This window comes from Helianthus annuus, chromosome 10 (genome assembly GCF_002127325.2).
Source record: "Helianthus annuus cultivar XRQ/B chromosome 10, HanXRQr2.0-SUNRISE, whole genome shotgun sequence".
In the NCBI taxonomy this organism is placed as follows: Eukaryota; Viridiplantae; Streptophyta; class Magnoliopsida; order Asterales; family Asteraceae; genus Helianthus; species Helianthus annuus.
This window is the reverse complement of record NC_035442.2, coordinates 75,931,023-76,003,111: the sequence shown is the minus strand read 5'-3', so window position 1 is coordinate 76,003,111 and position 72,089 is coordinate 75,931,023. Positions and strand designations below refer to the sequence as shown.

General features: G+C 40.1%; 2 long non-coding RNA genes across 6 annotated transcripts; both read left to right on the top strand.

Annotated features, from left to right (window-relative positions):
* Positions 1–34,603: 34,603 nt before the first annotated feature.
* LOC110884854 lies at positions 34,604–37,961 on the top strand. 3 transcript variants are annotated; one of them, XR_002561612.2, is made up of 4 exons: positions 34,624–34,990; positions 36,467–36,551; positions 37,042–37,146; positions 37,720–37,961. It is a non-coding gene; the product is annotated as an uncharacterized LOC110884854 (long non-coding RNA). The 3 variants fall into 3 exon arrangements; XR_002561613.2 differs by having other exon boundaries at positions 34,629–34,990; positions 37,056–37,146; XR_004869397.1 differs by having other exon boundaries at positions 34,604–34,990; positions 37,042–37,961.
* A 2,605-nt stretch (positions 37,962–40,566) lies between these two features.
* LOC110884855 lies at positions 40,567–43,919 on the top strand. Of its 3 annotated transcripts, none has more exons than XR_002561615.2 (4): positions 40,567–40,950; positions 42,426–42,509; positions 43,000–43,104; positions 43,678–43,919. It is a non-coding gene; the product is annotated as an uncharacterized LOC110884855 (long non-coding RNA). The 3 variants fall into 3 exon arrangements; XR_002561616.2 differs by having other exon boundaries at positions 40,568–40,950; positions 43,014–43,104; XR_002561614.1 differs by lacking the exons at positions 40,567–40,950; positions 42,426–42,509 and having other exon boundaries at positions 42,516–43,104.
* Positions 43,920–72,089: the final 28,170 nt, after the last annotated feature.

Sequence of the window (72,089 nt, the reverse complement as noted above, 5' to 3'; positions counted from 1 at the left end):
GTCGAATTTTTTATAACAATGGCTTTAGAAATTACAACAATAATGCTTCTTGGAATCAAAATTCAAGGTTTCAAAATCAAAATTTCCAAAGGTCACATAGTCCAAATGTATATAGGAACCCTCAGGACCAAAGACCTAGTGGAAATCAAAATCAAATTCCATCAACAGGTCCAATGTGACAACTCGAACTTTAGACATGCTTTGATGTAACGTTACGTGCTCATGAGAACTGAATTATATGATTTTAAATGAATAATTGTTTACGTGTGTTGTGTATGTATGAATGTTATGTGTTGCACGAGCCCAAACTACACAAACCGGCCACACAAAGCCCTTTGGGCCACTCCTTGTGCACGCGGACCATTAGACAACCAAGTGGGTTCGGCCCACTCCCCACTCGCAACACACACAAAACCGAGTTAGGGGTTTTGTTTTACCACTTTTGCAAATCACAAACACACACACACAAACCCTAGAAGTTTTGCTCTCTCTCTCTCTCTCGTTTACTTGGAACCCGACGACGAACAACACTTCTCGGCTCACCCTCTCTTTGATTCCAACCGGTTAGTGTACATTGTTATTTGATTGTATGTGATGATATTGTGATCTATGCGTTTACATGATGATTTTATATGATTCTTGAAGATTACATGATGTAATTCGGATGATGCTAGTATGGTTGATTGTGATAGAACCGGTTTACATGTGTGCTTGTTATAAATCAAATGTTAATATGTGTTTCGGATTGTTAACATGTTCATACGGATCGGATGAAACTCGATGAAATCTGTTATTATGCTATAGGATTCGGATGTTAACTTGTGGATATGCTAAGTTTTGGGCTAGGTAATTAGTCACGGTTACATGTTCATAGAAATAGATTGTTGTTCATATGAATGCAGTTCACGTTGATTCGATGTTCTTGAATGGTTATGAATATGCATGAAATCTAAATCAACTGTTGATGAATTTCTGTGATTGATCTGATTTCGAAACTGCCGTAGATGTTTGCTAGAATCACGGGATAGTCAATGCAGGAATTATGGAAACCAGTTACACACGCGGTTGCGACTCGGCATCACTCGTTGCGAGTCGGAACCCCACTCGAGACCACAAACAGCACCAGCCGAAACAACGGTTGCGAGTCCCGTTGCGACTCGTAACCAGACCATGATGAACCGAGATCTCCATTGCGACTCGCAACCAGCCGTTGCGACTCGTAATCTCCGGTTGCGACTCGAGATCTCCGTTGCGACTCGAGACCACCCTTTACACGCACACTGTTGGGCCTTCACTGTCACGGGCCCAATCTATTGAGCCCAACGATTTGAATTGTGGACTGTTTATTAATGGACTTGTATGTGTTTGCTATTTGGGCCGATTGAGAATCTGGATTGTTTTGTTATTGGGCTGCTTATGTCATTGGGCCGGGTATGAATGGACTTAGAACCATTGGATCCTCACATGCTATGTCTTATCTGCTTACGTGCGTACATGTTTGCCATGTCTATACGTGATTACTATATACGTGCTATATACGAACCTGACTCGTATAATAACCATGATAGGACGTGAGTGATCATTTACTTGCTACTTGTACTTTCTGTGTATCTGCCGAGCAAACCAAGGTGAGTTCACACAGCCAAGGCATGGGATTCCCGGGTTGGGAATTGGGTTGGATATGTTGGATATGGAATGATTACTCGTACTTACGCATATACCAGACTATAGACCATCGTCCTCAGGTTAGTCAGGACACGTTACGTAAAGCCTACGTAACCCAGTATATTTGCCATATGTCTCCCGGGTCGGGAGGACACGTTACGTAAAGCCTACGTAACCCAATACCATCTACTGGCTTCCAGGTCGGAAGGCCACGCTGCGTAAAGCCTACGTAGCCCCCACGCGTACCACTGTCCTCGGGGAAGGGCACGTCACGTAAAGCCTACGTGACCCTGTACGTTTTCCTGTTCTCGGTAAAGAAGAACACATGGTCGGAAGTTAGTCTAGTAAGTACCGTTAATGAGAAGCCCTCATTAGCCAGGATGAACATGGGAAACCCCCACCTTTAGTACACACTAGTATGGGAAGCCCCCACTAGCTATACTTATGCATTACATTATGAACTTACTTTCTGTGAACTCGCTCAACTAGTTTGTTGATTACTTGCTGCATGCCTTGCAGGACCTTAGGTATACTGGAGCTTGCACAGGGAGGAGCAGGTCGTTGTGGGATACGGATCATGAACTATTTATGAACTTATTACTCGTATAACTAATTTGAGATTACTTACTATGCTTCCGCTACTTAAACGATGTTGGTTTTGAAACATCAATCATGTCATGATGATTTACATTGTTTACTTTTATATTAAATGCTATGTTTGATATGATTGATGGCTTGATCCTGGTCAGTCACGCTCCCAAGCGGTGGTATTCCGCGGGTGGATTTTGGGGGTGTGACAGATTGGTATCAGAGCCATTGGTTATAGAGAACTTGGTTTTAATATGGGAAAACGTTTTTATTAAAACCGGACTATAACCAGTACAGTGCTCTCAACGATCCACAACGACGCTTCGCTCCACGTGCAAGACTCGACACCCTAGGTAATAAGGTTATGTTTATTGCCTGTTTGCTAGAACTGCTTAGAACCTTGCTCGTATTACGCTTAGATACACATGCTTTGATTTCATGAGAACACCTATATGCCTACGCTTTTCTGTCATCGCCCTACTCGCGAACCATTCTTACGTATGCTACTTATTACTATGAAGATCATGTCTGGAAGAATCAACATGACACAAGCCCAGCTAGAGGCTCTCGTTCAAGCTCAAGTTGTTGCGGCAGTTGCAGCAGCTCAAGCAGGTAGTATATCCTGCAGTATAGGCACACACTAGGATCTTTAGATCCTACATTAACGCTCGTATTTAACCCTCGTCCTATTCGTACACAATAGGTCAACACGCGCAGCAGCCTGTCTGCACGTTCAAGAATTTCATGGACTGTCGTCCAAACTCTTTCAGCGGCACAGAAGGAGCGGTTGGACTCCTCCACTGGTTCGAGAAGCTAGAATCAGTATTCGAAATGTGCGAGTGCCCTGAGGCTCGCAAGGTCAAGTTTGCCACCGGTACATTGGAAGGGATAGCACTAACTTGGTGGAACGCCCAAGTTCAGATCTTAGGGTTGGCAGCTGCTAACGCCACCCCATGGAACGACTTTAAGGAACTCATCAAGCGTGAGTATTGCACGCGTGAAGATATTCACAAGCTGGAAGACGAGCTGTATAACTTGAAAATGGTAGGATCGGAAATCGAGGCGTATACTAAACGGTCTAATGAGCTGGCCGTTCTGTGTCCTACTATGGTGGACCCTCCATACAAGCGCATCGAGTTGTATCTCAAGGGATTGGCGCCAGAAATTCAGAGCCACGTGACGTCGGCTAACCTCGAAAACATCCAAGAAATCCAGCGTCTTGCTCACCGTATCACCGATCAGGCAGTGGATCAGAATAGACTGCCCAAGCGTGTTAACGCTACTGCTAACGTCACCACCTCAGTTACTCCTGCTACGTCTGGTGACAGTAAAAGAAAATGGGATGGGGATTCCAGTAAAAGTTCAGCATCTGTTCAGCCACAATCTCAGCAGCAGAAGATTGACCACTATCAGAGTCCCAGTCAGCAATCCTCTGGTGGTCACAGACAGAGGAGATATCAGGGTAGTCAACCCAGGTGCCACAACTGCAACAGGCATCACCACGGCCCATGTAACAAGGGTCGCTGTCAAAGGTGTCTTAAGATGGGGCACGAGGCCAAAGACTGCAGGAGCCCTCGTCCTGCGAATCAGAATCAGCAGCCTCAGCAACCAGCTCCACAAAACCAGCAGCAGCAGCAGCAGCCACAGCGTGGGAACCGAGAATGTTTCCAGTGTGGGGCTGAAGGTCACTTCAAACGCGATTGCCCTCAGTTGAACCAGAATCGCAACAACAATAACCAGGGCAATGGGAATAACAACGGCGGGAACAACAACAATAACGGCAATGAAGCTCGTGGTCGTGCATTCATGCTAGGTCGAGGCGACGCAGTGAACGATCCCAACGTTGTTATGGGTAAGTTTCTCCTCGACAATATTTACGTTACTGTTTTATTTGATTCGGGTGCGGATACAAGCTATATGTCTGTGAAAATGTGTCAACTGCTAAAACGTGCACCAACACTTTTACCCACCAAACATGTAGTCGAGTTAGCTAACGGTAAAAGTCTAGAAGCCACGCACGTAGTTCAGGGTTGTAATCTTATCCTAGCTGGTCAAGCCTTCTCCATTGATCTCATTCCCATAGTTTTGGGTAGCTTCGACGTCGTGATTGGGATGGATTGGTTATCACAACACCAGGCAGAAATCTTATGCAGCGAAAAGGTTATTCGCATTCCACGATCTGGTCAGGAACCTCTAGAAGTTCAAGGCGACAAGAGTGGTGCTGTGGTTGGCATCATCTCTTTCTTGAAGGCTCAGAAGTGCTTACGAAAAGGTCACGCAGCCATTCTGGCTCTCGTTACAGACGCATCAGCAAAGGAAAAGAAATTGGAGGATATTCCAATTGTACGCGATTACCCTCAGGTGTTTCCTGAAGACTTACCTGGCTTACCGCCTCATCGTCAGGTCGAATTTCAGATCGAGCTCGCTCCAGGAGCAGCACCCATAGCTCGCGCACCATATCGTCTGGCTCCATCAGAATTGGAGGAATTGTCAAAGCAACTGCAGGAACTCTTGGAAAAGGGTTTCATACGACCAAGCTCTTCGCCTTGGGGAGCTCCAGTGCTTTTCGTGAAGAAGAAAGACGGTACGTTCAGGATGTGCATCGACTACCGTGAACTCAACAAGGTGACGGTGAAGAACCGTTATCCTCTTCCACGCATAGACGACTTATTCGACCAATTGCAAGGGTCGTGTTACTACTCGAAGATAGACTTGAGGTCTGGGTACCATCAGTTGAGAGTCCGGGATGAGGACGTCTCCAAGACAGCCTTCAGAACTCGTTACGGTCACTACGAGTTTCTCGTCATGCCATTCGGGTTAACGAACGCGCCTGCGGTATTTATGGATCTTATGAACAGGGTGTGCAAACCCTATCTCGACAAGTTCGTCATTGTGTTCATCGACGACATCCTGATTTACTCCAAGAGTCAGGAGGAGCACGAGCAGCATCTTCGCCTTATTTTGGAACTCCTTCGGAAGGAACAGTTGTACGCCAAGCTTTCTAAATGCGACTTCTGGCTTCGTGAAGTCCACTTCTTAGGCCACGTGGTAAACAAGGATGGGATCCATGTCGATCCATCCAAGGTAGATTCGATCAGGAACTGGCCTGCACCGCGTACGCCAACGGAAATACGCCAATTCTTGGGTCTGGCAGGTTACTACAGACGGTTTATTAGAGACTTCTCGAAGATTGCTCAGCCGCTTACGCTACTGACACAGAAGGGTGTTACCTATCGCTGGGGGGAGCCCCAGGAGACTGCTTTTCAGCACCTAAAGGATAGACTTTGCAGTGCACCTATCCTCTCATTGCCAGAGGGCACAGATGACTTCGTGGTTTATTGTGATGCATCCATTCGGGGACTTGGATGTGTGTTAATGCAGCGCGACAAGGTTATCGCTTACGCCTCTCGTCAACTCAAGATTCATGAACGCAACTACACGACGCACGATTTAGAGCTGGGAGCTGTTGTTTTCGCGCTTAAGATATGGCGACACTACCTGTACGGTACCAGGTGCACGATTTACACCGATCACAGGAGTCTCGAGCATATTCTTAAGCAGAAGGATTTGAACATGCGTCAACGACGATGGGTCGAGTTACTAAACGATTACGAATGCGCTATCAAGTATCATCCAGGCAAAGCCAATGTTGTGGCTGATGCCCTTAGTCGAAAGGACACTTTACCACGGCGCGTGCGAGCGCTACAACTTACGATTCAGTCTAGTCTTCCTGTTCAGATACGAGCTGCTCAGACAGAAGCACTGAAGCCCGAAAACGTCAAAGCTGAAGCCTTACGCGGCTCACGACAGCAGATGGAACAGAAGGCAGACGGCGCCTACTATGTAACGGGCCGGATTTGGGTCCCTCTTTATGGCGGTTTACGCAAACTTGTGATGGATGAAGCACACAAGTCTCGCTATTCGGTACATCCAGGGTCGGATAAAATGTACCACGACATCAGCACTACCTATTGGTGGCCTAGTATGAAGGCCCACATTGCTACGTATGTTGGAAAATGCTTGACCTGTGCGAGAGTCAAGGTCGAATATCAGAAACCAGCTGGTCTACTTCAGCAGCCTAAGATACCTCAGTGGAAATGGGAAGAAATTTCCATGGATTTCGTTACAGGCTTACCCAGATCCCAGCGTGGAAACGATACAATATGGGTCATAGTTGATCGACTCACCAAGTCTGCACACTTCCTACCGATTAAGGAAACGGACAAGTTCTCCACTCTCGCAGACGTCTATCTTAAAGAAGTTGTCTCGAGGCACGGGGTGCCCACGTCTATCATTTCGGATCGCGATGCACGATTCACGTCAGAACTTTGGCAAGCAATGCACAAATCTTTTGGCTCAAGGTTAGACATGAGCACAGCATACCACCCTCAGACGGATGGGCAGTCTGAGCGTACGATCCAAACTCTAGAAGACATGCTTCGGGCATGCGTCATCGACTTCGGCAACGGCTGGGAAAAGCACCTCCCTTTGGTGGAGTTTTCTTACAATAACAGTTATCACACCAGCATACAAGCCGCTCCATTCGAGGCATTGTACGGGCGTAAATGCCGGTCACCTCTCTGTTGGGCAGAGGTGGGGGATAGTCAGATCACGGGTCCAGAGATTGTAGTGGACGCCACAGAAAAGATTGCACAGATACGACAACGCATGGCGGCAGCACGCGACCGTCAGAAAGCCTACGCGGACAAGCGTAGAAAGCCATTGGAATTTGAGGTCGGGGACCGGGTTTTATTGAAAGTTTCACCCTGGAAGGGTGTGGTTCGTTTTGGCAAACGGGGTAAATTGAATCCGCGGTACGTCGGACCATTTGAAATTATCGAAAAGATTGGCAAGGTAGCCTACAAGTTGAACCTACCAGCTGAACTCGGGGCAGTTCACAATGTCTTTCATGTATCGAACCTAAAGAAGTGCCTATCAGATGAAAACCTCATCATTCCTTTTAAGGAACTCACTATCGACGAGCGGTTGCAGTTCGTCGAGGAACCTGTTGAAATCACGGACCGGGATGTGAAGGTCCTCAAACACAAGAGAATCCCTCTTGTTCGAGTTCGTTGGAACTCCAAACGTGGCCCAGAGTACACCTGGGAACGCGAAGACAGGATGACAGAAAAGTACCCCCAGTTATTCGGGAACAAGGCAACCACTACTGAGGCTGAAGCTACTACTTCGGAATTTCGGGACGAAATTCCAGATCAACGGGGGGAGGATGTGACACCCCAGGAAAACCAGTGAACAGTACAGTTTACCTAGCTTCCTCAGTGAGTGCATACCAAATTTCGGGACGAAATTTCCAATTAGTTGGGGATAATGTGACAACTCGAACTTTAGACATGCTTTGATGTAACGTTACGTGCTCATGAGAACTGAATTATATGATTTTAAATGAATAATTGTTTACGTGTGTTGTGTATGTATGAATGTTATGTGTTGCACGAGCCCAAACTACACAAACCGGCCACACAAAGCCCTTTGGGCCACTCCTTGTGCACGCGGACCATTAGACAACCAAGTGGGTTCGGCCCACTCCCCACTCGCAACACACACAAAACCGAGTTAGGGGTTTTGTTTTACCACTTTTGCAAATCACAAACACACACACACAAACCCTAGAAGTTTTGCTCTCTCTCTCTCTCTCGTTTACTTGGAACCCGACGACGAACAACACTTCTCGGCTCACCCTCTCTTTGATTCCAACCGGTTAGTGTACATTGTTATTTGATTGTATGTGATGATATTGTGATCTATGCGTTTACATGATGATTTTATATGATTCTTGAAGATTACATGATGTAATTCGGATGATGCTAGTATGGTTGATTGTGATAGAACCGGTTTACATGTGTGCTTGTTATAAATCAAATGTTAATATGTGTTTCGGATTGTTAACATGTTCATACGGATCGGATGAAACTCGATGAAATCTGTTATTATGCTATAGGATTCGGATGTTAACTTGTGGATATGCTAAGTTTTGGGCTAGGTAATTAGTCACGGTTACATGTTCATAGAAATAGATTGTTGTTCATATGAATGCAGTTCACGTTGATTCGATGTTCTTGAATGGTTATGAATATGCATGAAATCTAAATCAACTGTTGATGAATTTCTGTGATTGATCTGATTTCGAAACTGCCGTAGATGTTTGCTAGAATCACGGGATAGTCAATGCAGGAATTATGGAAACCAGTTACACACGCGGTTGCGACTCGGCATCACTCGTTGCGAGTCGGAACCCCACTCGAGACCACAAACAGCACCAGCCGAAACAACGGTTGCGAGTCCCGTTGCGACTCGTAACCAGACCATGATGAACCGAGATCTCCATTGCGACTCGCAACCAGCCGTTGCGACTCGTAATCTCCGGTTGCGACTCGAGATCTCCGTTGCGACTCGAGACCACCCTTTACACGCACACTGTTGGGCCTTCACTGTCACGGGCCCAATCTATTGAGCCCAACGATTTGAATTGTGGACTGTTTATTAATGGACTTGTATGTGTTTGCTATTTGGGCCGATTGAGAATCTGGATTGTTTTGTTATTGGGCTGCTTATGTCATTGGGCCGGGTATGAATGGACTTAGAACCATTGGATCCTCACATGCTATGTCTTATCTGCTTACGTGCGTACATGTTTGCCATGTCTATACGTGATTACTATATACGTGCTATATACGAACCTGACTCGTATAATAACCATGATAGGACGTGAGTGATCATTTACTTGCTACTTGTACTTTCTGTGTATCTGCCGAGCAAACCAAGGTGAGTTCACACAGCCAAGGCATGGGATTCCCGGGTTGGGAATTGGGTTGGATATGTTGGATATGGAATGATTACTCGTACTTACGCATATACCAGACTATAGACCATCGTCCTCAGGTTAGTCAGGACACGTTACGTAAAGCCTACGTAACCCAGTATATTTGCCATATGTCTCCCGGGTCGGGAGGACACGTTACGTAAAGCCTACGTAACCCAATACCATCTACTGGCTTCCAGGTCGGAAGGCCACGCTGCGTAAAGCCTACGTAGCCCCCACGCGTACCACTGTCCTCGGGGAAGGGCACGTCACGTAAAGCCTACGTGACCCTGTACGTTTTCCTGTTCTCGGTAAAGAAGAACACATGGTCGGAAGTTAGTCTAGTAAGTACCGTTAATGAGAAGCCCTCATTAGCCAGGATGAACATGGGAAACCCCCACCTTTAGTACACACTAGTATGGGAAGCCCCCACTAGCTATACTTATGCATTACATTATGAACTTACTTTCTGTGAACTCGCTCAACTAGTTTGTTGATTACTTGCTGCATGCCTTGCAGGACCTTAGGTATACTGGAGCTTGCACAGGGAGGAGCAGGTCGTTGTGGGATACGGATCGTGAACTATTTATGAACTTATTACTCGTATAACTAATTTGAGATTACTTACTATGCTTCCGCTACTTAAACGATGTTGGTTTTGAAACATCAATCATGTCATGATGATTTACATTGTTTACTTTTATATTAAATGCTATGTTTGATATGATTGATGGCTTGATCCTGGTCAGTCACGCTCCCAAGCGGTGGTATTCCGCGGGTGGATTTTGGGGGTGTGACATCCAAGATCCAAGACTCATGTTAGGAGTAATGGATATTGGATGGATGTTCAAGTAGTTGGTGAATTTGGACGACCCAAGACCATTAAGGCTTGGGTCCCCCAATCTAACTAATTTCTTAAGTTGGTGTGTGCAGGAGCTGCTAAGGAGGATTATCAACTTATGTTGATAGTGGCTGCTCTAGGCACATGACGGGGGATGTGAGATTGTTGATTTATATATATTAAATGATTTAAATTGAAGTTCAAAGTGCTAAGTCGACACAGAAGATAACCTGGCAGATCTTTATGCTAAAGCATTTGACAGGGCTCGCTTTGAACATTTAGTCGAACTCAACGGGATGAGGAACCCTGAATAACTGGTTTTTCATAAGAATTTTGTAAATAGTTTACTGTTTTTCTTAAAAATAAAAAATACAAAAAAAAATTGAAAAATCCAAAACATAAAAAAAAATAGAAAATCAAAAATTGAGTTATCACTGTGTGAAAAAGGAGAAATGATAGTACATCAGCAAGTTAGACTGTCACACTGAAATTGAACCAAAATTGCTTAAGTGTGATAGCAGCTTCATCATATGATGTACCAGTAGGCAAAAACATGAAATAATCAACTTATCAATGTGATATAAACCTAAATGAACTGAATATGAGTGGGGAACACATCAGTAGTGTATGGTTTAATGACCTTAATTCTTGCGTTGATAGATTGCAAAAATCTGAAGTTTTGGGTCTTTATACTGTTATTTCATCTGGGGATATCTTGGCTATCTTTCTGTTCAGAACAAAAATTGTACATGACCCCAGGAAAGAAAGTCACTTGGAATTAGCTCATTTCTATTTGAATGTCTGTATGTTGTCCCGATACACACAATTTTGATCTGATTCTGAAATCTTCTCTGAAAAAAGTCGTGTACCTCCTCTGCTGCATCCAGATATATGCTGACCTGGAGGTGCTAGGCAACGACAGCTTCTGCTGCATCCAGATACATGCTGACCTAGCTGTACGTTGTCGCGCTATAGATCTAATACACCCGAAAGAGGCCCTCAAGTGCCCAAAAGAAACCCAAGAAACCTATATCAAATTGAGTAAAACTCATTTGATCTGTATATTATACCATCTCTACTAAAGATCTATTCTGTTCTCTTCTCAACCCATTCCCAGTTAAGATTTCAGAAATCTGGATTGGACTTCTGAAATATGTGGTAGGGAAGATACTTGCATGATAGAGTGTGTTGTTTATATTTCCAGGATTTGATTTGTATTTAATTGGGTGTTCATAGTTAAGCAATCAAAACATGATAAAACAGTTTAATATGCAGAATTAGACACAGTCAGGATATCTTAAAGGATGATATCAGTATACTCACCTACTACGATGAATCTTTGTGCATACCTTGATCGCGGGGGTATATCCTGAAGTGGGACACACTAATATATCAGAATTAAAATTACCTTAACGTATCATATGGTAATGGTACTTGAAATGTTCATGCATTTTGTTTAAGTGGACAAACATACTGGTAATCGTCTTGAACTGCTTTTCACTAAAACATTACATAAAGAATAATATAATTGTGTGAAACAGTTTTATTGTGTTGATATGATCTTCTTACCGGTGATTCTCACAAAAAGAGAGTGTTTATTGTTTTTGTTATTTACTTACTTTTAGAAAATATAAAAATACAAAAATAGTGTCTTTTTCTGTTTAAAATTCTTAACGTACGGAAAACTGTTATTCGTGGAGGAATTGTTACTGATAGGGGGAGACGGTGTTAGAAAGTGAGTTCAAAATTTTAAATCAGACGGGTTCTTCTGTGTTGGACAAAAGTTTTGCGTGTTGGTGATGAAATTGAAAACGCTTAATCTGTAATACAGTTTAACTATCTCTTGAAAAATAATAATTTATTTAACTTTGTTGAAAAATTCTTATGGTTACTCGAGATGTTTGTTTTATAGTATACAGATTGAAGCAGTTTGTTGCTGAGAAGTTGCTGTGAAGTGTGAAGATGAGAGTTTGATTGGATGCATGGTAGAACCTCCTTTCTACATTGCAGACAAGATTGAAGAGTGTGAAGATTTTTGTGCAAATGCTAAACTGGAGTTTACTCAAGTGCTAACGTTTTGAAGATTTGGTGATTGGATGCATCAGCTTAGGGGGAGTCTGTTGCTGACAGAAGCTGTTGAAGCTGAAGCTATCCAAAGACCAAAGACAGTGCAAGACTACTTGAAGATTGTAAGAAGACTGAAGATAAAGTTTTTATGAAGCTATTGTCAAGGGGGAGTTTGTTGGTGCATATTTATGACAACAGCTTAGATTTGGTCTTTGGATATCTTGTACTTAGTTTAACGATAAACAGTTAGCGGGTTTAGCTTTGTATTAGTGAGATAATTGAGTTTGGGCTAAACTAAACCCATATTGGGTGATGGGGGGCGAATTGGGCCTGTCCAATTCGCAGCCCAAGAGTGTTTAACCTAGCCCAGTTGTAATCTTGTGTTATATAAACAAGGTTAGGCTTTAGGGTTTAGGTTAATCAGCCAAAACAGTTGTGTGAGAGATAGAATTTCGTGAGAGCTAGTCTTGGACGAAATTAGGGTTGGTTAGGGTTTTAGATTGATTGTAATTCAGCTTGATTGATAATCAATAGAAAACCCAGATTGAAAGTGAATTGCTGTTTCTGTTTCTACACGTTTTTGCTTATTCTGATCAAGAGGATTCCGCACTCTTGATCGGATTGACAATTCTGTGAAGATCCATACATCAAGGGGACCTACACTAAAGCATTAAGAGATCATGAGTTCTATATGTTGAATAAAGTCGTTGAAAGTATGCTCGGAACGTCTGTAGAGCAAAAGTTTGAAGAGTTGCAAGTTGAGGAACTCATGGCACAACGTCAAGCAGAGATTGATGAACAAATGAAAAATAAAGGTAAAGGCGCTGAAGGAAGTTCTGCAGTGACAAAGAGATCGATTGTTCCTTCTATGGTTGTTGAAAATCCTGAGCCTATCTTTGCTATATCTGGTCTTTTTGAAGAAGATACACCTCTTGACGAGCTAATTGGTGATAGTGATGACGAAGATGATGAAGAGGAGGATGACGCGCAAGATGATGAAGATGAGAAAGTCTATTCAGCGAGCAGTCATGGTTCTGGTAACGATAATGATGATGCTCAGGGTGGTATGGGTGTGAAAGTATCTGAAGCCTCCACTGAGAAAACAGTTGATGATTTGATGAACGATTCAGTGAATGAAGAATCAGGGGGAGCTGATGGAAAGGGGGAGTCGAGTGATGCACAAAATGTTCAACATGCCGAAAAGTTAATCTTGAGATTGGATACTTACAGAGAAGAAGGCGAACATTTTTATACATACACGTTGGAAGTAATTAAAGAAATGACTCGTATGGTGAATCCTGATTTTAAGTTCGATTTTGAAGAAGAATTGAACGCCTTCGACATCAATCAATAGCCTGAATATGAGTATAAGTATGTTGAAGATGCTGACATGTATGACAGAGTCGAAGTTGAAGATTGGACGGATGATGAAAGTGTTAATGAAGATACTTCACAGTTGCCTACACTGATGGAGTTCTTTACAGAAGAAAATCGCGATGAGTTGAGAAGAAAAGTTTCTGAGATCCTGAAAGATAAGAACTTTGATGACACTCCCAAAGATATGGCAAAGGAAGAAAGGAAGAAATGGTTCAAAGACAGTCACGAGAGGAAGTTCAAACGACCATTAAAGTACTATCAACGTGATCGAAGCATGTCTCTCGGTGACATCATTAGCTGGGGTTTCTTACCTTAAGTTAATGCTTATGCAATCAGGAGAGAATGTGGGGTACAGTACTTTGAATATCTATATGACGTGATGTCATTACCCTTGTGGGATGTGGAAGAGCTATCTAAAGTCAGAACTTTAGATTATCCGGTACGAAAGAATGATATTCCAATGTGGGGGTATATCAAGTTTGAATCGCTGAGAGAGTTTCGTCATTGGAAGCCTCATTATCCTAAAAGAGTGCAGAGGGTAGATCCTGAAACAGGAGTTGTAGAAACTATCCTTAACGTCAAAAAGCTGAAGACAATGAAAACTATCCCAGTGCCGCCAATGGAGCAGGATTTCTATAAGGGATTTTTGGGCTGGGTGTATAGTTACATTTCGACTGAGGTTGTCATTACTTACAGAGCAAGAGGAGAATTACGAGAGATACATGTGTATGACCCTATGTGGCTTGTGAATTGCTCTGCGAAGGATATCAAATGTCTGTTCATCAACAAGATTCATTATCAGGCAGAAGATAATGAGCAGGCCATGCAGTTTCAGTGAGTTGCGACTCTTTGCTTTCAGAAAGGTATTAATTCTGAGAGTAAATGGAAGTCATCATGGTGGTCGCTCGATGAGAAGATGAAAAGAAAAGCTGAACGTGAACGTCGAAAGCTTGAAGAAAAGAGAGGAACATGGATGAATATTCAAGCTGAAGAAGAAAAGGCAAGAAAGAAAGAGAATGACAGGATAAGGAACGCGCTTAGGAAGAAGCCTAAGCAGCATGAAGAAAAGTTCAAGTCCTTGTGAAGACCCGAAGACAAGACTGAAGACTGCGGCTGTATCCAAGGGGGAGTTTGTTGGTGCATGAATGTCTAAAGCCTGCGTCTTAGTCTTAGTTGTTCATGTATAGGGTCTAGATATATTAATTATATAATGTATAGGGGGTTGAAATGTAAAATTGGGTTTGTAATGTCCTGATTTCGCTCATAGTGACAATGTGTCACATGAGCGAAGTCACAACAAGCTGATTTCGCTCCAGTGACACATGGTCATATGAGCGAAATCTCCTCCCCTATATATAGTGGTTCTGGTTTCTCATTTTGTACGCGCATGTTTACTGTGTAGCCGAACTGCTGCTCGACTATTTCTTGAAGAATTAATGAGAAAACTATTTTAAAGTGATCTGCTTCTGTTTCTACTCCATTTCTGCTTTGATTCATGCTGATTTTGTATTTCCGCTGCATTATCAGTAGTATCTAGCTCTGATTGACTCACACGACTGTCAATAATGGTCCTACAGTCCACTAATTTCCTGAAATACATGTTAAGTTTGAAAACATCAACAAAAGTTGGCGAGTTCATGCAGTTTAGTTGTATGAGATGTATCTGTAAAATGTGAGTTGTATAAAATGTATCTGTAAAATGTGAGTTATATAAAATGTATCCATAAAATGTGAGTTGTATAAACTGTATCCATAAAATGTGAGTTGTATAAGATGTATCTGTATGTAATGATGTTGTATATAAAGCGTCAATGAAATAGTTGATCATTAATGTTTCGCGAGGACATTAATATGTGTGACGAATTAGGAAGCAATCAAAACCTAGACGATTTCGTGTCGACTACTATCGACTGGGACACAAACGCACTCTTCTGTATGGGTCCACGACCAAGAGTGGGGCTCGCCAATACCCATTAGATCTAACCCTCTGTACCTAGGTCCAAACTGGATTAATGGTACTTAGATGTATGACCCTAATCGCACATGATCTAAGGTGTTTCATTCCATGACTTATCATACTATAAACATGTATTTTCCCCGATAGATGTAAAGTTGTAAAGCATTTAAAATGAATAGGGGACATGAACTCACAGAATTGCGTCCGTGAATGGTAAGTAACTGTGATCTGACGTACGGTCGTCCTGAATAGTGTCACGACCTACAAACGTTTTATATTTGTTTGACACTTCGGTCTTGTAATGACTTGAGTACAAGTCTTTTATCTTGAATATGTGTTAAGACTTGTATGTCTTTGTTATTCATTGAACTGCATCTTAGATGTATTAACTGATAACTGTTTAGTGTATATATTTCGCTAAATACATATTCTTATACCTCGTGAGTTGTATCATCAGGTCTTGTCCTCTTGATTTCATGTCTTGTATGAATAAATTGTATAATTGTATTTTCATCAATTATATGTCATTGGGCCGAGCCCATGTCTTAATGTTATTGGGCCTAGCCCATGAATTTATGTTATAGGGCCATAATATTATTGGGCCTAAATATTATTGGGCCCAAATGTTATTGGGTCTTAGCCCATATGTTTTGTCATTGGGCTTAGCCCATGTATTCATGTTATTGGGCTTAATGTTATTGGGCCTTAGCCCATATGTTTTGACATTGGGCTTAGCCCATGTATTCATGTTATTTAGCCTTAGCCCATATGTTTTGACATTGGGCTTAGCCCATGTATTCATGTTATTGGGCTTAGCCCAAGTATTTTGATAAGCCCATTTATGAAGATAAGCCCAATTGTAAATATAAGCCCATTTATAAAAATAAGCCCATTTGTAAGTATAAGACCATTTATAAAAATAAGCCCATTTGTAATTATAAGCCCATTTATAAAACATCTTTCATTTTATAAAAATCACCATACATGGAGTTTTTAGTTAAATAGAAGACATAAAAGTTTTTATAAGTTTCTAAAATTTCGACTTTTGTTAACGGTGATATATATATATATATATATATATATATATATATATATATATATATATATATATATATATATAGATATCCGTGTCGAAAGATCGCCTAAGCGTCGTAGTAACTCCTCGGAATGGCGATATGTTTATAGATTCGCCCGTCGTCCGTTTTGACCATAAGTTTTGTCCGAAGGCTCGGAATGTCCGTAAGTTGTTTTTAAGGCGTGTTTACATCATCTAACAAGTTATTCATATGCTAATCACCAAAACTAGATCAAATATGCAAGTAATCATCCTTAAACCACAACATAAACAAACTTTTATATCATGATTATTATTTTGCTTCTTTGTATTTTCATATTATTTTGTATGATTGTTTAGTTTATTACATGTTCTTTAACAATCATAAACATAAATAAGTATGAAAAAGGGATTTTAGAAGCTTACTTCTAGCACTAATAGCTAGGGATGATCTTGATAATGATTTAAAGAAAAGAAAAGTTGTTGATCTTGGGGTTTTGAAAGCTTTTGAATGGATGGAAAGGCTTCTCCAACTTGTTGTTGCTTTAGATCATCCTAAGTACCATCAAGCTCCATCTTGATCATCAAAGGAAGGCTAAAATGTGAAATGTTTTTGATGGTGTTCTTGGATAATATATGAATGTTGAGAGAGTTTCTTAAGTGTGTGAGAAAGATGGTGAAAAATGAGATGAAGTGCTTAGAGGATTATGAATCAAAGTGTTAGAAGTCTTCACCATGCTTTACCACTAGGCCCACTTGTGTAACCACTTGCATCTAAAGGTAACTAGCAAGATATTTGTGGAGACAAGGTAAAAAAATGGGTCCCACATGAAGGTTATAACCGTGAATGAAGGGGGGGGGGGTACCCTTGCCTTGTGAATTTGTTTCATGACTTTCCTTGTTAAAAAGTGTTAGGATTATTGAGGAAATTGTTTAGGAAAGTTATATGTATAAGTGTTTAAGTGTTTAAAGGGTGTTAAATGACCATTACTAGACCATAATGATCCAATTAACCCTAGATGGTCACTAAAAAAAGATTTGATATTGTTCGGATATTCGTTCTGAATTGTTTCGGTTAGACGTTATTTGAATGCAAAGTTGTGTAACTTGTGTGAATTGATGTAGTTATTGGTTCGGATGATACCCGAAGGTATCCTCATATGAATTCTATGTTAAATAGCACTTTTACATGTTGCAAAAATATTAAATGGCTAATTTCTGTAGAATTTCTGTGAAAAAGTGTTGAAATCGTCGCTTTTAGTGCTTTTCGAGCAATTTTTAGTGTTGTCGGACTTTGGAAAGGTTTTAAACCAAACCCTTCCATTCATAGTTAGGGTTTAATGTATATTAGATGTTGGACTTTCGTCTGAGTCCTAAAGATGTCGTTTAGATGGTTTCTGCGGATCCTGTGTTTTCGTCAGAATACTAGTTTACTAGGTGCTTTTCTAGTAGTTTCGATGCATTGTTTAAACTGTATCAAATATACTTAATAAAAATGAATCATATGCATCCTAAGTAAGTATTCCATGAGTATTCTAAGTGTATGTCATGAAATACACAGTTCGAGTGTTCAAAATGCATAAAAATGTAGCTAAAATGAGTACTTTAAGTGTAAGAAAGTTACAGAAAAGTGGCAGCTATCACATTCTCCCCCTGTTATTGAGAATTTCGTCCCGAAATTCAAGCTGAGTCATCCTTTGCAGGAGTATTCTCGAACAGGCGGGGGTATTTTGGGTTTGATTTGATCTGCACGTTCCCAAGTATATTCGGGTCCGTGTTGAGAGTTCCAGTCCATGACCTTAACAGCTGCTTTATGAATTGAAGTTTGTCATCTATGTGAACTCCATCCACCGGGATGATAACCGTTTCTTGTGTTGGACTCTTCTTAAGATTCGACACATGAAATGTGTCGTGTACACTACTTAGTTCTTCTAGTAACTTCAGTTTGTAGGAAACGGTGCCAATCTTCTCTAAGATTTTAAATGGTCCTACATATCGTGGGTTAAGCTTTCCACGCTTACCGAACCTTGCTACGCCCTTCCAAGTCGAGACTTTGAATAAGACTTTGTCTCCGACCTTGAAAGATTATGGCTTCCGTCTCTTGTCTGCATAGCTCTTTTGTCGTTCGCGAGCCATCTTGATACGGTCTCTAATCTGAAAAATTTTATCCGTAGTCTCTTGGACTAATTCCGAACCACTTAGTTGTTTATTGCCTGCTTCCGCCCAACATAGCAGAGAGCGGTACTTTCAACCATAGAGAGCTTCAAACGGTGCAGTTGGTATACTTGTATGGTAGCTGTTGTTGTAGGAAAACTCAACCAAAGGTAAATGAGTATCCCAGTTGCCGCCTAAATCCAAAACACACGCACGAAGCATATCTTTGGGTGTTTGGATTGTCCGTTCACTCTGGCCGTCAGTTTGTGGATGAAAGGTCGTGCTTAGATTTAAATGAGATCCAAAGGTCTGTTGGAATGTCTTCCAAATTCTTAAAATAAAGGGATTGTCTCGGTCTGAAATGATTGAAATAGGCACTCCAAACCAAGCCACTATTTCTTTGAGATAGAGTTCCGCTAGTTTCTCTGTGCTATCCTTCTCCCGAATCGGCAAGAAGTGTGTGGATTTTGTCAATCTATCGACGATTACCCATATCATGTCGTGGCCTCTTGAGGTCCTGGGTAATTTCGTAATGAAGTACATCGATATTCGTTCCCATTTCCAACCGGAAATCTCGGGCTGTTGTAGCAAACCCGAGGGTTTCTGATTTTCTGCCTTGACCATTGCGCAGGTCAAGTATTTCCCGACATAAGTCGCGATATACTTTTTGAGGTTAGGCCACCAATAGTACTCTTTCATGTCTTGGGCCTATGTGCTTCCTCAAAATAACATCTCGAAGGCCTCCAAAGAGTGGAACCCACATTCTTCCTACGAAGTACAAAGTTCAATCCTCTTTTGGCACTAACTGTTTTTCCATGCCTCGAAGTGATTCTGCTTTAAGGTGTTCTTCCTTAAGTGCTTCTTGTTGTGCATCACGGATTCGTGTGGTAAGATCTGTGTGAATCGTCATCTCTAATGCTCGAACTCTCAAAGTTCTAACTCGTTCCTTACGGCTCAAGGCGTCCGCTACAACGTTCTCCTTGCCCAGATGGTACTTAATTTCACAATCATAGTTGTTCAGCAATTCAATGCAGCATCGCTGATGCATATTAAGTTCTTTTTGATTAAACATGTGCTGAAGACTTTTATGATCCGTGAAAATAGTACACTAAGTACCATATAGATAATGTCGCCATATTTTCAAGGAGAATACCACCGCGCCTAACTCGAGGTCGTGAGTGGCATAGTTCCTCTCATGAACTTTCAGTTGACGCAATGCGTACGCGATAACTTTCTCCCGTTGCATAAGTACGCAACCCAATCGTTGATGCGAAGCATCACAGTAAACTACGAAGTCATCGGTACCATTAGGTAGTGTTAAGATTGGTGCATCGCACACCTTATCCTTGAGATGTTGAAATGATTCTTCTTGTTTCTCTATTTGGGTGAGGGAGGTTAGCGGTTTAGAATTTTAGAAACATTCTCTATAATCTCCGATAGTACCCCGCTAATCCCAAGAATTGTCGGACTTCAGTTGGAGTCTCGGGCGCTTCCTAGTTCTTAATTGCTTCGATCTTCGAGGTATCTACTTGAATGCCTTTCTCGTTCACTATATGCCCGAGAATTTGTACTTCACGAATCCAAAACTCGCATTTGGAAAATTTTGCGTATAGTGTCTCCTTCCTTAGTAGCTCCAAATTGGTTCTCAAATGTTGTTCGTGTTCGTCCTTTATTCATGAGTATGTTACTATGTCGTCAATAAATACTATGATGAATTTGTCGAGATACGGCTTGCACACGCGATTCATTAAATCCTTAAAGACCGCTGGTGTGTCCGTCAAACCAAAAGGTATAACGAGAAGCTCGTAATGACCATAACGAGTTTGAAAAGCCGTTTTCGGGATGCTTTCCTGTTGTATTCGTAACTGATGACCATAACGAGTTTGAAAAGCCGTTTTCGGGAGTAGAAGCTCGAACCTTTCCTAATCCATTTGAGTTAGTTGGAAATTTATTTGTAACATGGTTTAGAAATAAGAATTTTTGTTCATTAAAATGTTGTACACTTTTGCAAAACTTGCATCTCTGTCCATCCCCGAAAACCTTTATACAGACGTAAAATGGTAAAGAGTGGAGGTTATGAACTCACAACATCCTTATTTGGTCAACTACAAGGTTCAGAAGGTGCTAATCGATATTGAGATTTGGCTACGGGTGCGGTTCACGGTACTAAGTTGTCACACCCCGACCACGTAAAACAACAAGACGCGGCGGAAATGTCGGGGAGTGTTGTAACAGAATCATTGTTTCACAACCATGGATAAAACAATTTTGTTTTATTGAATCATTGAAATATTTGTTCTATTACAAATCAGATAAATACAAATATTATCTTTCAAGTTTTAAAGTCGCTAAGGCACGAGTCCATCCTAAGTGTAGCATGTATCAACAATCATCACAAAGCAGCACCTGAAACATGTGTAAAAATAGGTACGTCAGCATAAAAATGCCTATGAGATACATAGGTTTTATTGATATAGGATTCATGACTTATAAGTTTAAGGAAAAATGTTTAAGAAAAGTAGTCATGATCCTTGAAAAAGGTTTTCTTTTATAAATCATACTAAAATTTATAAGAAATCAGATGATATAAAATAATAATACATAGGTAATTAAATAATTAAGTAAAATGAGTTTGTATAAAATATATTGTTTGAAAAACAATATTTTGATAAAAAGGTTTATAGTATATGCAAAAATATACTTTGGTTTTAAGAAAGTCGAATAAGTAATATATTAAAATATATTTCAGTTTCAAAATCGTTTCAAGTGTACTAAATAACGCCACGGTATGTAATGTGATGAAAACACTTATATATAAGAAGTACCAGCGGCGTATCTACCATGTTTTCATCACATTACACCCGTCCCGTTATCTAAACACTAACCAAAACCCAATTGTTAAACAAATATTATATTAAATATACTTTAGTTGTTAAAAATAATAATTTTCAGTAGTACATTAAAAGTATACTTTGGATTTATAAATAACATATTAAACTATGTTTTGGATTGAAAATAACATATTAACTATGCTTTGGTTTTGAAAATAACATATTAAACTATGTTTTAATGATTAACAAAATATATGTTGGTTTTGTACAATATCACATATGAGAGCATATCAAACTATACTTTTGGGAGTATAACTAAATATTCAAAAATAATGTGATTTAAGAATTCATTCAGACCTAGTGCATCAAAATACACCATTGAGACTATAGGAATCCCACAAAGGCAATCCCTATTTGGATGGAGAAAAATAAATTGGTTTCAGACATTCCATGACAACAGGAATGGGGTGTCAAATCCTATAGCGCTATATCAGACTACCAACCGGTCTAGTGAACAAAATAAGTACTATTCCAAACATTTATTTTATAATCTTTGAAAAATTAGAGTTTAAATCATAAATAATCATTCAGTTTGTAAAAAGATAAGTACAAATATGCATAATCAATTATACTTTTGAAAACATGAAAATAACAGATAGGTACACATGCTTCACCCCAAAACAGTTTGAAAACAGTAAAAGAGGGGACTATGTACCCACTTGAGAGTGCTTAGAAGTCTTGAACAACTACCAAGCAAGCTAGAGGGATCACGGAATCAAACGGCACCTAATATAGGTAACTACATAAATAAACCGGACCTAAATTGGAAGATCGGATAGGATGAGGTCTCCTAAACCAAATAAGTGTGGGAACTCATATGATATGGTTTAACAAGGCCTACATACTAAAAGGAAACCTAACCTAAGTGCTTACGACCCATTACGACCCGTTTAGGTAGCTTGCGCTACTTTAACGCGTCGTTCGCGTAAAACGCGTTCGGACCGCCTAACTAGTCCTATGACAAGTATTATAAGCTTAAACATGTTTAATTATGTTGCATAATCAGTTAAGTGACAAAAGTTTGGGTTACATATGCTTAAACATAAATTATGCATAAAAAGGGTATTTTGGTAATTTTCCTAAGGCATATAAACTACCTATCATGTGACTAACTAAACGAAGTGACCATAAGGTATAACCTCGAAAGGTTATTCCCTATACAACTATGGTCACCTAATGTGTTTGGTCGGATCCTAAAGATCGACCAAACGGGTCTAGTTCGTAAGTCTAAGCGGGTGTTTAATCCGCTTGACTTACGACTCTATACAAGCACTAATCTAAAAGTGACGAGCTAAACATGCTAAAACACGTTTAGTTAAGTTAGAAAACAGGTTTTGGTATCAAAACAAACGGTTTTGATACCTAGAAGTAGTTTGGTTACAAAATACGCATTTTGGCCGAAACTACGACTCGTCACTGAGCCTAGATAACGTGGTAATCAGTAGGTATAGTCACTAGGGACTATAACCATCGTGATTACGCTCACATTATGAAGTTCAAACGAACTTCGCATTTACCATAAACTGGTCAATGCAGAAAGTCAAACGCAGTTTGACTTTTAAGCTAAAAACGAAAGAAAAGAATGAAGGAATACTTACAAAGGGTCCCCGCAAGCAAATCTTGATCCAAGTAGCTCAGGTATGAAGCAAAGGCTTCAACTTAGAGCATCTTAGATCAGATTTGAATGAGGAAGAAGTGAAACTATGGTGGGTATTTATAGATTTGGCACAACCGTTAAGATCGTTCATCGAATAACGTGCTTCGATCTAGGCCGTACACATGTGCCCATGGTTTTGTGAAACCATGGGAGCCCCTAGAATGGCCCATAGTACCAAAAATACCATTAAATACCAGCCCATGGTTTTGCAAAACCATGGGTTAAAACCATTAACACTTCAAAATTTGACTAGGTTCATTGAATCAGGTCAAAAATTTCAAAAATGGTCCCTGCACTTGTAAAATTTGATTTTTTTTGCACTTTTAAGCCCCGTTAACCCAATTTCAAGGCTATAAAATAAAGTTAAAGTATAGGGAACTTAAAATATGCTCAAAAACATCTCAAATGTCGGTTCATTTGGTCATACGGTTGCGTTGTTCGGTTAATTACGACGGAAATCGTAATGAACGCAAAAACGATCCAAATTACGCGATGAATGGAATTTTATCATGCCAATCACTAAAATAAAATATTTTAATGATTACATAAATTTTTGGATGTCTAGATATATTCAGGGCGTAAGATATGCGCGAAAATGCAAACTTATGCACTTTTGACGCTTTTAGTCTCTATTGATCAAATAAGTTCATTTTAGCATATCGAACCCCTCAAAGCCTATTTCTACGCTATGTAAAGGATATTTAGGGTATGTTTAACTTATGGTCATGTTTCGGAATGTTCGTTACTATACAAATCGGTATAGTTTCGCAGTTTGATACAATTAGTCCCTGCGATCGAACAAACCTGATTTCAACACACCAAACCATCCAAAACTTATTTCTAAGTTATGTGGAGGTTATTTAAGGTATGTTAAGCCTATTTCACTATTTCAGAGTGTTCGTTGCATTAAACTGGTTATCAGTGCGCGTATAACCTTCCAGAAAGCGATTTAAAGCTTGAAATCGAACAAGAATTGATATGTGCAAACAATACACTTATTTATACAAATCCCAAGTATGAAATACATTATTTCATTGGTTTGGCATTTATTTGATGGTTGAAGTGACACAGGTGTCACAGTTTCCCCTACTTTAGGAAATTTTGTCCCGAAATTTAATTTTAGAGGAAACTTGTGAAGACTGCTGTGATGGTTTCGCCTTTAAATAAATCCATTGAACCCTAAGTAAAACTCTGGGCCATGTTAGGATTCTTAGCGAAATTGTCAACCCTCAAAGTGAAGTCCATGTAGTATCAAAACACGGGGTTTCAAACTACGGACAGAGGAACGTTTCTTATGAAGACTTATCATAGGAAACTTGTGTGTGCTTGAAATCAGAACTGGGGAGTGTAAGATAAAATGACATCGGTCAAGGTCCAGGACTTCCCCCGTATCATTATTCTTGTTACTATAGGTCTTAACACATGACAAAACTTGTTGTGGTTTCTGTGCACTGAATTCCATAATTATGTATGCATCCATAATTACGTAATTCCTTGCATAGTCCGCACAGTTTATTTCATAATGCGTAGGGGAAAAATCAATTGAATAAACATGAAGCAATTTGACTAGACCACCAAAGGATCTTTTTAACTAGATCAACGAACGATCTTTTTAACTAGATCAACACATGATCTTCTTAACTAGACCGTTGTATAGTCTTCTTAAATAGACCACTTAAAGGGATCTTTTCAATTATATCATCACATGATATTCCTAACTAGATTTTCAGATCAATCTGTTTAACTAGACCACTCAAGGGGTCCAATTATAGATTAGTACCTCATAACCCAAGTGTAACACCCCGTGTTTTCGAATGTCAATGTCAAAGTCAAAGTCAAAGTCCAAGTCAACTTTGACTTCTTTGACTATAATTAGTCTATTTTATGTTTTACTTGTATTATGTGGAGTAAGTGTTGTTACCCAGTATGAATCGAAGTGATCGAATCTTTAATCAACGCGAACCGATTTAAGACTGTGAATAGTAGGAAGTAACAATGCGATAAAGTTAACTAATCAGTAATCAAACCGATCTAACCATCATCGAACTCGAATCTCGAATTACGCGAACTTTGGTTGTTGTTATACGTGTGTGTGCCTTATGTGTTACCTGTGCGTGTTTACTTTATGTTTTGTGTGGTGATCAATCGAAACTCGAAAACTCAAATCGAATGCAATCGAAATCGAATTATGACGAATGGTAACGTAAGGATAGGGTGAAATATAGATGATTGTATGTTAGATATAGTGATTGGGACTGAAAGTAATTTGTATAGGAAACTCTACCGTACTCGTATCGTCTTCAATCGAAATCGAAATATCGAAAATCATCGCACCGAACACTCGAACCAGGCTGTTGATCGATCAGGCTGTCAGCTGATCGAACAGCCCAGCCGATCGGACGGACTGTCCGATCGAGCAGGATGTCCGATCGGGATGCCTGGCCGATCGGCCAGCCCTTTCCTCTTTGGGAAGCCTATCAATAGGGTTGTCATTGTCATTCTTTCCACTTTTGGAAACTCTCTGACCGACCAGCTCGTGCTCCCCTTCTTTTCTCAGATTTCTTCCAATTTCGTAAGTTTTCATCCTAAATCTTGTACTTTCTTGACCAATACATACTCCTACACCTTTCTATCTTTCAAATCTTGATTTCTAACCGTGAAATCATCAAGATCTAAGCATTCTAGGATGATGTCATCGTGGTGTTCTTCAAGAACATCATGTTTTGGCCTCAATCCACCATGAATAGCTCGGATCTAACCGATTTCCACATAAACAAGCAAAGATCTATCACAGATCTGAACAATTACATGGTGTGAGGGATTGAAAGAAGGATTTACAACTTTCTTTCTCTTTTACACTCAATGCCTTCAAACCGATAGAAACGGAGCTTGAGTCAACTCACCAATCATTCTGATGGTTGGGTGGTTCAAGATTCGGATTCTATCTACGAGGTTCACCGATTCCGGGTTAAACATCAAACTACCGTTCGTAACAGTTCACCGACCGGACTTGGGTGATTCCTGTCCGAGCAGGGGAAACAAGTAAGGACGAAAGTTCCATGGTTTAGCTCATTGTCAAACTACCTCGAAATAACGTCAAATAACCAAAACAACCAAGTGTTAGACGAATAGGCCGACCAGGTCAGGATGCTGACCGAACGGTTAGGCTGTCTGAACGAACAGCCCAACCGATCGGACATATCAGCCGATCGACCAGGCCAGCTGATCGGCTAGCAAGTGGCCCCACACTTGGACAGTTTCATGAAGTATAGTATTGAACGAGGTGATGTTCGATCGAACGAACTGTTTGATAACATTACTCATCGGATCATGAGATACTATGCTTCAACCCTTAATCGATTTACAACTCGTAGTAGTATAGGGTGCCACCCGATCGAACATGCTGTTCGATCGAATAGGTGACCTCCAGCTGAGGACTCACTTTTGAAGTTCCTAACCGATCGGTTAAGTCGGCCAATCGAACAGGCCGTTCGATCGATCGACCTGGAAGGTAAGGACACTTCAGTGTTCTCAAATACTACAACAAAAACTTCAAAAGGTCAAACCATCATACACAAACACATCCTATTCAAAGGAAGAAACAATCCACTCGAACAGTCCAGCCAATCGAGCCTACCGGCCGATCGAACAGACTGTCCGAACGGACTGTCCAGCCGAACGAACAACCTGCTCGATCGAACCTGCTGTTTGATCGACCAGGCTGTCCGACTGTAACACCCCCAGAATACCACCTGCGGAAACCCCGCGAGGCGTGTTACGCATCAGAGTTCGAGCCACCAATCACATTGAACCAATAATAAGTACTTAAATAAAACATGTTATTAATTACCAATAAAAGTGTCAAACATGATAACAATTCCCAAAAAGTTGTGTAGCGGAAGCATATAATAAGTTATTTAGCAAATGTTTCGTAATAACACTTAAACCAATGTATTAACATAAGATAATACGAAAGCCTCGATCCATGACCACTCCAGCATCCCCAGATAGCAAGTCCATGTTCCCAAGGTTAACGACCTACAAGCATGCAAACAAGTGTGTCAGACTACGCTGGTGAGTTCAAGGTTTTGTTAACGTGTTTTGTTACCATATGTATGTTAATGCGATTCAACGTTACGATACGATGTTGCTCATGCTAGATACCCTAGGGAGTGTGCCCATATGTATCCGGGGAGTGTGCCCCTTAACAACCCCAATGCTCCTAACCGAGCATTGGTAATGATCGATCCCTTGTACATGTACCAATACCCAAGTTAATTGGTTACCCAGAGTTTCCCTTCCAAATGTTTACCAGTTGTCCCAAACCACCGGGACGCATGCTTAGAGAAATGCAATGAACTCACCTTGGTTTGCTCGGCAGGTTATACCAGAGTTACTTGAATTAAGAATGGTCAATCACGTCCTAACAGTGTTACCATACAAGTCAGGTCTTGACTTAAATAATGCACGTATGTTTCATACAAGTTAACACGTTACTAACACGTATTGATCATGGCAATCACGTATAAATCAAGTAGTGTATCAAGAAGCCCAATTAATATTGGCCCAACTCACTGTGCGATTCAACTAACACAGGCCCAAATATCATAACAGATCAATAACACCTTCTCGGCCCAACAACGACATATAAGTGGCCTTGTGTGATCCAATAACATAAGCGGCCCAAATATATAACACGTAGTGAACTTGTGCGGTCGGACGGACTCGTGCGATCCTGATTGGATTGTGCGCTTGTGACTTGGGCTTCAAGGCCCAGTAGTATATAAACATTTAGCATACATGTGCGGCCCAAAAGCTATCAAGAAAATACAACTTGTGCGATCCAGTTGCCCTGTGCGACTTGACACTTGGGCTGTCCGGCCCAACAGTTTGTGCGTTTGTGTTTGGGGCTGGTTCGGCCCAACCGGTAACCTTTATATGTGACATTGTGCGATTAGGGTCCCCTTGTGCGACTAGACTCCTTGTGCGAGTGACTAGTTTTGTGCGCTCAAAAGGTCTTGTGCGACTATATTTAAGTTCCGGAAATTATGTTCAATCGGTTACATCATGCAACAAGTTTCCTGTTTTATCTCAATCAATTAACATAATTTCCATCTATTTGATTAACATTCTTTCGATCAAACAAGGTTTTTTTTATGAATTTCATATGAACCCTAACCGGCTTAATCAAGAACAAACATCCTAATCATTCTATTCACCAACCCAATTCAACGATACCCAATTAACAACCCACTCGAGTTCACGTGTAACATAATCGATCAGTTGATTAATTTAGCAATCAAGTATCAATTCACCATATAAATCACACACAACATATGGCCAGTTACATGCATTCCTTCGGTTCTTAGATGGATATTATGGTTTCCGATTTACATCAATATCAACACATAAACATCATTCAATCTATCATACACCAAGTATCAATCATACTAGAATCAAGTAAGGATATAACACTAACCGATTGAAATCAAACAAGGGGAGGTGAGCCGAATGAAAGGCAAGATCTTCGATCCCAAAGGGTTGTTTGTCGTCGGGTTTGAGAGGAGAAAGAGAGCACTAGGGTTTTGTGAACTTGTGTGTGCTATGATTTGCAACAAATGAGAAAACAACTCCCTAGAGAGTGTTTGGTCACGCCTAAAAGGAAGTGGGCCGAGCCCAACTCGGCTGCCCTATGGGTCCGATTACAAGGTGTGGCCCAAATGGCCTTGTGCGTTCCAGTAAGTGTTGTGCGATCGGTTCGTATTGTGCGTTTGAGCCAATATATACATACATACATCACATTGCACAAAACACAAAATCATAACGTTTAATAATCGTAATAGTTCACATAAGCACGTAACGTTGCACAGAAGTAGGTTCGAATTACGAGTTGTCACAGTATCCCCAACTAAAAGGAAATTTCGTCCCGAAATTTGGTACGCACTCACTGAGGGAGCTAGGTAAGTTGTATCGTTCGCTAGTTTTCCTGGGGTGTCACATCATCCCCCACTTGAATGGGAATTTCGTCCCGAAATTCACTAGTTGCATCAACATTAAGTTTGCTAGGTTTCGCCTGGTCTTTGGGGAACAAATGTGGATACTTAAGTTTCATCTGGTCCTCGCGTTCCCACGTGAACTCTGGACCGCGTCTTGAGTTCCAACGAACTCTCACAATCGGTATGCGCCTGTGCTTACGAACTTTAACTTCCCGATCCATAATTTCAATTGGTTCTTCGACAAACTGCAATTTGTCATCTATCTTCAGCTCTTGAAATGGTACAACTAGTGTTTCGTCAGCCAAACACTTCTTTAACTGCGATACGTGAAACACGTCATGGACATTACCCAACTCAGCTGGTAATTCCAACCTGTAGGCCACCTTTCCAATCCGTTCTAAAATTTTGAATGGTCCTACATAACGAGGGTTTAGCTTGCTGCGTTTCCCAAAACGCACCACACCCTTCCAGGGTGAAACCTTTAACATAACGCGATCATTAACTTCAAATTCCAACGGTTTACTACGCTTGTCAGCGTAGCTTTTCTGACAGTCGCGAGCTGCGGCCATACGGTTTCGGATCTGCACAATGCTTTCTGATGCCTCAAGAACAAACTCAGGGCCTGTGATCTGACTATCACCCACCTCATGCCAACAGAGAGGTGAACGACATTTCCGTCCGTACAGTGCTTCGAAGGGAGCTGCCATAATGCTTGTATGGTAGCTGTTGTTGTAGGAGAACTCTATCAATGGCAAGTGTTTCTCCCACCCTTTCCCAAAATCAATCACACACGCCCGCAACATGTCTTCAAGTGTCTGGATGGTGCGCTCGCTTTGACCATCCGTCTGCGGGTGATAAGCGGTACTCATGTCGAGTTGGGAACCGAACGATTTATGCATTGACTGCCATAACTCTGAAGTGAAACGCGGATCTCGGTCTGAAATGATAGAAGTTGGCACCCCATGCCTAGAAACCACTTCCTTAAGGTAGATTGCTGCCAATTGAGAAAACTTGTCTGTTTCCTTGATTGCTAAGAAGTGTGCTGACTTCGTGAGGCGATCAACAATCACCCAAATGGTATCGTTTCCGGCCTGAGTTCTGGGTAATCCTGTCACAAAATCCATAGCGATCTGTTCCCACTTCCATGTGGGTATCTCTGGTTGCTGCAGTAGACCTGAGGGCTTTTGATGCTCCGCTTTGACTTTAGCACAAGTCAAACATTTGCTGACGTAGGTTGCTATATGAGCTTTCATGCTAGGCCACCAGTACGTAGTTTTTAAGTCATGGTACATCTTATCTGATCCAGGATGTACGGAGTAACGTGACTTATGTGCCTCTTCCATTACAAGTTCCCGTAAGTTGCCAAAGAATGGGACCCAAATGCGTCCGGTTACGTAGTAAGCACCGTCTCCCTTTTGCTCTAGTCGTTGTCTTGAGCCGCGTAAAGCTTCAGCTTGGACGTTCTCTGGTTTCAACGCTTCTAACTGAGCGTCTCGTATCTGGGAAGGAAGATTGGACTGGATCGTGAGTTGCAATGCTCGTACACGCCTAGGTGCATTATCCTTTCTGCTGAGGGCGTCAGCTACAACGTTCGCCTTGCCCGGATGATACTTGATGGCACATTCATAATCGTTCAATAATTCAACCCATCGCCGTTGCCGCATATTCAATTCTTTCTGGTCGAAGATATGCTGAAGACTCCTATGGTCGGTGTAGATGGTGCATTTGGTACCGTACAGATAGTGTCTCCAGATCTTCAACGCAAATACCACCGCTCCTAACTCCAAGTCGTGTGTCGTGTAGTTTTTCTCGTGAATCTTCAACTGTCGCGAAGCATAGGCTATCACCTTCTCGCGTTGCATTAACACACAGCCGAGACCTTGAATCGACGCATCACAGTAGACCACAAAATCTTCGGTACCCTCTGGTAATGACAAGATCGGTGCACTGCAAAGTTTCTGCTTTAACAACTGGAAGGCCTCTTCCTGCTTCGTTCCCCAAGAGTATACCGTGTTCTTCTGTGTTAGTGAGGTGAGAGGTTGAGCGATTTTCGAGAAGTCTCTAATAAACCTTCGATAGTATCCCGCGAGACCAAGAAATTATCGCACCTCGGAGGGAGTCTTTGGTGCCGCCCAATTCTTAACTGCATCCACCTTTGCAGGATCCACATGTATCCCTTTCTCATTAACAACGTGGCCAAGGAAATGCACTTCTCGAATCCAGAAGTCGCACTTAGAAAATTTTGCATACAGCTGTTCCCTTCTCAAAAGTTCCAAGATGAGGCGTAGGTGGCGCTCGTGATCTTCCTTGTTCTTGGAATAGACTAAGATGTCGTCAATAAACACTATAACAAACTCGTCGAGATATGGCTTACATACGCGGTTCATGAGATCCATGAAGACCGCTGGTGCATTAGTCAATCCAAACGGCATGACTAAAAACTCATAGTGTCCGTAGCGCGTTCGAAAAGCAGTCTTGGGAATATCCTCTTCTCTAACCCTTACCTGGTGGTAACCCGACCTTAAGTCGATCTTCGAATAGAAACTTGACCCTTGCAGCTGGTCAAATAAGTCGTCGATGCGTGGTAACGGATAGCGGTTCTTAATGGTTACCTTGTTGAGCTCCCGATAATCGATACACATACGGAATGACCCGTCTTTCTTCTTCACAAACAGAACTGGAGCTCCCCAAGGCGAAGAACTGGGTCGAATGAAACCCCTATCCAATAACTCTTGTAGCTGATTAGACAGCTCCTGTAATTCTCTAGGTGCTAACCGGTAAGGAGCTCGAGCAATTGGAGCCGCTCCCGGCACAAGATCAATCTGAAATTCTACTTGACGGTGGGGAGGTAACCCTGGTAGCTCCTCTGGGAACACATCAGCGAATTCTCGTACCACTGGTAGATCCTCGATCTTTCTCTCTTCAGACTGAGCGTTGGTAACTAACGCTAACATTGCAGGATACCCCTTTTGCAGATACCTCTGCGCGTGCATGGCCGAGATAATACCAACCATCGTTCCACTACGATGTCCCTGGACTGATAATGTCTCCCCGTCTGGAAGGGGAATACGCACAACTTTTTCCTTGCACAGAATCTCCGCTTGGTGCTTGGACAACCAATCCATGCCTACCACTATATCGAAACTACCGAGCGTAACGGGAAGGAGATCTATATCAAACACTTGACCCACGAGGTCTAGTTTGCACCCGAAAAGGACATTCGAGGCTTCTGTCGTCTTACCATCTGCTAATTCTACTACTTGTTTAACCTCTAAAGGTGTTGGGGTTATCCCTAATCGTTGACTAAACTCTAGGGACACATAACTCCAATCGGCACCCGAATCAAATAATACAGAAGCAATACGATTGTTTACAGGAAACGTACCAGTTACACGTTGCCGTCATTCCTGGCATCCCCTGCTCCAAGCTGGAACACTCTGCCTCGAGCACCATTTCCCCCATTGTTGCCGTTGTTGTTGTTGTTCCCAGCATTGTTGTTATTCGGGCGGTTGTTGTCGTTAGCGTTCTGGTTTAGCTGAGGGCAATCCCGCTTAAAGTGACCCTCGTCCCCACACTGATAGCACCCCTTCCTGAAACCCTGGTTCTGCTGGGGTGGTTGTCCCTGTTGTCTCTGGTTTTGCTGGTTCTGTTGCTGCTGGTGTTTGGGCTGTGGGGCCCTACAATCCCTGGCCTCATGGCCCGCCTTACCACACCTGTTACATGTCCGACCACACGGCCCGAAATGATGATAGCCACACTTGTTACACCGTGGCTTTCTCCCCGCATACTGACCCTGACTTTGGCTACTCCCTTGGCCTTGATTGACAGAAGACGACTGGCTGATGCCGCGATTGCTATAGTTGTCTGGCCTTTTCTGAGTCTGACCCGCACTAGATGCTTTGTCGTAATCGTTCCACTTCCGCTTGTTATCATTAGCGGACGCAGTGGCAGTGGGTGCAGCAGTAGTAGTGGTTGAAACACGCGGCGGTAACGAGTTACTCTCCACTTCTTGATCCACAATCTTGTGGGTCAAACGGACAATCTGGGTTAAATCATTGAGATGTGCTGCAGTAACCAGACTTTTCACACGCGGAGGCAGCCCCTTGATAAACAACTCAATCCTCCGAGACATGGGTCGTGACAGGTTTGGGCATATGTCGGCCAATTCATACGATCGTTTCATATACGCTTCGACTTCAGATCCAACCATCTTCAAGTCGTAGTACTCGTTTTCCAACTTCTGGACCTCGTCCCGAGGACAATACTCTTCCCGAATCAGCTCTTTGAAATCATCCCAAGTTGTAGCATTCGCTGCCTCGATGCCTAACAGTTGGACTTAGGCATTCCACCACGTTATGGCACCATCCGCCAAGGTACCCGCAGCATATTTCACCCTTTCCCCAGCGGGACAGTTACAGATAGCAAACACAGACTCTGCTTTCTCGAACCATCTCAGAAGTCCCACAGCCCCTTCAGTCCCGATGAAGGTCTGTGGCTTACAGTCCATAAACATTTTGAACGTACACGCAGGCTGGTTAGGTTGAGGTTGCACTTGCTGACCTAAATGACGAAAGGAAACACATTATAGGAGGGAAAAGACGTGTACGCGGTATAAGAGGAAAATACTTGGTACATTCCGTACCAGCTTGATAGGCTGCTAAAGCCTCTGCCACACGGGTGTTGATTAAGTCAGCCAACTCAGCCGGAGTCATGTTGATGTTGCCACGTTCGTGTCCTCGTCCACTCATGATTCTATATATGGAGATGAACCGATTCAGGAAATCGAAACGAGATGGAAATCATGTATCACGTTGAGATCTACATACTACCAAGTTCACACACAATGAGGCAGAACCCTTCTCACGCTCGATAAGCCTCACTGGGACTTGCATGCACCCCACGTTATTATTAAGTGTGCACCCATAATAATAAGGTAATTTGCATGCTTGTCTCAGTGCCTCTTAGCTTGCGCTCAAAGTTTCCCCCGTTCAAACAACACAACAGATGGTATCACAGGTCTATGGTTTACATGAGTCGAAGAGTAGTGTCACTCTATCAAGTCACTATGGGGTCAAATGTTTCAGTTCATATACGTTGTGTGTGACTGCTAAGCAAGTAATGTATAAAGTGAGAGAGAGACGAACCTTGCAATCTGGAGCTGAGTGTCATGATCGATTTTCGAAGTTGTTCGGTTATAGTCTGGTTTTACAAAACGTTTTAAAACCTAGTTCACTATAACCAGTGGCTCTGATACCAAACTGTAACACCCCCAGAATACCACCTGCGGAAACCCCGCGAGGCGTGTTACGCATCAGAGTTCGAGCCACCAATCACATTGAACCAATAATAAGTACTTAAATAAAACATGTTATTAATTGTAACACCCCGAAAACGGGTTTGGTAATCAAACCACGTTAACACTACACGACGGGTAAAATACAGTAAGTGATAAAACTTACCCGGTAAATTGTAGTATTTAAATAAATAAATCTAATATATATATATATATATATATATATATATTAAAAGGATGAGAAATACTTTGAGAAAGCAAAGTATATAAAAAGGCCCGAGATTTAACGGGACTTAAAATAAAACGGGTTGTGAACAAGATAAAGTAACTAGGAAATAAATAACTTAGTACAAGTCTTGTAATTAAATGAAAGAAGTTAGTTTGATGTGAAAATAGTCTAAAAATATAAACTAAAGGGGCTGATTATGTATAAGTGGCCAAACTAGACTTTTATAAAAAAAAAAAGAAATCAAACACACACACATCAGTGTGTGCGTGGGGAACGACCAGAGCAGGAAGAAAAAGGGTAAAACCCTAAACTCCACAAAATCTTCTAATTGAAGGTGCAATTGAAGACCAAACTCGGATTTGAATACATATAAACGATCACCGAGCTAAGGGGATCGTAAGGTATGTCGAAATTTATAGTTTGGTGATATTTTGAGTTTGTGATAATCATGCATGAATGAAATTTTAGTGTGAATGATTGAATGTTATAGTGAAATTGACACTAGTATAAGTCTAGGAACGAACCCTAGATGTGAAATTGGTAATTAAATGTCATAAACAAGTGATTGAAGGATTAACCTTGTAAGTGGTAAATGGGTTTTATGAAAATATGATGAACACTTGAAAAGTGATGGTAAATCTGAGAAAAATTGATGTTACGATGCAAGATTTGATATTGTTCATGAGTGCTAGACATAAGGGTTTGATTTAATGATTGAAACTTGGTTAAAAATATTAGCCATGAACTAAATAGAAGAGGTATAAAAATCATGCCCATAAGGTGCTCGTTAGAATGCCCAAGTGAATCGTGTTGTCTACTAGTTTGTATGTAGAGCTTAATTTGATGATTTCATGAGTAGTGAGTTTATGACAAATCTTGATTTGTATGAAATTAAACATGATGGTGTATGAGAATCACCAAAATATGTTAATTTTAGTTCTAGTTCTTAAATTGACAAAGATAAATTTGAGAAGATGATAAAATTAGGATTCATATGATGACTTCTTGAAATGGATGAGGTTTTTGACATCTCTTAGCCTACAATCACTATGTTATAGGTTTCTAACCATTACCAAGAGTTTAATAAGGGTTTTAGCTATGGAAATGGGTTGCATTTGATGGTTTGGGTCGAATTTAAAAGGACCCTAAACATGATTTCCGCAGCTTTTTATATGGATTTTTACTAATCTTAAAAAAATCATATAAAATCAACCGTTTATCCGTTTCGGGTGTTCCATACCTTTTCGGAAAGCTTATGAAGTAAATTTTTACTGTTTTCAATCATAAGAAACAAATGTGGTTGTTAAATAGGTCAAAAAGGCGAATTAAAACTGCTGTTGAGAACTTGAAAGCTGTTAAAAAAATGAAAAATATAGTTGCTGAGCTGATTTTATAAAAATCATATAAAATCATAGAAAATTTGTTAGAAGGTGTACCTTATATGTTTGTGAAGGTATTGGAGTGTTCTACGATCCATCTTTGAACATGTTGATCTAATTCAGATTTTAAACGGGTCAAAATGGTCAATCACAGCAGCTAAATAGAAAATCGCTGCACATAAATAATGTTTTTATTAACCAAGAAAAAGACATAGGATTGTATATACTTGCTTTAGGCATGAAGTATTGATTGTTGGGAACAAATGGCACTTTATGTGACATGCTTAAAGTGTTTAAAATCACTTACTAACTAGTTGTATAAGTAACTTCACTAACGGGTCAAACGGTTAGTGAATGAAAAGAATTATGGTATGAAACTAATTGTTGAATATATGGCGTGTTTTGATTGATAAGTGTGTAAAAAAAAAGGGGGTCCATAGGGTGTTGGCCATTATATAGGATGACCAATCTAACCATCTTATGGATGTTATGATATAGTTGGCTCTAAACAAGCTAGGTGGGAGCTTGGAAAGGAACGGGTCAAACGGATCATGGATGCGAAGAATGTTTGCGCGAACGCGAGGTAAGTAAAGCTTACACCCATTTGTAGTAAACGTATGTATTTTATAGATGATAAATGTGACAACCGATTACATTCGAAATTGAAGTTCCGACACTAAGCAATATGAGTCGGAACGAATAAAAATGATCAAAACCATGGTTAATGGTAAAATGGACAAAAGGGTAATTTAGTCGTGAATCGACTAAGAATTTATAAGATTTCTTTAAGGTTACCTTATAGCGAAACTAGTAATGGGAAAAAGGGTAAATTAGTCACATGTTGACTATATGTAAGTTGGGATTAAAAAGGATACCCATGGTGTAAGCCATAACGAGTTAGATACGTAAGAAGAATGATCTTGTAGTTAAAACTTGAAATGGGTCGGATGTGTGAATGGGATATTAAAAGCCATGATTTGACATAAGTATAAATGTTTGGTCATAAATACCAAATGGGTCAAATGGTGGTGATGACACTATTTGACAATATCGACTAATGTTTGGTTGTTAAGTTAAATGTTCGCAGGAGTGAACGGGAAGTGGATTATTGCGTTGCTATAAAGTAGCGGCTAATAAAAGAAAGGTACAAAACGGGTCTATATGTTGACTCGAGCCAGGTACGCATTAATTAGATCATGGCGATATGCGTAGTTGAATTTTAGAATATAAGTTACTATGAAATATAGCGATGATATCGCTACATTGAATATTTGGTCAAAAGATGGTTAGAACTCGTTGGTAGTCGTCAAAAAGGAAGGAATTCCGTAGACGAGCCAAACGGGTCGAATAATCAGGTAAGGCATGGTTATTGTTTCGGATTATGATGGTTTGATGGTTGATTTTGAATATTTTATAACATATTAGAAATATGAGGTTTTAACGAATTAGTATCATAGAAAACTGAAAACCGAGAGTTGGGTCTTGGAGTAATGATCAAACAAAACAAAACCTGACATTCCAGGTACTACCGTAAATTACGGTGGTTGTGATATGGTTTACGGAGCAGATCTCCTGGTTTACGGTGACCAGACACTTCCAGGTCTCACCGTAAATTACGGTGATACCGTAATTTACGGTGGATTCAGAATCACTTTTTATATTTTTGTTATTTCTAATGTGGCATTAAGCCTTGGGATTATATTATTATATAACAACGTCAAAACTAATGATTTTAACGGTTTTGATCATAGGTGAATGCCAAGAGTGCCCGGATGAAGATCAAGCTCGATGAGGAACCGAACACAATAAAATCTAACACTCGGGATTAAAGCTTCCGCACGGCGTTACGCCATATCTTTTAAACAACGAACTTATCTATATTATGTTGAAAACTTTTAAGTTGTAAAAGTTTTAGATTACTTGTATTTTCTAAGAATACTTAATCGAAATTTCATGTTTATTTTCGTTATTTATACGAAAACTTTAAAAATTATAACATGGGAGTTACAAGTTGGTAATCAGAGCTCATGGTTAAAGAGTGAGGTGTGTTCGGTTCGAGGCTTGATCGTAAATCCGGTAAGTACATGTATGTTAATGGTTTAGTGTGCTAAAGTGTTGTAAACAACACATAGGGTTATCGTGTGATACACGTTACCCTAATTAAAATGATTGATATAGTTAATGAAAATACGCGCGTTGGCGCGTATAGAAAAAGCCTTGTATTATAATACGGGTGATTATTAAAGTTGATATAATTAACTCTTGTAAATGTTTCAGTTGAAGGACACTCGCATCTAAAGATAGCGGAAGTCTAACAAATTGTTGACTTGACGAAGGGACGGTCCAAAGTACGACAAGTAGAACATGCTCACCAAGGACCTAAATCGCGTAACGATCGCGAACAAGGCTAACGGCAAGAGAAGCCTGACAGGGCAAGCATTACCAGGTGCACATTTTTATAATTTTAATTGCACGAATAGAAATATGCAACAAATACATAGAAACTGATAGTTGCATATGTAAATAGAAAAACTTGGAAAAACCTGAATAGAATACCTATTCGGGATATTGTTTCCAAGAGAAATGAATAGAGGTGTTACTTACATGGGGCGTGACGTGAAAATTATAAAAAGGTCATGTATGTCATGTATTGATCGCCTACTCTGGCCAAGTAGGTAGTGAACACATGATACCATGAACTTTTCATAATGGACATGCTTACATCCGATGTAATAAGGACGGGGTAAGTGGGACAAATTAAAGGTACCCAAATGAATCAAATAAGCAAAATATGTGATCACAATGTAAACGCACAGCCGAGTGACGGAAGCGTATTACATTAAGATAATGAGCCTGAGTGAAGGGACAAAGAAACACGTAAGATAATCAGACATGTATTGGGAAGGGGTGTACTTACACTCGAACCCGGAAAATGCAAACATGTAAAATGATGTAGACATGTATTGGGAAGGGGTGTACTTACACTCGAACCCGGAAAATGCAAACATGTAAAATGATGTAGACATGTATTGGGAAGGGGTGTACTTACACTCGAACCCGGAAAATGCAAACATGTAAAATGATGTAGACATGTATTGGGAAGGGGTGTACTTACACTCGAACCCGGAAAATGCAAACATGTAAAATGATGTAGACATGTATTGGGAAGGGGTGTACTTACACTCGAACCCGAAGAATACAAATATGACTCTTAACGGGCCGATTTTGTAAAACACCAAATTTGAGAACGAAGTAGGAATATAAAAGTGAAACGAAGTCATAATACATACCGTAAGGGTTGCAATAATAACGACTTCGGTAAAACACCCGGTTGGTGGGTAAGGATTTAAACACATGCGTAGACTGAGAAACAGGAACGCGAAATAGAAAGTCAAAAGACTCGGAATATGAGTCATGACTAAAAGATGATAAGAATTTTCGCAAACATAAATTTTGGTAATTACGTTCAACCATTTCAAAGTTGGATGGGTCAAATAAAGAACGAAGTCTGACATTCATGGGTGATGAAAATTCACCTAAAATGAGTCAAACGAGTCAATTAAGGAAAATGGAGGGGCCAAAAAGGACCTACGGGTCAATAGTGTAAAGCAAGGGAACAAGTTATGATTCCCCGCGTAAAATGAAAACGGAAAAGAATAAATTATGGATTGTCAATTTCCATAATATGAGTAATTGACATAGTTAAAAAGGAAAAACGTTAAACTAAAATTTAGTTTTAGTAAGAAACAATGTTTTAACAAACATGAATACTATAGACGAATTTGGAAATAACAAATATCAAAGAGTATGAGTCTTAACATCGATAGGTGCAAGACGATATATTCGAAAAGTGGTATTTTTGAAAATGAAAGGTTGATATAAGTTAAACATGACGTGACACGATCACGGTCAAGAAATGCAATGTGAGGTGTAATCACATTCTCACCAAGCGAGTGGCAAAAAGAAACCGGACTAATAAGTCTAGTTAGCGAAACCGGTTAAGGTCAGCAATTTAAGTTAAGAAATTTGGTTTGCTTGTAAGCAGTAAATTCGGTATGACTAAACCGAATAAATAAATTTGAAAACAAAGAAAATTGTTGCTAAAAGTGAAATATTTCACTAAAGACCTTTAAACGGGTCAAAGTAACGGATTCACAAGGAATTCGATAGGATATAAAAGCGAGGAATATCGCTAAGTAACTAAACTAGTGGAAATAACGAGATCACGTTATTCCGAGTTGCACTGTGTTGTATGAGATACGTAGACAACAAAAAAATAACCAAAAAGATGTTACCATACTTTTCTGGTAATACTAATAATTGGATAAAAGTATAAATAATGATTAGAAGAATTCTCAGCTCAAATACATTGAGTTTAAACTCAATGAATTATGTAAGAAAAGGTTTCGAGGACGAAACCTCTTTAAGGGGGGTAGACTTGTAACACCCCGAAAACGGGTTTGGTAATCAAACCACGTTAACACTACACGACGGGTAAAATACAGTAAGTGATAAAACTTACCCGGTAAATTGTAGTATTTAAATAAATAAATCTAATATATATATATATATATATATATATTAAAAGGATGAGAAATACTTTGAGAAAGCAAAGTATATAAAAAGGCCCGAGATTTAACGGGACTTAAAATAAAACGGGTTGTGAACAAGATAAAGTAACTAGGAAATAAATAACTTAGTACAAGTCTTGTAATTAAATGAAAGAAGTTAGTTTGATGTGAAAATAGTCTAAAAATATAAACTAAAGGGGCTGATTATGTATAAGTGGCCAAACTAGACTTTTATAAAAAAAAAAAGAAATCAAACACACACACATCAGTGTGTGCGTGGGGAACGACCAGAGCAGGAAGAAAAAGGGTAAAACCCTAAACTCCACAAAATCTTCTAATTGAAGGTGCAATTGAAGACCAAACTCGGATTTGAATACATATAAACGATCACCGAGCTAAGGGGATCGTAAGGTATGTCGAAATTTATAGTTTGGTGATATTTTGAGTTTGTGATAATCATGCATGAATGAAATTTTAGTGTGAATGATTGAATGTTATAGTGAAATTGACACTAGTATAAGTCTAGGAACGAACCCTAGATGTGAAATTGGTAATTAAATGTCATAAACAAGTGATTGAAGGATTAACCTTGTAAGTGGTAAATGGGTTTTATGAAAATATGATGAACACTTGAAAAGTGATGGTAAATCTGAGAAAAATTGATGTTACGATGCAAGATTTGATATTGTTCATGAGTGCTAGACATAAGGGTTTGATTTAATGATTGAAACTTGGTTAAAAATATTAGCCATGAACTAAATAGAAGAGGTATAAAAATCATGCCCATAAGGTGCTCGTTAGAATGCCCAAGTGAATCGTGTTGTCTACTAGTTTGTATGTAGAGCTTAATTTGATGATTTCATGAGTAGTGAGTTTATGACAAATCTTGATTTGTATGAAATTAAACATGATGGTGTATGAGAATCACCAAAATATGTTAATTTTAGTTCTAGTTCTTAAATTGACAAAGATAAATTTGAGAAGATGATAAAATTAGGATTCATATGATGACTTCTTGAAATGGATGAGGTTTTTGACATCTCTTAGCCTACAATCACTATGTTATAGGTTTCTAACCATTACCAAGAGTTTAATAAGGGTTTTAGCTATGGAAATGGGTTGCATTTGATGGTTTGGGTCGAATTTAAAAGGACCCTAAACATGATTTCCGCAGCTTTTTATATGGATTTTTACTAATCTTAAAAAAATCATATAAAATCAACCGTTTATCCGTTTCGGGTGTTCCATACCTTTTCGGAAAGCTTATGAAGTAAATTTTTACTGTTTTCAATCATAAGAAACAAATGTGGTTGTTAAATAGGTCAAAAAGGCGAATTAAAACTGCTGTTGAGAACTTGAAAGCTGTTAAAAAAATGAAAAATATAGTTGCTGAGCTGATTTTATAAAAATCGTATAAAATCATAGAAAATTTGTTAGAAGGTGTACCTTATATGTTTGTGAAGGTATTGGAGTGTTCTACGATCCATCTTTGAACATGTTGATCTAATTCAGATTTTAAACGGGTCAAAATGGTCAATCACAGCAGCTAAATAGAAAATCGCTGCACATAAATAATGTTTTTATTAACCAAGAAAAAGACATAGGATTGTATATACTTGCTTTAGGCATGAAGTATTGATTGTTGGGAACAAATGGCACTTTATGTGACATGCTTAAAGTGTTTAAAATCACTTACTAACTAGTTGTATAAGTAACTTCACTAACGGGTCAAACGGTTAGTGAATGAAAAGAATTATGGTATGAAACTAATTGTTGAATATATGGCATGTTTTGATTGATAAGTGTGTAAAAAAAAGGGGGTCCATAGGGTGTTGGCCATTATATAGGATGACCAATCTAACCATCTTATGGATGTTATGATATAGTTGGCTCTAAACAAGCTAGGTGGGAGCTTGGAAAGGAACGGGTCAAACGATCATGGATGTGAAGAATGTTTGCGCGAACGCGAGGTAAGTAAAGCTTACACCCATTTGTAGTAAACGTATGTATTTTATAGATGATAAATGTGACAACCGATTACATTCGAAATTGAAGTTCCGACACTAAGCAATATGAGTCGGAACGAATAAAAGTGATCAAAACCATGGTTAATGGTAAAATGGACAAAAGGGTAATTTAGTCGTGAATCGACTAAGAATTTATAAGATTTCTTTAAGGTTACCTTATAGCGAAACTAGTAATGGGAAAAAGGGTAAATTAGTCACATGTTGACTATATGTAAGTTGGGATTAAAAAGGATACCCATGGTGTAAGCCATAACGAGTTAGATACGTAAGAAGAATGATCTTGTAGTTAAAACTTGAAATGGGTCGGATGTGTGAATGGGATATTAAAAGCCATGATTTGACATAAGTATAAATGTTTGGTCATAAATACCAAATGGGTCAAATGGTGGTGATGACACTATTTGACAATATCGACTAATGTTTGGTTGTTAAGTTAAATGTTCGCAGGAGTGAACGGGAAGTGGATTATTGCGTTGCTATAAAGTAGCGGCTAATAAAAGAAAGGTACAAAACGGGTCTATATGTTGACTCGAGCCAGGTACGCATTAATTAGATCATGGCGATATGCGTAGTTGAATTTTAGAATATAAGTTACTATGAAATATAGCGATGATATCGCTACATTGAATATTTGGTCAAAAGATGGTTAGAACTCGTTGGTAGTCGTCAAAAAGGAAGGAATTCCGTAGACGAGCCAAACGGGTCGAATAATCAGGTAAGGCATGGTTATTGTTTCGGATTATGATGGTTTGATGGTTGATTTTGAATATTTTATAACATATTAGAAATATGAGGTTTTAACGAATTAGTATCATAGAAAACTGAAAACCGAGAGTTGGGTCTTGGAGTAATGATCAAACAAAACAAAACCTGACATTCCAGGTACTACCGTAAATTACGGTGGTTGTGATATGGTTTACGGAGCAGATCTCCTGGTTTACGGTGACCAGACACTTCCAGGTCTCACCGTAAATTACGGTGATACCGTAATTTACGGTGGATTCAGAATCACTTTTTATATTTTTGTTATTTCTAATGTGGCATTAAGCCTTGGGATTATATTATTATATAACAACGTCAAAACTAATGATTTTAACGGTTTTGATCATAGGTGAATGCCAAGAGTGCCCGGATGAAGATCAAGCTCGATGAGGAACCGAACACAATAAAATCTAACACTCGGGATTAAAGCTTCCGCACGGCGTTACGCCATATCTTTTAAACAACGAACTTATCTATATTATGTTGAAAACTTTTAAGTTGTAAAAGTTTTAGATTACTTGTATTTTCTAAGAATACTTAATCGAAATTTCATGTTTATTTTCGTTATTTATACGAAAACTTTAAAAATTATAACATGGGTGTTACATTAATTACCAATAAAAGTGTCAAACATGATAACAATTCCCAAAAGTTGTGTAGCGGAAGCATATAATAAGTTATTTAGCAAATGTTTCGTAATAAAACTTAAACCAATGTATTAACATAAGATAATACGAAAGCCTCGATCCATGACCACTCCAGCATCCCCAGATAGCAAGTCCATGTTCCCAAGGTTAACGACCTACAAGCATGCAAACAAGTGTGTCAGACTACGCTGGTGAGTTCAAGGTTTTGTTAACGTGTTTTGTTACCATATGTATGTTAATGCGATTCAACGTTACGATACGATGTTGCTCATGCTAGATACCCTAGGGAGTGTGCCCATATGTATCCGGGGAGTGTGCCCCTTAACAACCCCAATGCTCCTAACCGAGCATTGGTAATGATCGATCCCTTGTACATGTACCAATACCCAAGTTAATTGGTTACCCAGAGTTTCCCTTTCAAATGTTTACCAGTTGTCCCAAACCACCGGGACGCATGCTTAGAGAAATGCAATGAACTCACCTTGGTTTGCTCGGCAGGTTATACCAGAGTTACTTGAATTAAGAATGGTCAATCACGTCCTAACAGTGTTACCATACAAGTCAGGTCTTGACTTAAATAATGCACGTATATTTCATACAAGTTAACACGTTACTAACACGTATTGATCATGGCAATCACGTATAAATCAAGTAGTGTATCAAGAAGCCCAATTAATATTGGCCCAACTCACTGTGCGATTCAACTAACATAGGCCCAAATATCATAACAGATCAATAACACCTTCTCGGCCCAACAACGACATATAAGTGGCCTTATGCGATCCAATAACATAAGCGGCCCAAATATATAACACATAGTGAACTTGTGCGGTCGGACGGACTCGTGCGATCCTGATTGGATTGTGCGCTTGTGACTTGGGCTTCAAGGCCCAGTAGTATATAAACATTTAGCATACATGTGCGGCCCAAAAGCTATCAAGAAAATACAACTTGTGCGATCCAGTTGCCTTGTGCGACTTGACACTTGGGCTGTCCGGCCCAACAGTTTGTGCGTTTGTGTTTGGGGCTGGTTCGGCCCAACCGGTAACCTTTATATGTGACATTGTGCGATTAGGGTCCCCTTGTGCGACTAGACTCCTTGTGCGAGTGACTAGTTTTGTGCGCTCAAAAGGTCTTGTGCGACTGTATTTAAGTTCCGGAAATTATGTTCAATCGGTTACATCATGCAACAAGTTTCCTGTTTTATCTCAATCAATTAACATAATTTCCATCTATTTGATTAACATTCTTTCGATCAAACAAGGTTTTTGTTATGAATTTCATATGAACCCTAACCGGCTTAATCAAGAACAAACATCCTAATCATTTTATTCACCAACCCAATTCAACGATACCCAATTAACAACCCACTCGAGTTCACGTGTAACATAATCGATCAGTTGATTAATTTAGCAATCAAGTATCAATTCACCATATAAATCACACACAACATATGGCCAGTTACATGCATTCCTTCGGTTCTTAGATGGATATTATGGTGTCCGATTTACATCAATATCAACACATAAACATCATTCAATCTATCATACACCAAGTATCAATCATACTAGAATCAAGTAAGGATATAACACTAACCGATTGAAATCAAACAAGGGGAGGTGAGCCGAATGAAAGGCAAGATCTTCGATCCCAAAGGGTTGTTCGTCGTCGGGTTTGAGAGGAGAAAGAGAGCACTAGGGTTTTGTGAACTTGTGTGTGCTATGATTTGTAACAAATGAGAAAACAACTCCCTAGAGAGTGTTTGGTCGCGCCTAAAAGGAAGTGGGCCGAGCCCAACTCGGCTGCCCTATGGGTCCGATTACAAGGTGTGGCCCAAATGGCCTTGTGCGTTCCAGTAAGTGTTGTGCGATCGGTTCGTATTGTGCGTTTGAGCCAATATATACATACATACATCACATTGCACAAAACACAAAATCATAACGTTTAATAATCGTAATAGTTCACATAAGCACGTAACATTGAACAGAAGTAGGTTCGAATTACGAGTTGTCACACCGACCCACTTACACTTGTTTCCATTTTACACGTATTCATCGTTATGCTATCGAACTGTTCAGGCTAACCCTACTCTCAAGCGCTCCCTTCAATCCGTCAATCAATCGCTGTGAGTATACTCGATCCCTTTTGCTTTTAGCACTTTTGGGTGTTACACACGTTACTTATATCAAAACACAATCGATCACACTACTCAAACTATTTGAACGCTAACCGAATCGCATGTATTACGTGACTAAATGAATGCTTGTTGTTATGTTTACACGTGGAATGCTGTCTACCTACCTTAACGACGTAGTACTATAGTTTGGACTCAGCACCCGTTCACACGGGGGTTGTTAAGGACAATTACTTGCATGTATTACGGTGGTAATCATGTATTGCGAACTGTCTCGGACAGTCAACCCGCAGTCATTGGTATTGATAGATCCATGTCGATAATTAACATGCTTCGTTTTCCTCTGTGTACGTGCTGATTATGCGTAAAGTATTCGAACTCTATTATGCTATTATCAAACTTGTATGCTCACCTTTACATTATATGTATTGACTTTATTTTAACGTATGTGAGAGGTGTTTAAGATGTTTGCTTGCTAGGAAAACGAGGCTAGAATAAAGCTCTAGAGGCCCCCAACAAATAGTTGTCTGTCAGGAACAAGCGTCTAAAGCATAGTTGTCTGTAGATCTTGTCCGACTGGGTCTTTAGGAGCATTTGAACAATATTTATTCATTTTTAATTAAATATGAGTTGTCGGAACAGAATTACTTGACTAGTTGTTATCTGTAATAACATATTGTATTATTTAGGATACGGTATGGGACGTATCATTTTACTGAATAGTATAAAAGTTGTCGTGGAAACTTCTGGACAATCTGTTTCGCTCAGTGCCATGCCCCGATGATTCCGCCATCGGTTGGGGTGTGACAGATTGGTATCAGAGCCATAACAATAGGGAATTAGGCTAGACACGACCTAGTCCGGGTTGTTGTCTTAGAGACCTAGACTATAGTTAGGAACCAACAGACCAAGCGTATGTGCTATATTCTAATATTCTTCGCTATCACTGCACTCGAATTTTCAAATAGAGTCAAGCGAATTAGTCGAGATTAGGTGTGAAAGCCGCAAACTCTCGACTAAATTGTTTGATCGATGCTGATTTTGTCAATTTATCAATGATTTCCTCATTATTTTCGATAACGAACGAGGAGAATTATACCAAATCAGGAGTGAAATCCATATTTTGATGAATAATCTCCTCAAAATTTTACTAAAACAAGGAAGAAGTTGCTAAGCTAGGGGTAAAACCCTAACCTTAGACAACTTCTTTCGGATTTTTATTTATCCCACCAAAGCCTCGACGGACTCCAACAACCTGAACTCACAAGTATGACCTAAGGAACACATGTGGAATGCCCAAGAATCGAGGCAGAAACGCGATCCCGAAAGTCGAAAAGTGACGACAAGTCTACTGCGAATAGTCGAATCGCTTTGGGTAGTCGATGTCTAGTAGCCGCAGACAATCTATTTCTCGGTTTTATGTGTTTCGATTCTGAGCCCGCAACTGCCAACTCTGATGATTCGTCGATTTTATGTGTTTTATGGGTGTTTACCTGTTTATGTGTTTAAATTTTGATGTTCACTCGATTTTTGTTATCACTTCAATAAACACACACGATTCGCACTGCTCTTCTACCTCAAAACGCTAACAAGTCGTTACAAATCTAGACGATACTATGCTACAATATACGCTTATACTATACTCGACATGCTATATGAACATACTATACTATTCGATACACTATACGCGATCGCTATATACGAACGACTCGTGAGCTTTGAATGATAGGTTTCTATATTCTGACTGCATCTGTGATTAAATGTGTATGTGCTTCTGTGCTTAGGTGTCTCTGTGCTCTATATGCTTCTGTGCTTCTGTGATTATGTGAATCTGTGAAGTTGCGTTTATGTGATTATGTGATGCGTGTTTCGACGTATTTCTAAGTAGTAGACGTGTGAGGTGAGATTCGATTATTGTGTCTGAGACCTACGACGATCTCTGTTGCAGACCATGTCGTCATCTGGACACCGAACCCCACTTACTCGCCAAGAGAAGAGAGACAGACGTCTTGCTGCTATCATTGCCAAGAGTGTGGCAAAAGCTGTGAGCGATGTCTATGAAAACGCCAGCAAATCGTCTGAGGAGTCGCGAATCGATGCTCCTAAAGATACCAACAAGACTGGTTTCAGCTTTAAACAGTTCAAGGCATGTGGACCAAAGGAATTCACCGGAGAAGATGGCCCAACGGCTATGTTTCAATGGTTTGATTCTATCGAAGTCACTCTGCGCCAAAGCGGCTGTTCAGAAAATCTCCGCACCCTCAATGCTACAGGCGTCTTCCAGTCCCGAGCTCTAGACTGGTGGACGGCCGAACGAAACAAAAGCGGGAATGATGCAGCTTATGAGCTGACATGGAAGGAGCTGAAAGCCATCATGATGGACGGATTCTGCCCTCCCCATGAACGCCAAAAGCTAGAGGACGAGTTTTGGAACATTAAGCAGAAGGATGGAGATAACGCTGCCTTGACTGCACGCTTTAAACAGCTCAGCATCATTTGCCCCGATCAAGTCAAGACGTCAGACATGGCCATCAAGAAATATATTCGAGCTCTACCCGATTGTGTTGCCGATTTCGTTCATGCTGCCAAGCCATCATCGATTGAAGAGACCTACCTGCTTGCCGCTGAGATCAATGACAAGCGGGTAAAGTCTGGTTTTTGGGATAAGCATACCAAGTCTCTGCACCAAGCCACCACCGCATCGACCGTCGACACCACCACTGCTCAACCCTCCAAGTCATCAAGAAGAAAGAAGAAGCACAATAACAACAGCTCCAGCAACAAGAACTGTGTTGTGACAACGACTGCTGCTCCTCTGCAAGCCGTACAGGCTCAGCAGCAGTCTCACCATCGACAAGCCCCAGTGATCAATGCGCCGCCAGCCAAGCGCGCTTACACAGGTCCCCACCCGCTCTTCCCGACATGTTCATACCATCATCCGGTGGGAATCACCTGTCGTTTCTGCGCCCACTGCAACCTCTACGGGCATTTCACTGCGAATTGTCGCTATGGTCCCCGTCAAGCCCCAGTTCAAGCCGCCGCTCATCAAGCTCTACTCCCAGCCCCTCAAGGCCAACCTGCAGCTCAAGCACCGGTGTTTAATGCTCGAGTCTGCTTTGCATGTGGTGATCCTAACCACTTCGCAAACATGTGTCCGAACCGGTTTGTGAAACAAGAACCCCAGCAGCAGCAGCAACAGCAGCAGCCTCAGCAGCAGCAGCAAGCAGCCCGTGCCAGAACCTTTAACACCAACGCCCGTCAAGTCCAGGCTGACAACAACGTGGTTAATGGTACGTTCCTTGTGAATGGTATTTATGCATCATGTTTGTTTGATACTGGAGCCGATAACTGCTTTGTGTCGTTTGAATTCGAGAAGCTCCTTAGTCGTAAGCGTTCTTATCTCCCCTCGTCATTCGAAGTCGAAGTTGCTACTGGAAGAACCATCACAGTTAACTCTGTTCTTCGTGATTGTACCCTCGAGCTTAACAATCACCTCTTCCCAATTGATCTCATTCCGATGCAACTCGGAAGTTTTGACGTCATAGTAGGCATGGACTTTCTTCGCGAAAACCATGCTGAAGTTGTGTGTTTTGAAAAGATGATTTGATTCTCGCTCGCAAATGGTGATCTCTTATGTGTATACGGTGAAACAGCTTCGAAAGGTCTCAAGCTCATGTCGTGTATCCAAGCTAGCAAGTATCTCCGCAAGGAATACAGAGCCTTCTTGGCCAACATTGTAGTAGCGGAGAAGGAAAAGAAAAAGAAGGTTGAAGTCAAAGACGTCCCAGTGGTTCGTGAATTTCCTCAGGTGTTCCCTGATGATCTTCCCGGACTACCGCCAAGTCGTGATATTGACTTTCGTATCGACCTTATTCCTGGAGCTAACCCTGTTGCTAAAGCCCCTTATCGACTCGCGCCATCCGAAATGAGGGAACTCTCAAACCAACTCCAGGAGTTACTTGAAAAAGGCTTTATTCGCCCGAGCACCTCTCCTTGGGGCGCACCAGTCCTTTTCGTAAAAAAGAAGGATGGGTCGTTCAGGATGTGCATCGACTATCGGGAATTGAATAAGCTGACCATCAAGAACCGTTATCCCCTACCTCGAATCGACGATTTGTTTGATCAGCTACAAGGTGCATCATGCTTCTCGAAGATTGATCTACGTTCAGGTTATCACCAGCTACGCATACAAGAGGAAGATATACCCAAAACCGCCTTTCGCACTCGCTACGGCTACTATGAGTTCGTTGTTATGCCTTTTGGGCTAACCAACGCACCCGCAGTTTTTATGGATCTGATGAATCGCGTGTGTAAACCTTATCTTGAGCGTTTCGTCATCGTGTTCATCGACGATGTCTTGATTTATTCCAAGTCGAAAGCCGAACACGCGCAACATCTACGTTTGGTTCTCGAGTTACTCCAGGGGAACCAACTCTATGCCAAGTTCTCCAAGTGCGAATTCTGGTTGGAGGAGGTTCAGTTTCTGGGTCACATCGTGAATAGTCAGGGTATTCATGTCGATCCCGCGAAGATTGAAGCAGTTAAAAGCTGGATTACGCCAAAGAACCCGTCTGAAGTTCGTTCTTTTCTCGGACTAGCGGGCTATTATCGACGATTTATCGAAGGATTCTCTAAGATCGTTGTGCCGCTTACTGCTCTTACTGATGTGCGTGTAGTGTAATATATTTTTGGTATATATTTTAAGCCCTTTTTACACTTTTTAGCCAAGTTTTAAATTTATAAAACACGATATTTACTAACACTAAACACACATATGGGCAAGTGCACCCATCGTGGACGTAGTATAGTGTTGGTAAGATACCGAGGTCGTCCAAGGACACAAGAGCTTTTAGTACCGGTTTATCCTCAACGTCTAATCAAATCAAAATGTTAGAAAAGATTTTTAAACTAAAAAAAAATAAAACTAACTAAATGCTGAAAAAATAAAATAAAAATAAAAACAGATAGACAAGATGAATCACTTGGATCCGACTCGTGTATTAGTATAACCTTTGATTATTTTCGCACTTTTGCACTTGTTTAAGAGATCATCTTAGTTATTGTAGCAGGCCCCTCTTTTGAAGGCGACGTTACCCTCAACCCAGTAGTTTGAGTCAGCAAGGATACAATCCTAAAGGGTCGGATTATTAAAAGATAATGAATTAAGTTATTAATGCAAATTATGGTAGGCCCCTCTTTTGGAGGTGACGTTACCCTCGACTAAGTAGTCTGAGTCAGCAGGGATACAGTCCTAAATAGCCGGGTTATAGTATTAATAGTAGTTAACTTATGAGGGGGTCAAAGAGTTTGGACCCCCGCCATCCAATACCTTTGGGTATCGAAGGAGGTCCTACTAAATTTGACCCAGGTCCCTTGCAGGACCTCTAAACGCTGAACAAGGGCAAGACCCTTACCAAACCGTTCCCTTAACCCCCGACCAGGTAGCCAACATACCTCCATATAGACCGTGGAGATATGAATGATGAAAATCTTTTATTTTATATAGACAGTAAAATAATGGCAAGACACCACGGACAAACGATAAGGAAAAGTCACCTTCAACATAAGCAACTAGTTATTAAAGTCATTAATACAAAACCAAATAAAAAGTGCAAAAGATTAAAAATAAAAAGTATTATACTAAACACTTGTCTTCACCAAGTGATGTAAGAGACTTAGACAAACATGGCCTTGATTGTCAAGAACTCTTACGATCAATCTTGGATCCCGAGACGACTCACACACTCTATGATGGACAATGGATGATGGTGGTGGATGATGGTGTTGTGATGGTGGTGGGTGGTGGATGAAGTGTGAGGGAGGTGGTGTGCCAAGGGATGAGTTGCAATGAAGCCAAGCACTCCTATTTATAGGCTGAACAGAGGCCTGGGCACGGCCCCGTGTCCGCTGGGCACGGCCATGTGCCTGTCTGACACTATCTCTCCGCATTAATTGTAATTCGCAATTACAATTAATGCGCCTGCAGTACTTTGGGCACGCCCCCGTGGTGAGCAATAGAAGCTTCTACAGGTTTGTCTTTTCTGCTGCTTCTTGGGCACGACCCCGTGCTCGCTGAGCATGGGGCGTGTTCAGTCTTCTGCCTTCTCTGTTTTGCTTGGGAGGATGCTGTTGAGGGGTCGGGCAATCCACTTTTGTTCCTTTTCTTGTATTTATGCTAGATTTAGCTGTCTTTTTGCTTCTTTTGTTAATTTAAGCTCATTTAATCCTGAAAATACAAAAGGAAGACAAAAACACACTTTTTCCAACATTAGTACTTAAAAAGGGTTAGTTTTATGCCTCATTTGATGTAATTTATATGTTGCATTTTACACACATCAAATATCCCCACACTTGAACTTTTGCTTGTCCTCAAGCAAAACTCTTTAATATGTGGCTTACACTCCCAAATGGAATGGGTAGAAGAGAAGGTTTTGGCTTGTCATAGAGTGTCGGGAATCCAAGATCTTTATCGGGTTTTATTTTTATTTATTTACAATCCTATTTGTCATGATTTATTAAAAACTTTTCATAAGATAAATTATTTATTAAGGCATAACATACCTTTCTAAAATTCCATTTATATACAAGTTCACATACCTCACGGGAGAAATCACTCACACTCGGCCGAAGGTGTATTTTAAGTGAATCACTCGAGAGCGGCATGGAACTTATTCCTATCATAAGCTTGCCAAGCAATCAATCCTCCTCCTTGTTAACTTTATACCTTTGTAAATATCAAGAGGACTTTTTGGGTGAAGGGTTAGGCTTGGGCTAAAGGTGGGTAGTTGGGTTAGTGGTTAGTAGAAAAGGGCGAAAGTCGTAAAAAACGTCGGTTTTTGTAAAACATTTTGTTTTTGTGACTTTTTATTTTTAATGAAGTATTTCTTCAAACAAGCTTTTGTTTGAGGAGCTTTGTTTGTTTATTTCTAACTTCATTGTAAATATTTATTTATTTATTTATTTTTTTGGTCACACGAAAACCGAGCTTGTTACTAAAATAAAGGTAAAAATAAAAAGGGTTTTTGGTGGGTAAAAAGGGTGTTGGGTTAAGAAACGAAAAGGTTTAGGCTCAAAGGGGCTAACTAGGGGGAGTTTTTGGGTAGGTGAAAAGAAAAATAAAAATAATGGTGTTGAAAGAAAAAGGGTTATTCCTAATGCCTCCATCATTTACTTACTTGGGTTTAAGTTGGTAAGGACCGGGAATGAATTGTCGTGGCAAGTTCTAGAGTCGTAAGAACCAAGCGGCTATTCACACAAGAAATGAAAAATGAGCATTTAGCGTAAAGATGTATATTTGTATGCTCAATAAATGCTCAAAACTCACTTTTGTGGGAATGGGTTTTTATGTGATCAAGTATATATAATCGAATTTTAACTAAGCTTGTCATGCCGTTTCATAATTTTCTTATGTTGGTTCTTTTTATCACGACGCTATCGGTTGTAAAAAAGTTAAAATATAACCTTGTTAGTCTTAGAATTCTCAACTTAAACTTTAGACAAGTAAAAAAAATGAATTTTTTTTGAAAAAAATTTGGGGTGATTAGCGGTTCCAATAGAGTTTTGTGTAAGGCTTGTTATTAGGACTTGCAAAATTCAAGGTTTTAGAATCCCCCCCCCCCCACACTTAAATTACACATTGTCCTCAATGTGTCATAAAAATAGATTTTTAGGTTGATTGAATGTGTAACATGGTGTTAAAAGCAAAAATTTATGTTACTGGCAGTCTGGACACGGCCCCGTGGGGACCGGGCACGACCCCGTGTTCAGGTGCCAGTAACAATAATTAAAGAAAAGAAACAGAAGCCTGGACACGGGGGCGTGTTCGGTGAACACAGCCCGTGTCCAGTTACCTGAACTAGGCATTTGTCTGCAGGGTGTTCAGCACGGGGCCGTGTTGGCTGGGCACGACCCGTGCTGAACTTACTGTAATGGAGAAATTGTTGTCGGGTGGCCTTGTTTTTGTGCATGGGGTCATGTTTCTCATTTCCCTTGTCATCCTTTACCACCATGAGTGTGTTTTATTCATTACAACATCATTCAAACCATCATTCCATTAAAATCATAGAGAGATACATAGTCCTAAAATAATATTAAACTAGATAAGAAAACACGAGAAGCATTAAACCATGGAGTTCTAGCCTACAAGTTATTTTAATTAGCAAAATTTCCAAGAAGCTAGTAGTCTTGGTTAGATGTGGCCTTATAGAACTCCTTCTTCCGGGTGTGGTTTCCTCACATGTCGGCGAGCCACTCCTCCACCTCCCTTGGGAGGAGAAAAGAGGGCTCGTTAGCATTAGTTTGAGGAGTTGCGACTTCCACCGGGATCTCTTGTTGATGCTCCACGGGAGGTTCCGCCGGAATGTCGTCCCACCCGGTATGGTTGTTAACTTCAAGCGCTAGGTTCCAATCCTCTTGAGGAAGGACCGGTTCCATCGGGGGTGTTACAAGAATATTTAACCTCTGGTGCAAGAGGTTAATTTCTTGGAAGCTACTCTCAAGTCCCACCGTAAGATCGTTGATACGGTCGATTAGGACCTCCTCTACTGACGTCATTTCGTCGAGAGCCTCCCTTAATGCTATAACATAGTGTACAAGTGTAACTTCAATGGAGGGCCTTCTCCCTCTTCGACTGTTAGATGAATGCACGGAAGATGTCTCGCTGTTTTCACTCGACATTCTACGAAAATAAACTGAAAAATAGTTTATTTACTGAAACAGTAATCTGGACACGGCCCCGTGCTCGTTGAGCATGGCCCCGTGTTCATCTTTCTGCAAAGTTTTGAAACAAGGAATCCTGAAGTTTTAAGTTATTTTATGAATTTGTGAGGTCTTTTTAAACATTAGTAACTTAAAACAATGTTATACAATTTATTTTTAACAAGATTCCTTGAACAAAACTTAATAATCCTTACCACAAAGCTTGAAATTTCAAACTTTAATGGAGGTTCTTGGAGAAAGATGAAGAAGAAGGAAATGGTTAAAAGAGGAAAGGACAAGATGGTTTGTTGGAACCTTCTTTTAGAACATACCTAGGATAGTTGAGAGAAGATTCCTTTAAATCTCTGTCCCAAGATGGTCCAAATGTGCAGAACTCTTGGCTTCATTTATAAAAAACGACAGTGTCCTGGACACGGCCCCGTGTACAATGGGCACGGCCCCGTGTGCAGATAGAATTCTGACACAGTTTGTCCGTATTCTGACGTAAAGGTCAGAAGGGGGCGTGTTGGCTGGACACGGCCCCGTGTCGAGAGGCTAATTATAAAGTTTGTCTAAATTTTTTAAGGAACTTAATTGTATCGGGTGGTTCCTTACTGGTTGGAACATCCCCAAAGTGCCTAAGATACCTTAATTGTCCTAGACTAAGGCGAGAACGCAAGAGGTTGTCGGTGAGGGTAATTCCTATTTTTATTCTAGGTGGACAAGTCTAACCCTTTTCCGGGCTCTCGTTAAAGAAGGTATATGCCGAATCGCTCAGGTCTATGTATGCACCGAACGAAGTCGATGGAGAGTCCTTCACGGCACAATCGGCACAGGGACGACTATCGTCCAAGTCTTCGCTAGAACTGAAGGTATTTTTGGGAGCAACGAGGTTGTTGGAATGCGACCCCAACATTTCTTCATGGTCGTCGTCTTGGGATGGATTAATGAAATCCTTCCTAAGCTCTTTTAACCAATTTAAAATTAGATTTTCTAGTTGAAATAACTCGTCAAGGAGCATTTCTCCTAGAATATCTGGCTGGGCGCATTCGAGGGAGAGATAGTGATTATTTTTACTTTCGCCCCTCTTAAGGTTATAGGGAGACGGTGGGTCTATATAGTGGGGCTTATAATTTGGAAAGTAAAATTCTAATTCTTTATGTTTGCCTCCACATAATTGACACCACGTACCATAAGAGTGCCGTAGGTAAAAAGAATTACTATCACTCATGTTTGTGTCAGAAATTACCAACCGCCGGGATCTAACGGTTCTGTTTTCAGTAACTGAATCTTGGGCACGGGGGCGTGTTGAGTGAGCACGGCCCCGTGTTCAGCTTACTGTCTGACTTAAAACAAGATTGCCAGTTCCAATAATTGAGCACGGGGGCGTGTTCAGCAGGCACGGCCCGTGCTGAGCTCTGCAGAGGCTGAAAAACTAAGAAAATCCAAGAAAAATTAAAAAGAAAATAAAAAAAATGATTAGGCCGTTGATTCCTAACTTTCTTAAAATCCTTGTGTCCCCGCCAACAGCGCCAAAAACTTGATGTGCGTGTAGTGTAATATATTTTTGGTATATATTTTAAGCCCTTTTTACACTTTTTAGCCAAGTTTTAAATTTATAAAACACGATATTTACTAACACTAAACACACATATGGGCAAGTGCACCCATCGTGGACGTAGTATAGTGTTGGTAAGATACCGAGGTCGTCCAAGGACACAAGAGCTTTTAGTACCGGTTTATCCTCAACGTCTAATCAAATCAAACTGTTATAAAAGATTTTTAAACTAAAAAAAATAAAACTAACTAAATGCTGAAAAAATAAAATAAAAATAAAAACAGATAGACAAGATGAATCACTTGGATCCGACTCGTGTATTAGTATAACCTTTGAATATTTTCGCACTTTTGCACTTGTTTAAGAGATTATCTTTGTTATTGTAGTAGGCCCATCTTTTGAAGGCGACGTTACCCTCAACCCAGTAGTTTGAGTCAGCAAGGATACAATCCTAAAGGGTCGGATTATTGAAAGATAATGAATTAAGTTATTAATGCAAATTATGGTAGGCCCCTCTTTTGGAGGTGACGTTACCCTCGACTAAGTAGTCTGAGTCAGCAGGGATACAGTCCTAAATAGCCGGGTTATAGTATTAATAGTAGTTAACTTATGAGGGGGTCAAAGAGTTTGGACCCCCGCCATCCAATACCTTTGGGTATTGAAGGAGGTCCTACTAAATTTGACCCAGGTCCCTTGCAGGACCTCTAAACGCTGAACAAGGGCAAGACCCTTACCAAACTGTTCCCTTAACCCCCGACCAGGTAGCCAACGTACCTCCATATAGATCGTGGAGATATGAATGGTGAAAATCTTTTATTTTTTATAGATAGTAAAATAATGCCAAGACACCACAGACAAACGATAAGGAAAAGTCACCTTCAACATAAGCAACTAGTTATTAAAGTCATTAATACAAAACCAAATAAAAAGTGCAAAAGATTAAAAATAAAAAGTATTATACTAAACACTTGTCTTCACCAAGTGATGTAAGAGACTTAGACAAACATGGCCTTGATTGTCAAGAACTCTTACGATCAATCTTGGATCCCGAGACGACTCACACACTCTATGATGGACAATGGATGATGGTGGTGGATGATGGTGTTGTGATGGTAGTGGGTGGTGGATGAAGTGTGAGAGAGGTGGTGTGCCAAGGGATGAGTTGCAATGAAGCCAAGCACTCCTATTTATAGGCTGAACAGAGGCCTGGGCACGGCCCCGTGTCCGTTGGGCACGGCCCCGTGCCTGTCTGACACTATCTCTCCTCATTAATTGTAATTCGCAATTACAATTAATGCACCTGCAGTACTTTGGGCACGCCACCGTGTTCACTGGGCACGCCCCCATGTTGAGCAATAGAAGCTTCTACAGGTTTGTCTTTTCTGCTGCTTCTTGGGCACGACCCCGTGCTCGCTGAGCACGGGGCGTGTTCAGTCTTCTGCCTTCTCTGTTTTGCTTGGGAGGATGCTGTTGAGGGGTCGGGCAATCCACTTTTGTTCCTTTTCTTGTATTTATGTTAGATTTAGCTGTCTTTTTGCTTCTTTTGTTAATTTGAGCTCATTTAATCCTGAAAATACAAAAGGAAGACAAAAACACACTTTTCCAACATTAGTACTTAAAAAGGGTTAGTTTTATGCCTCATTTGATGTAATTTATATGTTGCATTTTACACACATCACTTACTCATAAAGACATGTCTTTTGTTTGGGGAACTGAACAAGAATCTGCTTTTCAAACCCTTAAGCGCAAGCTCTGCAATGCTCATGTTCTCACATTGCCAGACGGAAACAATGATTTCATTGTCTATTGTGATGCTTCCAACCTTAGTCTTGGCTGTGTTCTCATGCAACGGGACAAGGTTATAGCTTACGCGTCTCGCCAGCTCAAAATCCACGAGAAGAACTATACGACCCACGATCTCGAGCTAGGCGCAGTTGTTTTTGCATTGAAGATTTGGCGACACTACCTGTATGGTACCAAGTGTACGATCTTCACCGATCACAGGAGTTTACAACACATCTTTAATCAGAAAGAACTTAACATGCGCCAACGCTGATGGGTAGAACTTCTTAGCGATTACGACTGTGAGATTCGTTATGTAACACCCCGAAATCGGGATTTGCTAATTAAACCATGTTAATAATAATGAATGGGTAAAATACCGTTAGTGGTAAAAGTAAACCCGGTAAATATTAGGAATTTAATAGATAAACCTAATATTAAATTAAAAGTGAATAAATGCTTGAGAAAATAAAGTTATGAAAGGCCCGAGTTAACGGGACTTAAAATAAAAACGGGTTATGACCTTCCGAACTCATTAAGCTAACTAGGAATAATTAACCTAGTTAGTAATATGTGATTAAAAGATGAATAATGAATTAAAGTTTCTTTTGAAACAAATGAAAGACGAGGGACTATTATCACCAAGTAGCAAACTAGTTTATTAAAAATAAACAATTAAAAACACAACACACACTAAGAGTGTGTGTGTGTGTGTGTGCGTGCGACCAGGGGGAGACAACAGGGGTGAAACCCTAGTTCAAGTCTAAACCCCAAAATTGAAGCTCAAATCAAACCCAGATCGTCTGCATGAGTACAAATTCGTGATCACCTAGTCGAGGGGGATCTCAAGGTATGTCAAATTTTGGAATTTGGAGATGTTTCGATTTCTTGATGAACCTATGAAGTTGAAATTTGAACTTGAATGTTAGATGTTTGTATAAAACTATGATAAATTCATGGTTAGGAATGAACCCTAATCAATAATTTGATGTATTGATGTTCATACACATGAAATTGAGAATCACCCACATATGTGTTAGATGGGTTTTGTAGAGAGATTAAGAAACGGGTATTATTGATTTTGTGAAGTGAATCTAGGTGTTGTTATGCATACTAGATGTAAGGAACTTGAAAACAATGTTAATCTTGGCTAAGTAGTTAGTCATGAGCTTGATTGCTATTAGTAAAAGTTTCATGCCCATAAGGTGTTCGGTGAAATGCCTAGGTGAAAATGGTAAATTAATGTGTTTTGATGATAGTAGAAATACCTTTCACTATCATAGTTATTAATTATGTGAAATATTTAGCACATGGTTTATATATGATTGTTGCTTGAGTAGCTAAGCAAATGAGTGTATTAAGTTCATTAGTGCAATTGCATATGTTATAAGAAGTTTGACCATTAAGAGTCAAACCGGCCTATAATAAAAATCGTATGCAGAAAATGGTAAAGAGAGTCCATAAGTATAATAGTCATAGTATTGATGACTAATATAACTATCTTGTGGATGAACGTATTATAGTTTGACGATTGGCAAGCTAGGTGGAAGCTTGGGAAGGAAGCGGGTCAAACTAATCGGGAGTGAAGGAAAATGCATAAACAGGATGCAAGGTAAGTATATCTTACACTAGCCATATGTTTCAGAATATCCTTTTGTCGAGTTATATGCTTACAGGAATAGATATCCAATGAGTACTCGCATCGTTCGTAATTAGCGATTATAAAGCAAAGTATTAAAACCGGGTTAATAAGTTGATCCGGGCCAGGTATGTATAATAGATCAATTCCTCATTTAGAATTTGGAGATCTATGAGAGTTAGGCAAAGTAAAAGGGGCATTCGGTTACCTTAAAAAGGTAACCCAAAGGATTTAAATTATAGACAGAGTGTTTTGAAAACAAGATTTGGTTAAAAATGAGATTTTGGGCGTGCATGGCTTAAGCAAGCCCTTCGTTGTAAAAGGAGTGTTAAAAGTGACCAAAACGCCCTTGTAAGTAAAATTAAGTAAACAACCCTTAGAAGTCACTTGAAAACGAGTTTTATAATCAAGTCAATACTTAGAACAAGTATAAAAGAGAAAGATGTAATTTCTTGGTCAAAAGACTCTATATGAGTCTTTGCCGTAAAATAATAATTTGAGGGATAAAACTCGGATTAAATAGATCACCACATCGAATCCACCACAAGTATAGTTGTGGTGGGAGATCATTTGATAAGAAATGTGGACATATGTATTTAGAAACGAGTGAAAGCAATGGGTGCTTAAAATATGCTTAAAAACCCTTAACGGGTCAAAATAAGCATATGGGTGAAAATGGGTTAAGAAGGTATATGAATCTGTAATTCGAATCTAATATGTTAGACATCATTTGAATTTAATAGGTTTATGATAAATAAAGGTCAAACAAACTTGTTTGTTTGATAAAAATCGAACGGGTCAAAATTTGGTAAAAAGGGTAATAAGCCGAAGACTTAAAAGTCTGAAATTTTGTTAAACCGAATGTTGGATTTTAACTCCATAAGGTGGAGAATCAAATTACAATCACGTAGGAAGAAACGGTAGGTCAAACGGACAAGCGGTTTGAAAGATACGAAAGTTTTCGTGTCAAAGACGGCAAAAAATGAAAAGGGCTGATGCAGGGGCCACCGTAACTTACGGTGCCCGCCGTAAGTTACGGTGGGGCTGAAATCGTTACGGTAGATACCTCCTGATCTACGGTGGAAGATTTAACATTCAGGGGTTACTGTAAATTACGGTAGCTACCGTAATTTACGGTAGACCCTGTAATAAAATATATTTTAAAATTAGTTTTGCTTCGTGGACTCGTTTAAATACGTTCTAAACCCTGTATGACTAAAGCAGTTCATGTTTTTGAAATGTAGGTACACTTTGGACGCCGGAAGACGATCAAGCTCATCGAAGAACCGAACACGATAAAGATACATGCTTCCGCACATTGCCTCGTCGTAAATTTTAAACGACAAATTCGATCACTTATGTTGAATAACTTATGAATTGTAAAAGCTTTAATAAACTCGTATTTTTAAAGCATGTGTAGTCTTAATTACACATCTAATTGTTGGTATTTACATATAAAACCGTTAAATAGTAACTAGGGTGTTACAAGTTGGTATCAGAGCCCTGGTTTAAGAGATTCAAGTATGGCGGGGAAAACCATGCTTGGACTTAAACCTTATGCTCTTAATAAAGATAGGTGTTCGGTTCGAGGCTTGATCGCAAATCCGGTAAGTGCATGTATATTAATCGTTTAGCGTATTAGAGTGTTGTAAATGACACATTGGGTTATCGTGTAATACACGTTACCCCAATTAAATGATAAATACAGCTAACAAAAATTTCGTGCGTTGACACATATTGTAAAAAGCCTTGAATTACGATACGGGCGTTTATTAATGTCGAAATTACTAACTTTTTTAAATGTTTAGTTTTGGCGTCTGAAGATGACGAGGGTTGAACGAATTAGGGATATGATAGAAGAACAGTCCGAGGCATGACAAGAGGAACATGCTCACTAAGGACGAAATCGCGTAAAGACCGCGAACAAGGTTAACGGCAAGAAATGCCCGTCGGGGCAAGCATTATCAGGTGCGTGCTTTTAAATATAATCGCGCAATTAGCAATATGCAACAAACATGTAAAGAACGATGGTCGCATATGTAAATTAGAAACTTGGGAAACCTGAATAGAATACCTATACAGGATATTAATTCCAAGAAAACTAAATAGAGGTGTTACTTACATGGGGTGTGATGTGAAAACTATAAAAAGGTCGTGTATGTCATGTGTTAATCGCTTCCTCCGGCCAAGTAAGTAGTGGCATATGATACCATGAGTTTCTTATAGCGGACACATTCACATATGATGTAGTAAGGACGGGGTGAGTGGGACAAATTAAAAAGTACCCAAATGAATCAGATAAGCAAAATATTTGATCATAATGTAAACGCACAGCCGAGTGACGGAAGCGTATTATATTAGGATAATGAGCCCGAGAGAAGGGACAAAGAAACATGTAAAATGATGTAGACATGTATTGGGAGGGGGTGTACTTACACTCGAACCCGAAGAATATAAACATGTAGACAAAGAAACATGTAAAATGATGTAGACATGTATTGGGAGGGGGTGTACTTACACTCGAACCGAAGAATATAAACATGTAGACAAAGAAACATGTAAAATGATGTAGACATGTATTGGGAGGGGGGTGTACTTACACTCGAACCCGAAGAATATAAACATGTAGACATGGAAACATGTAAAATGATGTAGACATGTATTGGGAGGGGGTGTACTTACACTCGAACCCAAAGAATATAAACATGTAGACATGGAAACATGTAAAATGATGTAGACATGTATTGGGAGGGGGTGTACTTACACTCGAACCCGAAGAATATAAACATGTAGAATGATCAAGATATGCATTGGGAGGGGGTGTACTTACACTCGAACCCCAGGAATGCAAATATGTCTCTTAACGGGTCGTATTTGTAAAAAAACGTCAAACTTGAGGACAAAGTCGGAATATACATGTGAAGCGAAGTCTTAATGCATACTGGAAGGGTCGCAATAATAAAGACTTCGGTAAAACACCTGGTGGATGTGTAAGGATTAAACACATGCGTGGACCGAGAAACGGGAACTCGGAAAGAAAATTAAAAGACTCGGGATTTGAGGCATGACTAAAATACGACAAGATGATGTAAATGGAAATTTTTATAAATTATGTCAGCTATTTTAAAGTTGAACGGGCCAAAACAAAGAATGAAGTTGGCATCCATAAATGATAAAATTTCACATGAATAAGTCTAACGGATCGAATTTCCGAATGGCAAGAGTAAACGCAAGCGGTATAACGGTAGCATTAAAAGCAAGAGAATAATGAGCCCGGTAATGGGACATAATCGAATACGAAAATATATGTAAACTGGAGAATGGTGAGTATAAGATGAACCGACGCATAAATGACGTGAGAAGTAATAAAGTCGGAAAATTTTGCCCGAAAGTAAGCAAATGAAGCCTTGATTACGTTCAAGGTCAACTAAAGTTCAAAAGAGAAAATAAATGATTCTAAACATAATAAAAGACGCTTTGAAGCTAAGTATGTATCTATACAATTGAATATAGACATGGATAAAAGATGATCTACGGGATCCACTTAACCTTTAGAGCTGTAAACAATGGAAAGGTTTACGAGACTAAAACAACCCACGGGTCATGATTAGAAAGAAATTATAAGGACTTCGCCCTAAGGAGGTGAAAGTCTAATCAGGATAGCCCATAAGGCTAATTGATAAAACCTATGGGTTAATTAGATAAAGCAAGGAAATCAGTTGAGGATCCCCGCATAAAACTAAGACTGTAAAAGAATAAATTATGGACTGACAATACCCATAATTCTGACAAAAGCTAAAGAGAAGATCCTAAAACTAAAACTTCGGTTTTAGTAAGAAATAACGTTTTTACAAATATAAATTCTGATAGGAATTTAAATAGTAAGCATGAAGGATACTAGTCTTGACACTAATAAGCGCAAGACGATATATTCGAAAAAGTGATGTCTTCGAAAATAAAAAGTTGATATGAATTAAACATGAGCTGACACGATCACGGTCAAGAAATGGAATGTGAGGTAGAATCACATTATAACCAAGCGAGCGGTAGAAATAACTGGACTAATAAGTCTAGTTAGTGAGACCGGTTAAGGTCAGCAATTCAAATCAAGAAATTTGGTTTGCTTGTAAGCGGTAGATTCGGTATAACTCAACCGAATAAATAAATTTGAAAACAAAAGAATTTGTTGCTAAAAGTGAAAGATTTCACTAAAGACCTTTAAACGGGTCAAAGTAACGGATTCATAAATAATTCGATAGTATATGAAAACGATGGATATCGCTAAGTTAACTAAACTAGTGGAAATAACGAGATTACGTTATTTCAAGTTGCACTATGTCGTATGAGATACGTAGATGATTAAAAACCAAAAAGGATGTTACCATACCTTTCTGGTAAATACTAACAATTGATTAAAATATGAACGATGCTCAACTGATTATCGAGAGCAAGTGCATTGAGTTTAAACTCAATAAACTATGAAAGGAAGGTTCCGGGGACGAAACCTCTTTAAGGGGGGTAGACTTGTAACACCCCGAAATCGGGATTTGGTAATTAAACCATGTTAATAATAATGAATGGGTAAAATACCGTTAGTGGTAAAAGTAAACCCGTTAAATATTAGGAATTTAATAGATAAACCTAATATTAAATCAAAAGTGAATAAATGCTTGAGAAAATAAAGTTATGAAAGGCCCGAGTTAACGGGACTTAAAATAAAAACGGGTTATGACCTTCCGAACTCATTAAGCTAACTAGGAATAATTAACCTAGTTAGTAATATGTGATTAAATGATGAATAATGAATTAAAGTTTCTTTTGAAACAAATGAAAGACGAGGGACTAATATCGCCAAGTAGGCAAACTAGTTTATTAAAAATAAACAATTAAAAACACAACACACACTAAGAGTGTGTGTGTGTGCGTGCGACCAGGGGGAGACAACAGGGGTGAAACCCTAGTTCAAGTCTAAACCCCAAAATTGAAGCTCAAATCAAACCCAGATCATCTGCATGAGTACAAATTCGTGATCACCTAGTCGAGGGGGATCTCAAGGTATGTCAAATTTTGGAATTTGGAGATGTTTCGATTTCTTGATGAACCTATGAAGTTGAAATTTGAACTTGAATGTTAGATGTTTGAATGAAACTATGATAAATTCATGGTTAGGAATGAACCCTAATCAATAATTTGATGTATTGATGTTCATACACATGAAATTGAGAATCACCCACATATGTGTTAGATGGGTTTTGTAGAGAGATTAAGAATACTAGAATCTTGATCATGAAACTGGTATTATTGATTTTGTGAAGTGAATCTAGGTGTTGTTATGCATACTAGATGTAAGGAACTTGAAAACAATGTTAATCTTGGCTAAGTAGTTAGTCATGAGCTTGATTGCTAGGAGTAAAAGTTTCATGCCCATAAGGTGTTCGGTGAAATGCCTAGGTGAAAATGGTAAATTAATGTGTTTTGATGATAGTAGAAATACCTTTCACTATCATAGTTATTAATTATGTGAAATATTTAGCACATGGTTTATATATGATTGTTGCTTGAGTAGCTAAGCAAATGAGTGTATTAAGTTCATTAGTGCAATTGCATATGTTATAAGAAGTTTGACCATTAAGAGTCAAACCGGCCTATAATAAAAATCGTATGCAGAAAATGGTAAAGAGAGTCCATAAGTATAATAGTCATAGTATTGATGACTAATATAACTATCTTGTGGATGAACGCATTATAGTTTGACGCTTGGCAAGCTAGGTGGAAGCTTGGGAAGGAAGCGGGTCAAACTAATCGGGAGTGAAGGAAAATGCATAAACAGGATGCAAGGTAAGTATATCTTACACTAGCCATATGTTTCAGAATATCCTTTTGTCGAGTTATATGCTTACAGGAATAGATATCCAATGAGTACTCGCATCGTTCTTAATTAGCGATTATAAAGCAAAGTATTAAAACTGGGTTAATAAGTTGATCCGGGCCATGTATGTATAATAGATCAACTCCTCATTTAGAATTTGGAGATCTATGAGAGTTAGGCAAAGTAAAAGGGGCATTCGGTTACCTTAAAAAGGTAAACCGAAGGATTTAAATTATAGACAGAGTGTTTTGAAAACAAGATTTGGTTAAAAATGAGATTTTGGGCGTGCATGGCTTAAGCAAGCCCTTCGTTGTAAAAGGAGTGTTAAAAGTGACCAAAACGCCCTTGTAAGTAAAATTAAGTAAACAACCCTTAGAAGTCACTTGAAAACGAGTTTTATAATCAAGTCAATACTTAGAACAAGTATAAAAGCGAAAGATGTAATTTCTTGGTCAAAAGACTCTATATGAGTCTTTGCCGTAAAATAATAATTCGAGGGATAAAACTCGGATTAAATAGATCACCACATCGAATCCACCACAAATATAGTTGTGGTGGGAGATCATTTGATAAGAAATGTGGACATATGTATTTAGAAACGAGTGAAAGCAATGGGTGCTTAAAATATGCTTAAATACCCTTAACGGGTCAAAATAAGCATATGGGTGAAAATGGGTTAAGAAGGTATATGAATCTGTAATTCGAATCAAATATGTTAGACATCATTTGAATTTAATAGGTTTATGATAAATAAAGGTCAAACAAACTTGTTTGTTTGATAAAAATCGAACGGGTCAAAATTTGGAAAAAATGGTAATAAGCCGAAGACTTAAAAGTCTGAAATTTTATTAAACCGAATGTTGGATTTTAACTCCATAAGGTGGAGAACCAAATTACAATCATGTAGGAAGAAACGGTAGGTCAAACGGACAAGCGGTTTGAAAGATACGAAAGTTTTCGTGTCAATGACGGAAAAAAATGAAAAGGGCTGATGCAGGGGCCACCGTAACCTACGGTGCCCACCGTAAGTTACAGTGGGGCTGAAATCGTTACGGTAGATACCTCCTGATCTACGGTTTAAGATTTAACATTCAGGGGTTACCGTAAATTATGGTAGCTAACGTAATTTACGGTAGACCCTGTAATAAAATATATTTTTTTGAAATTAGTTTTGCTTCGTGGACTCGTTTAAATACGTTCTAAACCCCGTATGACTAAAGTTCATGTTTGTGAAATGTAGGTACACTTTGGACGCCGGAAGACGATCAAGCTCATCGAAGAACCGAACACGATAAAGATACATGCTTCCGCACATTGCCTCGTCGTAAATTTTAAACGACGAATTCGATCACTTATGTTGAATAACTTATGAATTGTAAAAGTTTTAATAAACTCGTATTTTTATAGCATGTGTAGTCTTAATTACACATCTAATTGTTGGTATTTACATATAAAACCGTTAAATAGTAACTAGGGTGTTACAAGTCGTTATCACCCAGGCAAGGCAAATGTTGTAGCCGACGCACTCAGCAGACGGAGTTATTTGCTCAGTATTCGCAATACCCAAGCCCAGCACAATCTCGAAACTCTCATCCGCGAAGCCCAGCATGCATGTTTTAACGAACGCACTTTGAAGAAGGAGAGAATCTATCACCATGGAGCTCAGCTTGTAAGCAAAGCAGATGGGATTTTCTATTATCTGGACCGAATTTGGATCCCTAAGCGGACCGAGTTGTGAAAGATTATAATGAACGAAGCCCACAAATCTCGATACTCTATTCATCCCGGTGCCGATAAAATGTACCAGGACCTTCGTTACAAGTACTGGTGGCCAGGTATGAAACGGGATATCGCCCTCTATGTTGGAAGTTGCCTGACTTGTGCAAGAGTCAAGGCTGAGCATCAGCGACCTTCTGGCTTACTCGAACAACCTCCAATCCCTATATGGAAGTGCGAGAGTATAGCTATGGATTTCATAACCAAACTTCCGCCCAGACCATCAGGTCATGACAACATTTGGGTTATAGTTGATCGTCTGACCAAATCAGCCCACTTTTTACCAATACGGGAAGACTACAAGGTAGAACGACTAGCCGAATCTACATCGACGAGATCATTTGTAATCATGGTACGCCTCGTGACATCATTTCAGACCGCGATGCTCGGTTTACTTCGCGATTGTGGGGAACGTTTCAAGCGGCCCTTGGTACGACGCTTAACCTGAGTACTGCATTCCACCCTCGAACCGACGGACAGACTGAAAGAACGATCCGTACTCTTGAGGACATGCTCCGAGCGTGTGTTATAGACTTCGGTGGTAGTTGGAACAAATACCTACCGTTAGTCGAATTCTCGTACAAAAACAGCTATCATGCCAGCATACAAATGGCACCATTTGAGGCTTTATATGGAAGAAGATGTCGTTCGCCTATTGTATGGCATGAGATCGGTCACTCGCAACTAACTGGTCCCGAGTTATTACAAGAAACGACTGACAAAATTCTCCAGATTCGAGACAACTTGTCGAAAGCCAGGGACAGACAGAAGAGTTACGCCGATAGAAGACGCAAGCCCCTTGAATTTGACGTTGGCGGCTACGTACTCCTAAAGGTGTCACCTTGGAAGGGTGTGGTCAGATTCGGCAAGAAAGGGAAACTAGCGCCTCGATATGTTGGACCTTTTAAGATTCTGGAAAGGATCGGAAAAGTCGCCTACAGACTCGAACTACCGGAGGAACTTAGTAACGTCCACCCAACTTTCCATGTGTCGAACCTCCGAAAATGCCTAGCTGATCATGATCTGATTATACCCCTCGATGATCTTCAGGTCAACGAAATGCTACACTTCGTGGAAAAGCCTGTCGAAATCATGGATCGCCAAACCAAGCAACTCAGGCGTTTGCGCATCCCTATCGTGAAAGTCCGATGGGAAGGCAAACGGGGCGCGGAGTTCACTTGGGAACTCGAAAGCGACATGAAAGCCAAGTACCCGCAGTTGTTCAAATGAAGATCTAGAGCGTCAAATTGGTAATTCACGGTGCTGTGCAGCTTTCAGCCTAATTTCGGGATGAAATTCCCTAAACAAGGGGAGGCTGTAACACCCTGTGTTTTCGAATGTCAAAGTCAAAGTCAAACTCTAAGTCAACTTTGACTTCTTTGACTCTAATTAGTCTATTTTATGTTTTACTTGTATTATGTGGAGAAAGTGTTGTTAACCAGAATGAATCAAAGTGATCGAATGTTTAATCGACGCGAACCGATTTACAACTGTGAATAGTAGGAAGTAACAATGCGATAAAGTTAACTAATCAGTAATCAAACCGATCTAACCATCTTCGAACTCGAATCTCGAATTACGCGAACTTTGGTTGTTGTTATACATGTGTGTGTGCCTTATGTGTTACCTGTGCGTGTTTACTTTATGTTTTGTGTGGTGATCAATCGAAACTCGAATCGAAACTCGAAAACTCAAATTGAATGCAATCGAAATCGAATTATGACGAATGGTAACGTAAGGATAGGGTGAAATATAGATGATTGTATGTTAGATATAGTGATTGGGACTGAAAGTAATTTGTATAGGAAACTCTACCGTACTCGTATCGTCTTCAATCGAAATCGAAATATCAAAAATCGTCGCACCGAACACTCGAACCAGGGTGTTAATCGATCAGGCTGTCAGCCGATCGAACAGCCCAGCCGATCGGACGGACTGTCCAATCGAACAGGCTGTCCGATCGGGATGCCTGGCCGATCGGCCAGCCCTTTCCTCTTTGGGAAGCCTATAAATAGGGCTGTCATTGTCATTCTTTCCACTTTTGGAAACTCTCTGACCGACCAGCTCGTGCTCCCCTTCTTTTCTCAGATTTCTTCCAATTTCAGTAAGTTTTCATCCTAAATCTTGTACTTTCTTGACCAATACATACTCCTACACCTTTCTATCTTTCAAATCTTGATTTCTAACCGTGAAATCATCAAGATCTAAGCATTCTAGGATGATGTCATCATGGTGTTCTTCAAGAACATCACGTTTTGGCCTCAATCCACCATGAATAGCTCGGATCTAACCGATTTCCACATAAACAAGCAAAGATCTATCACAGATCTGAACAATTACATGGTGTGAGGGATTGAAAGAAGGATTTCCAACTTTCTTTCAACTCTTTTACACTCAATGCCTTCAAACCGATAGAAACAGAGCTTGAGTCAACTCACCAATCATTCTGATGGTTGGGTGGTTCAAGATTCGGATTCTATCTACGAGGTTCACCAATTCCGGGTTAAACATCAAACTACCGTTCGGAACAGTTCACCGGTCGGACTTGGGTGATTCGTGTCCGAGCAGGGGAAACAAGTAAGGACGAAAGTTCCATGGTTTAGCTCATTGTCAAACTACCTCGAAATAACGTCAAATAACCAAAACAGCCAAGTGTTAGACGAATAGGTCGACCAGGTCAGGATGCTGACCGAACGGTTAGGCTGTCCGAACGAACAGCCCAACCGATCGGACATATCAGCCGATCGACCAGGCCAGCCGATCGGCTAGCAAGTGGCCCCACACTTGGACAGTTTCATGAAGTATAGTATTGAATGAGGTGATATTCGATCGAACGAACTGTTTGATAACATTACTCATCGGATCATGAGATACTATGCTTCAACCCTTAATCGATTTACAACTCGTAGTAGTATGGGGTGCCACCCGATCGAACATTCTGTTCGATCGAACAGGTGACCTCCAGCTGAGGACTCACTTTTGAAGTTCCTAACCGATCGGTTAAGCCGGCCGATCGAACAGGCCGTTCGATCGATCGACCTGGAAGGTAAGGACACTTCAGTGTTCTCAAATACTACAACGAAAACTTCAAAAGGTCAAACCATCATACACAAACACATCCTACTCAAAGGAAGAAACAATCCACTCAAACAGTCCAGCCAATCGAGCCTACCGGCCGATCGAACAGACTGTCCGAATGGACTGTCCAGCCGAACGAACAACTCGTTCGATCGAACCTGCTGTTCGATCGACCAGACTGTCTGACCCACTTACACTTGTTTCCATTTTACACGTATTCATCGTTATGCTATCGAACTGTTCAGGCTAACCCTACTCTCAAGCGCTCCCTTCAATCCATCAATCAATCGCTGTGAGTATACTCGATCCCTTTTGCTTTTAGCAATTTTGGGTGTTACATACGTTACTTATATCAAAACACAATCAATCACACTACTCAAACTATTTGAACGCTAACCGAATCGCATGTATTACGTGACTAAATGAATGCTTGTTGGTATGTTTACACGTGGAATGCTGTCTACCTGCCTTAACGACGTAGTACTATAATTTGGACTCAGCACCCTTCACACGGGGGTTGTTAAGGACAATTACTTGCATGGATTACAGTGGTAATCATGTATTGCGAACTGTCTCGGACAGTCAACCAGCAGTCATTGGTATCGATAGATCCATGTCGATAATTAACATGCTTCGTTTTTGTGACAACTCGAACTTTAGACTTGCTTTGATGTAACGTTTGTGCACGATATGTGATTTTAGACTTGTTATGTTATATGCATTACGTGTGTATGTATGTCGTATGTATGTGAACCGGGCACACAAAGCCCTTTGGGCCACTCCTTGTTCTCGGGTCCATTAGACAACCGAGTGGGCTCGGCCCACTCCCCACTCGCAACACAAAACCGGGTTAGGGGTTTTGTTTTACCACTTTTGCAAATCACAAACACACACATAACCCTAGCTCCTCTATCTCGTCTCTCTCTCTCTCGGCTTGTTTAGGAACCGACGGCACAAGGCCATCCGATCACCCTCTTGTTCGGATCACATCTCGTTACTTGTAACCGGTTAGTATGTTTGGTTGAATTCATGTTCGATTATATGTGATGCCATGATTGCTATCATTCCGTTATACGATGTAACTAGGGTGTATGCTAGTAAAATTGATTGGTTGTTGATGTTGGATGCGAGTACTTATTATAGTGGTGTTTGTTAATCGGCCGGACAGGTTATATAATCGGATTTGTTGTTGATATTGTTAATAATAACGTCTTGTTGATTGGCTTTGAAGTCATGCAATTCGGGTTTAGTGTTCATGAAATCGGATCATAATATGATTGAGTGTTATGATTATTGTTATTGTTCATAAGTGTGACTATTAGGGTTCATAAGAATTGATGATTTATTTTCCCTGTTTGATCGATAAATTCTTGAATGGCAAACTGTTAGTTGATAATTGATTTTTGGAAACTGTCAACGATGATTGAATTGCCTAAATGAATTGCATGAAATCAGGAAAGTCGTTACACACGCGGTTGCGACTCGGCATCGCTTGTTGCGAGTCGGAACCCCACTCGAGATCAAACCGCACGAACCGAAACCACGGTTGCGAGTCCCGTTGCGACTCGTAACCAGACCATG